Genomic DNA, 65,851 nt, shown 5'->3' on the forward strand with positions numbered 1-65,851 from the left:
TGTGATCATATCCCATTTGCGTAGATCAGTATTTCATGATGTTGATCAGTGGATTGTCTGGTCCATTAATTATTTACAGACTGCCGCCATATTGCTGGAACCTTGCTGAATGCGGCGTTAAACAAACAAACAAACAAACAAAATGTTCATTTAGGATTCACTCCTGAAGTAAAATTGACTGACAAGGAAGTCATGTGTGTATGTTTATTATATTTCATATCTTTACAGGTTAATAAGCCCGGAAATGAAGAACTTTGGCCGGGGCTTGAACATCATCTCTGTCAGTGGTAAGATTATATGATGTGAATAATGCTTTGTCTTTACCCAGTAAACTATCAGAATGGCCAGCCACCATCTTGGTACACAATGTAAGTTAGCTTTGCTTGTATGGATATCATGATGTCATGTTTGAGGTGCCATTACATGCATGTCATGTCATCAGCATCTCATAATCCACCATTGTTTTGATTTCATGAAGATGGTAGATATTACCGAAGGATGTATCTGGAGCTTTTTGTTGTCATCTTCTGGAGACTTTCAGGAATTATTTTTGGGGTCTTACACATGTAGTGCACATAGTGCATTTCCCAAGCTGACTGCTGTACAGCAACAAATAACGCAACAGTATTTTCAACCTTATGAAAATTATGGATATGACTTTCTTGTTTGAAATAAACCATATTCATGATGTTGATTTAGTTAAAAAATCAGACATGGACAGCTCACTGCGAATAGCTGCAAAACTGTTGATGTGGCGTTAAGCAATATTCACACAGACATGGAAAGTGAAAGTTAACATACATGCTACCTTGTACGGTCTGAACTGAATTGTGTTTTGTATGTTTACATGGGACCTGCAGTGCAACTGTCCAAACTCATGTTGTATGTGTGGTATTTTGTGTCCGGTAAAGTCATGATGTCATGCATAGACCCAGCAAAGAACAATGTTTTTATATATGCTTTAGCTTTGTACATATTTTGTTATATTTTTCAGAGAAAACATTTGATGTGACAGATATTAAAACATTTGACACCTATGTGGAAGGTTAGTGTTACTTTCTTTCTTATGTGCAGTATTAAAAAAAAGGCCGCCTCCGTGGTGTAGTGGTTAAGCGCCCCGCCGAGAGGCGGAAGGTCGCGGGTTCGATCCCCGACCGCGTCATACCAAAAGACGTTAAAATATGGTACTTGTTGGTCCCTGCCTGGTGCTCGGCATTAATGGGTACAACAAGGACTGGTCGGCTCAGAGTCAGTATACTGTGTCTGAGTGGGGTATTCATGCTTCACTGCGGCATAGTATCTCATTGGGCTAGCACTATAAAACCAGCTTAAGTCTGGGCTAGTACAAGCAACCGCACATACACATACACACGCATGCACACCGTCTTATGAGCGAAATATTCTCAAGCACGACGCTAAACCCAATTTCACCTCAGCTCACCTATTAAAAAAAAAATGTTGAAAATAATTGTGGGAGCATTCATTAAGTGAATGTTTAACCATGTGGCTTGTAACTGTCATGTGGAATGAGGAGAATGATATAATTTAATCTTATACATTGTTTGAGAAGGTGGGGCAAAGCTGACAGATATTTAAGGTACGTTCTTGAACCTTTTTCAGATTCAGGGTTGATTAGATTCCTCAAGAAGATGCCAGCAGAGACAGTTGTCATCATGAGCAGTTACGATGAAGTCTCCTCAAGGTGAGTTGCCCTTGGGATGAGTCACAGTGGGTTGTCTTTTCAAGGTGTGTTGGTCCTTGGAAGTAAGTTGGTCCTTTTAACAGACAGACAGACAGACATTTTATTCCAATATCAAGGCTGTTGACCCTAAATACAACCTTGGATTAACTTTCACAATCCATGCATAAATACACAATTTAGAGTCCATGAATTATTCCATGCAAGAGTTGTCATGCATATGGATTTACCTGTGGTATGTACACTTATCACACGCCCATTTCATGTGTAAGGGCAATTCTAGGTTTATACACCTTATGTAAGAACTGACCAATATCATAGACAACACTACATTTATCTGATGCCATAATATTTATAAAAGACTGATGTGATACTGATGTTACATGTCTGAAAATATATGTGCTTGTTTTGGTTGCATATTGTTTACACACAAATAATACATGAATTTTGAACTTACCTTACCATAGGTCTTATGCATATTACCTCAAGCTCCACTTAAAAGAGATCAGACAGTCGTTGATTCATCATTCTCTAGAATGGCTGCCTTAAGTATCGATGAGTGTACAGGAACGGAAGTGACTTGATCTACCCTCCCGCGCAAGCGCGGTCTATCCAAAAATCACATTTTTCCTTATCCTGACTCATGCTCTTTTGCTTGTCCCCTTCCTCTTGCGAACATAGTGGAACACTTGTATCTCCTTAATTGAAGCTCCCTTCAATGTAAAATCACTAATTGGTACTCACCCACGAGTTACCTCCCCTGCCGTAAGCGCGGGAACAGGTGTCGCCACCCTCTGGCCTCCTTCTTCACTCTCTCCTTCTTCGCCCAGTGAGCAGGATGTGAGAGCGCCTGTGTCTCCTTACACACTATATCCTTTGGTTTTCTTAGTTAGTTACCTATTATAGTTTACTATAAAGGTATAGCTAGTATCCTTCAGTTATTTGCATTGATAATTAATCGTATTTCTACTGTTTATTCACGCGGAGTTCGCGGATTGTTCAGCTAGTTTTACATTGATGAAAAACTGTACTCATTTGTAGATTACGTTTTTCCGCTATGCGGATCCGCATGTGGTATGCCCTAGTTTGTACGCCTTGTGCGTTTGATTCACGCTGCAGTTACTGCATAAATTTAACCAATTCTGCCTTTGATAAATACCATCTTTGGCGCCTTGGAGACGGTTGCAGATAGGTCAATGAAACTAGGTGTAGACATGGCTCGATACGCCGGATTGCCCATCCAGTCAACTGCTGTCGAATTTATCCCTCCCGCCTGGTGTTCTGCTTGAGACCCCATCGAGAGGGACGTGCGGGATGCAGTCCGTCACCTCTAAGAAGTTTACCCGGCCTCCAGACATCCAGTCATCGTGAGACAAAGTCCAAGAGGGCCTCAACGCGTCTCTCAACGCGAGGCACTCAGGGCAGCGCCATCCTCCAAAGGGAAATTCTACGAAGTCATCGAGAACTCTCAGCGAGATCGCTCCAGCAGCAGAATTGGGCCTCTACAATGACCAGCCTATCATCAGGACATACATACAAGAAGCGACCAGTGACAGCGACAGTGGCGGGCCAGCAGAGATCACCATGCAGCCTGATGCCTCTACACTGATGTCAGACGCAGATCGCTGAGGGCCCCACCGCTAGCACAGCAGAGAGGGCACCATCTACTACGCCGCAGATCATCCCAAACGATCTTATGAAACAGATCATGATTATGATGGAAGGCCACTATAGACTGGAGAAGCAGCCATCCCAGGGTCCGAAGCCCGCTGAAGGCTCCAACGTGACAGCACCCCAGAGGCACCCATCTGTCAACGTAGCAGCCACGACAATGCAGCCTTCGCACAAGGAAGTCACAGACCACCTCGACGAAGGACCCGATGTACAGCCTTCGCTGGGCGGAAAATCATCACCTTCTTCTCGGGCGCCATACTCAGATACGGAATCTGATTATCAGACCACACGCAAGCCTTCGCGAAGGTCATATCATCGTTCCCCAGGACCGGACGCAAACGAAGCTTCGCGAAGGACACCTGAACCCAGATTGTCTTCATCTAAAAGATCATCAAGGGACTACACAAGAGCTTCGCGAAGCTACCATCAGTCCCCTCATAGGTCGCCAAGAAGGTCAACCTATCGATATAGATCACCAAGACGATCGCCTCGCCGATCACCACGTCGATCACCTCACAGGTCTGCACATCAGCCTACAACTAGATCTCCACAAGCGTCAAACGATATAGAGATAGAGCCACACAGCCCTACATCAGAAGAGCAACAACCTCTTATCTATGATGATGGAATGGAAGATGATGGAGGAATTATTTTCTCAGATGCAGAGATAAGATATTGGATGGTCAATAATCTAGATCTCTCATCACCTTCCAAGAGTGGCAATAAGCAAGCAGACTTATCTGATGAAAGAAGATGACGCAGATGCTATTACACTACCCCCAATCGACCCGACAAGGGCGGTACCTCAGAACCTAGATACAGCATTTAACAAAGCCACAAAGGTTCAGACGCCACATTCTGCCAAATTTCAGGCGCCAAGAAGTTCTCCACGATAATATGGACCCTTCTTCAAAGCGCAAGACATCGATGAGAACTATAAGCTGATCTCCCATGCCAAGAACAAGTACTACAAGATTGATGATCGGAAATTGGTTCAGATAGAAACCATGACGGTATGTATGTTCTTTGGTCTAAATAGATCTAGAACAATAAATGAGACACTTATCTCCAGATTTCGAACACCTAACCTCTGAAGATGACAGAATGATTTACTCGGCCCTACTGATGCAAAAGAAGGACCAGCAGTTTTTAACAGATCATCTGACGTCTGTCTCAGCAGCACTGACCTTAGCTCGTCGTCAAGGCCTCCTAGCTTCCTGCAACTGGGGTGAGAACTTTACAGCTCCACTATATACAGCCCCGTGGTCTTCCCCATCCATATTTTGACGGAGGAATAGACAGAGTCTCCAAAGAAGTCACCAAGGATTCTAGAGAAGTCCTGATGATTAAATCGATGGACACGCTAGCCAGTGTCATTCGACAGACTTCACAAAGATACTCAGGGAGATCTAAATTCACGGGCCTACAAAGAGCTAGAGACAGGAAGATTGCCAGTTCCAGGGGAAGAGATTCTTTTCACTAGCCCATATGGCAACTATAGAGGAGGGTCAGGAAGAGGCAGGACACCCAGAGGTTCCCGCAACTATAAACGCTGAAAGACAGGTTCGGGACGACTGGAGTCTTCCACCCCAGCCGCTCCAGTACAACCGCTCACAAGTGGGTGGACGCCTTCAACTACACTGGGAAAACTGGGGAATACTTCAAGACACCTATGTCTCCAACATTCTTCAACGCTGGATTTCAGATCCCACTACAGGCCAAGCCTCCACTAACAGTCAACCCTCACAAGTTCGAGGTACAGGCACAACAACTACTAAAGTTAAGAGAGGCGGTTACATTACTCCTAACCAAGCAGGCCATAGAAGTAATAGAGCAAGGAAACATCGAACCAGGTTTCTACTCCCCAGTTTTCCTAGTACCCAAGAAGAACTCCAAGGAGAAATACAGACTCATTTACAACATGAGCTTCTTCAACAAGACTTACTTAAGCAGACCACCCAGGTTCATTTTATGATACATCTACCGCAGCTACGCAGATGATTAAGCCCCATGGACTACATGGGCAGTATAGATCTACAAGATGCTTATCTGCACATCCCGATACATCCCGAATCCAGGAAATACCTTCGGTTTACGCTAGACGGGTTACATTACCAGTGGAAAGTACTCCCATTCGGAATAGCATCAGCCCCATGGTTATTCACGAGGATAACGAAACCGATTGTTACCTATCTACATCGTCAAGGGCTACGCAGTGCGTTCTTCCTCGACGACGGGATACAAGTAGATCAAGATCCACAGCATCTCAAACTACAGTTAAACTACATCATAAAGCTACTAACACAGCTGGGATGGTTAGTAAACTTACACAAGTCGGACCTAGTACCATCGCAAGATCTGCAATTCCTAGGCATCCTACAGATCATTCCACCAGCTCTACTTTCGCCGCTACCACTCCGACAATGGCAGAGCTTACTAGGTCTTCTAACATCAGCCCAAGACTTGACAGTCATAGGCAGATTACAGTTACGTCCATTACAGGTCTTCGTCAACACACATCTCGACGACCTACAACCATTCAGTCTACCGAAACATCTCAGACCTCATCTATTATGGTGGACAAAGAAATCGAATGTCTGCGAAGGGATTTGTTTAGCAGAGCAGGAATTCAAAACCCATCTATATGTAGACGCGTCGCTCCAAGGTTGGGGAGCTCATCTCACCAACCGGACGGCATCAGGGTTATGGACTCAGCTAGAAAGCAAACTCCACATAAACGCATTAGAGATGAAAGCTGTAATCAACGCCATAAGACATTGGAGCAACATTCTACAGAATGCGCACCTGATGATACATACCGACAACTCGACAGTGGCGTTTTATGTGAACAGACAAGGCTCAACGAGATCGCCGAACCTTTTGAATTTAACCTTTCAACTGTTCGAATTAATCCAAGATCTAAATCTACATGTCAAAGCATGCCACATTCCCGGAGCCAGGAATATACTAGCAGACGCACTCTCTCGGCCACATCTACCGTCGCCGACAGAATGGATGCTCAATACAGAGATATTTGCACAGATAATCAAGCAAATAGGAGCGCCGCTAGTAGATCTATTCGCCACAAGGTTCAACAATCAACTACCGACATTCGTGTCACCAGTGCCAGACCCACAAGCATGGGCAACGGACGCTCTAATCATCATGGGAAGGCCTCAATGCGTACGCGTTTCCGCCCCCAGCAATAATACCTCTAGTATTACAGAAAATCAACCAAACGCAGAGCCTACAACTCACTTTGGTCGCGCCCTATTGGCCGGCCAGAACGTGGTTTCCCGCCCTAATACAAGATATCGGTCAACCGGCACTAGAACTACCCAAGCGCGCAAACCTGTTAATACATCCTCACACCAAACAGGTGCACAGAAACCCAGAAGTATTCAAACTTCACGTATGGACTGTATTAAAATGTGTTTAAACAAGAGAGGATATTCTACCAGGGCGCAAAAGCGTCACGCTTGCCTTTACGATACTCAACGCGTGAACTTGTACGATGACAAGTGGCAAAGTTTCGAAAATTATGCAGCAAACAAGGGTTTTACAGCGAGAGATGCTACGCATCCTCAAGTGGCAGACTATTTGTGTTACTTACGGCAAAACAAACATTTAAAAGGCTCGACATTGTCAACATATCTTGCCACGCTTAGTTCTGTGATTTCTATGAGAACGGGTGTTAAATTAACAAGAACACCAGAGTTACTGGCCTTACTACGTGCTTTCCGATTGGAGGACCAAAAGCGGAAGTTCCACGCCCCAGCTTGGGATCTGAATGTAGTTTTACGACACCTCACAAGTGAGGATTATGAACCATTGGAATCGACAACTTTTGAATTTCTCTCACAGAAAACAGTTTTCCTGTTATCGCTAGCCACGGCAGCCAGAATATCTGAAATTCATGCTCTAGATTATGAGAGGATACAGTTTGATGACAATCAAAAGACAGCGCACCTGGGATTAAGATGGGATTTCATCGCCAAAAATCAACTACCAGGTCAACCAGACAGGTTATTTCACATCCCTGCGCTATCCTCAATTCTCGGATCTCAAGATACATTGGACTTATCTCTATGCCCAGTACGAGCTCTCATAATCTATTTGCGTCGTTCCAAAACAAGGCGAAGATCGCTCAGAAGATTGTTCATCCCGTTATCGCCTACAAATCAGACAGAAGTCTCTCAATTCACCACCATATCTATATGGATAAGAACTGTCATTTTACGCGCCTATAAGGCAGCAGGACTGGACCCTCCAACAGCATCAAATCCCCATGAAATCAGGGCATTGGCATCCACCCTCGCCCTTCACGGTAACTGTTCATTGAATACAATTATGGAAGGATGCTTTTGGAAATCTAACATGGTGTTTGCTAATCACTATCTCAGAGATATCACCACCGAGGACGTCTCTGGCATTCATCATTTCGGTCCTTTGGTCCTCGCTCAGCAATTGACAGTCCCTCGTAGGCGTTAATATTCACCCCCACGAGATTATTATATATATGATACATATATTCATTAGCTTATAACTCCATGGAGTTCTAGGGCTATGTACATATTTAGCTTAGGTTATTCAACCTTAAGCTCATACTGAGTTATATTCAGTGTACAGCTACGTTTAGAGTAGCAGTTTATATATATATTGATATATCAGTATATTAGTAAGGTAATACCCCACTTATAGTGTATATATCTATGGCTTATTATAAAGGAAATATCCTAAGTCTCAATGCCTTATGAAGTTCCCGCAGGGGTTATTACAATATCACTTACTTAAATCACTAATTATAATCCAAAGTATTCTGTTTACCCACCACCTCTCCGGTGGATTCTACAAGCAAAAGAGCATGAGTCAGGATAAGGAAAAATATGTAATTTTTTGAGTAAAATTGATATTTTATAACTTATCCTGACTCATGAGGTTAGCCCTCCCATCCTCCCCACATAACACTTTGGATTTCCCTGTAAATTCAAGTGTTGGGCTCGCAAAATCAGGAGAGAGTGAAGCATGAGGCCAGAGGGTGGCGACACCTGTTCCCGCGCTCACGGCAGGGGAGGTAACTCGTGGGTGAGTACCAATTAGTGATTTTACATTGAAGGGAGCTTCAATTAAGGAGATACAAGTGTTCCACTATGTTCGCAAGAGGAAGGGGACAAGCAAAAGAGCATGAGTCAGGATAAGTATAAAATATCAATTTTACTCAAAAAATTACATTTTTACTTCAAGCATACTGCGTGTCGGACGTTTTTGATTTTGCTAGTTTGCTACCTACTGATACTTTCAGATGTTAAAGTTCTTGTTTGTTCTTGGTATGTATGCTTTTTATATCCTATATTCTTCTCTGTGTGGGTGATGAACATGATTAACGTAAACTTCACTTACCTGGCTGCCTCGTGTCTCTCACTTCGGTGTGGGGTGTGTTCCCACGTCGCAAGTGTCACCCTGCTTGGCATGATTGGTGTAATGTATTCTCTTATGTCTCTTTCACCATAATGATCATGCTTGGTTTTGTGTATCTTGATATTATTGCCTAATTTGGCTTGTTTCACACTCTTCTGGGCTCAGTGGGGGCAGCCATCTTGGTTGTTTACTCTACTGTTCCGCCTGCTTGGGTTTTCCCATTCTTGCTGCAGGGGTGTTTCCATTTTCCCATTTGCACGCCATAATGACCACATTGCCCTACAGTTACCTTTAGTGTTGTTTCTCAGCTGTCATCTGACCGCCCGATGCCTGCTGCTTCTGGCCAACGGTATAATGCTACTACCGTGTCCTGGGAGGACGCTGAGGAGCGCTATTTTTCTCCCGATTATAACAAGAAGATGTTACAAGAGGAAGATGATGGGGGTACTTACCTCCCCATATCTGCTGTGTTTGACTGGATTGCCGACAGGCTGCCGGATTGTCCTTCTCTCTCTTCAGGCTCTGATGACCCGAGAGCTATTAGGTCTTCTCCCGACTTACTCCTCCCCGCCTCACCCGATGGTGGCCGATGCTGTGACCTCTTTGGATGCCGACTTTGCTAAACTGTCTCTCAATACTACTATTAAGGCTCCTAAGTTGCGCAAAGAGGACTACAACATACATAGTTTGGGATTTCGCTGATGGAGGCGCGGCTCATGATGAATCCCACAGTCTTCTTACCGAGTGCAGGGCTCTAAGATGTTGGCTATTGACGCAGAGCTCAAGAGGGTAGTGGTTAGAGCGTCCACCTGGAGAGCGGAAGGTCGCGGGTTCGATCCCCGACAGCATCATACCAAAAGACGTTAAAATATGGTACTTGTTGGTCCCTGTCTGGCACGCGGCATTAATGGGTACAGCAAGGACTGGTCGGCTCGGAGTCAGTTTAATGTGTCTGAGTGGGGTATTCATGCACTATAAAACCAGCTTCAGTCTGGGCTAGTACAAGCAGCTACACATACACACATCGTCATATGAGCGAAATATTCTCATGCATGACGTAAAACCCAATTTCACCTCACCTCACCTCCTTGAGCCTTGCTCTTGGCAGGAAGAGTTAAAAAAAAATGCTGTTGAGAGCCCTTTTCGCTTCTCGCTTCCTCTTTGATGACCGGATTCCGGAGGTTTATAAGGAGCACACTAATACTGAGGTGTCCCTGTCTACTTTCGAAACTCTTTCGTGGCAAGTCCTCTACGAGGGGTAGAGGGAAGCGCCGTTATGTCCCGAGAAGAGACTTTGTTCGTAGCGCCTTCGGCAGAGGATGTGGCTGTGGCAGGTCCGACCCCGATTTTCAGGACCGTCCCCGGCAGCCCCCTTCGACGCCCGGCAGGGGTAGGGGGAAGCGCCCTTACTCAGGTCGCTGAAGCTTGGACTTGGAACTCCCGCCCCCAGCTGTGCCGGTTTGTCCTACTCCAGTAGGCGGGAGACTGGGGATCTTCTGGCCCAATTGGACAGTCCTAGAAGATCCGTTTGTGACCAACATTCTCAAGACCGGATACAAGCTGCCAATCGCCGTGTCGCCGCCTCTGACTACAACGCCCCAGTAACGCATGTATGCTCCAGACCAACAGTTACTGCTAGCAGACAACATTCAGTCTTGTTAGACAAACAAGCTATAGAGACAGTGTTAGTTCCCAAACAGTCCCCGGGGTTCTACTCACCCATCTTACTTATTCCCAAGAAAGACTCGGTGAAAATGCGCATGATTCACAATATGCTAGTTTTCAACGACCTTTACCTTTCGGAGCCGCCTCACTTCCGAATGGTGTCCCTGGAACAACTACGTGCCAAGCTTGCGCCTAAGGTCTGGCTGGCCAGCCTCGACCTCCAGGATGCCTACCAGCATGTGCCCATTGACCATCGTCACAGGAAGTACCTGAGGTATATTTTCAACGGGTCCCACTACCAGTGGAAAGTGCTTCCGTTGGGAATTTCCATGGCCCCATGGCTTTTTACTCAGATTACCTCGCCGATCACCCGGTTCCTCCATCTCAGGGGCATCTGTTTCGACCCTTATATAGACAACAGTCTCATGAACCACCTCGACCCTCAGTTGCTTCGCAAACAGATGAACTTTGCCAATCGCCTCCTGGAGCAACTGGGGTGGATTATCAACACAGACAAGCCCCACCTGGAGCCGTCCCACGTTCATAGGAGGCTTGTTCCTGACTCACTGCTACCTTGTCAGGATTCCACAGGATCGCTTGAGGAAAATTGTCAGTTTCGCCAGCCGAGGTCTGTCCCAGCCGCTCACGCTCAGGGAGTGGCAGTCCCTCTTAGGTCTCCTTACCTCAGCCCAGTTCTTGATGCTCAGAGGTCGTCTGATGCTCCGGCCGTTACAGCGCTTCCTCTTGCCTTACATCCAGGCAGACAACCTGCAGTCGAGGTTCCTTCTGCCTCTGTATCTCCACGCTTACCTCCGCTGGTGGACTGTAGAGTCAAACGTCTGCGTAGGAGTCTCCTTGACAGAGTTTGTTCACGATCACGAACTTATCGTAGGCGCATCTCTTCAGGGTTGGGGTGCACACCTCAATGACCAGACCGCCTCGGGGCTCTGGTCCGACCCCGAGCTAAGCTGGCATATCAACAACTTGGAGGTCCAAGCAGTCATTCTAGCGGTTCGAAACTGGACGCCTCTGCAGCAGAACACCAGGCTCACGAGCAGCGTCGGACAATTCTACGGTTGTGTGGTTGATTCGCAACCAGGGAACGACCAGCTCCAAGCAGTTGTTGGAGCAGACCTTCCTGTTGCCCAGTCTCCTGGACAACAATGGCATCAGAGCCAGAGCCTGGCACATCCCAGGGTGCAAGAACGTCCTAGCAGAAGCTCTCTCAAGGCCAGGCAAGCCGTCGCCAACAGAGTGGATGCTACATCCAGAAGCTTTCAACCTTCTATGTCACAGTCACGGCCGCCCTCTGATCGACCTGTTTGCAACTCGGTTCAACAAACAGCTTCCGTTGTACGTGTCTCCGATTCCAGATCTGGCAGCATGGGCAGTCGACGCCATGTCCTTGTCGTGGGAGGGTCTGGACGCATATGCCTTTCCACCACCAGTTCTGCTGCCAGCAGTGATAGCAAAGATCAAGGAGACAGGGACAATTCATCTGCTTTTGGTCGCGCCTTGGTGGCCAACCAGAACCTGGTTCCCAGATCTGCGCCGCCTCGCCGAAAGAAGTCCGCAACAGTTACCAGAGTGCCCTCACCTGCTCAGGCATCCACACAGTCGACAGCTGCATCCCGATCCGACTCCATTTCATCTGTACGGTTGGATCATCTGCAAAAGACTGAAGGCCAAGGGCTTCTCCACAGGTATAGCCAAGGTTATTGCTCGTGCTCATCGAGTCTCCACAAGATCACTCTATGATGATGAGTGGACTTTGTGCACAGAAGTCCAAGGTCCCGTTGAAAGCTTCTCCTCAGTTCATAGCAGAGTTCCTTCTTTTCCTTCAGAAGTCCCGGCGTCTCAAGGGCAACAATATAGGAACTTATTTATCGGCTCTTAACTCTGTTTTGGTGGTCAAGTGCGACAAAAAGATTTCCAAGGTGCCGGAGCTCATCACCGTACTCAAAGCTTTCAAGCTGGAGGACCAGAAGGCAAAGTTTCATCCTCCTGCTTGGGACCTTAACATCGTTCTCCGGCATCTGAGAGGTCCGACTTATGAGCCCTTGGACACTACTTCATTCGAGAACCTCTCCAGAAAGACAGCTTTTCTCTTGGCCCTGGCCACGGTGGCTGTCGAATCCATATGCATAAGACCTATGGTAAGGTAAGTAAAAAAAAATTATTAAAATCTAAATATTTTAGATATTTAAATACTTACCTTACCATAGGGCGGTAACTCCCTCCCAGTGCTGGATGCTCCTCCCCTCTCTGGGCTCTTTGGACCTGGTCAGTAAAAGTGATTTTTGGATAGACCGCGCTTGCACGGGAGGGGAGATCACGTCACTTCCGTTCCTGTACACTCGTCGATACTCGAGGCAGCCATTCTAGGGAATGGCGAATCAACGACTGTCTGATCTCTTTTTAGCGGAGCTTGAGGTAAAATGCATAAGACCTATGGTAAGGTAAGTATTTAAATATCTAAAATATTTAGATTTTAATAATATTCATCTTCCACAAAAGATAATCCATCTTTAAGGCAAAAAGGGCAGAGTCGCTTTAAATATTCAGTACCATCGTAACGGCTTGTTTCTGCTGCTAGTCCATAATTACAACATCTAAATCTTGCGACAACAGACCTAATACAAATAGGAATATCTAATGATAGATACAATTCAACATTTAGTAATAATTTAAACTGCTTAATACTTTTATAGTATTTTGGTCCTCTTGAAGTAAGTTGGTGCTCTTGTGGTATGTTGGTCCTCAGAAGTAAGTTGGTCCTATTAAAGTAAGTTGATCATCTTGAAGTAAGTTGGTGTTCTTATAGTATGTTGATCCTCTTATGGTAAGTTGGTCTTCTTATAGAAAGATCGTCTTTTTGAAGTAAGTTTGTCCTCTTAGTAAGATGGTCTTCTTATAGAAAGTAAGTTGGTCATCTTGAGAAAGTTGGTCCTATTAAAGTTAGTTGGTCCTCAGGAAGTAAGTTGGTGCTCTTACACTAAGTTACAGTAAGTTGGTCCTATTGAAGTATGTTGGTCTTCTTATAGAAGGATGGTCATCTTGAAGTGAGTTGGTCCTCTTGGAGTGAGTTGGTCCTCTTGGAGTGAGTTGGTCCTCTTGAAGTGAGTTGGTCCTCTTGGAGTGAGTTGGTCCTCTAGAAGTGAGTTGGTCCTCTTGGAGTGATTAGTCTTTTGAGGTCATTAGACATTATCGATCATGTTGAAATAGCAGTCTGTCAGAGTGTGTAGTGTTACAATGTCCCAGTTAGACATTTTGTTTTTTTGCAGCTTGAAGGAAGATGGGAAAAGATGGCTAAAATATTTTGGGAGTTCTGGAGCTGACAACTTGCAGTTCCGTGATGGCTTCCTAATGATTGGCCAGAAGGGGCTGAAGGAGGGCCATGCCATTGAATATGTGAGTTGGTGTACACTGATCTGTTGGATTTCTGGCTGGTACCTGTCAACAGGCTTGCCAGAAATCCATTATCGTGGGTTGGAATCTTGGTTCGCCCGAATTCGAGGCCTGTCAGCTTCATATCCATGCTGGTGGGTTTCAGCAGAGTGGTACAGGCGGTGGGGTAGCCTAGTGGTTAAATCGTTCGCTTATCACGCCGAAGACACAGGTTCAATTCACCACATGATTACAATGTGTGAAGCCCATTTCTGGCGTCCCCCGGGGCGGTGGGGTAGCCTAATGGTTAAAGCATTGGGTCGTCACTCCGAAGACCCGGGTTCGAATCCCCACATGGGCACAATGTGTGAAGCCCATTTCTAGTGTCCCCGGTCGTGATGTTGCTGGAATATTGCTAAAAGCGGCGTAAAACCAAACTCAGTCAGTCAGTCAGTCTGGCGTCCCCCGCATGATATTGCTGGAATATTGCTAAAAGCGGCGTAAAACTGAACTCACTCACTCGGTCAACAGAGTGGTAAATGTCTGAGACGTCATCCTCCTCTCACTCATTAAGCTAACACACGGTGATATAACTGGAATACTGTTTTAAGCTGCATTAAGCCCCCTTACTCAATAACACCTGTCCACCAAGTTTCTCCAACATGGCATGTCAAAAGCCCAGCTCTCTGTTATCACTATAGAGTGTATATGAAAGGCGGAATATCCCTTGCAGGTTGTGAAGAGAAAGAACAATCAAGACTTCTCAGATGTCATGGAGAAAGCAGGTTGTTTTTCTCTGCCAAGTAAGTAAACACCTTCATATGTTTATGTTAAACCTCTTCAGTTCTGTTCTGTTCTACTCAAGTGCTGGTACACAGTTCCTATGTCACTGAAAGGGCGTCGGGGTAGCTTAGTGGTTAAAGTGTGTGCTCGTAATTCCGTTAAAACTAAAACTCACTATGTCACTGAAAACCTTCCACTCATTAGCTGTATTCAGAATACAGGAAGGTCTTTGAAATTTGATCCTATAGTGTTTGAATCTTGGGAACCTTAAATCTTTACCTTTTAACATCAGGACGATGAAAAGGACCCCTTGATTGCCAGGCCTAATTTCTTATACTGATTGCCTGTAAAGATCCAGGTTAGAATTGGTGTTCAGCAGTCCATGCTTGTCGTAAAAGGCGACTAACGGGATCGGGTGGTCAGGCCTGCTTATGTTGTTGACACATGTCATTGTGTCAAAGTTGTGTAGGTCGATGATCATGCTTTTGACCACTGGATTGTCTTGATTAATTTCATACTGTTGCTATTTAGCTGTAATATTGCTGGAATATTGCTAAAATGTGTAACATGTCATATTTGGAACTACACCTCTTTCTAATCCCAGATGGAACCCTAGAATCTGAACTTTACTGTGAATATGTTATCCTAAACGTAACATGTGTTACTTTTGACCACTTTCTAAATGGCATTGTGTATTTATTACACCGATGTGACTGAAGCACTGTGTGTGTGATACCTGGTGGTTGCAGTGGGGCCTAAGCGAGACCTACAGCAGCTGTTGCCACAGGTGATTCACCAGAAGGAGATGCAGCTGGGTCCGTCCGTCGCCAACTGTGGGGTGCCGGAGTCCTGCGGACCACACTCCTTCCCTGTCAGCGTCTTCTCGGGGGAGGGAAACAAGATTCAGCCAGAGATCTGCATCAGTGGCCATCTGTGAGTGTCAAGTCAGTAGAAGACAACCCTCGCTTATAACAGACTGGAACTGAACTGTGTTAGATGTCACTGTCTGAGCAATTTGTTCTCAAAGTCTTTGAATGATTCTTTGATCAGCATTCTCGAAGTTGGTGAACAAAAATGAAACATGCTACTTTATGGATGACAACTTCTTGTTTATTGCATAGAGCAATGTTTGGCTGTAAATTCTTTCACCATTATTACGTTAAAAGTGACTACAACGAAATGATGAGAAGTATATAAGCACAGTGTGTTTGTTGTTCTTAGTCCCCAATTGGCCTCTCCCAATTATGTACCAGTTGTTATTCCATTACATGTTGTTAATGTCAATCTGCTGTTTGTCAAAACATACTATATACATTTATACTTCTCATCATTCACTAATCAGCAGGCGAGCACAAAGTTCTTGATATATCTGTTCATTCCAAGCACATGCTTATGTCATGTCTCATACAGATCTTGTTTTACTCCACCCGTGAAGGTCCGGTTTAGAATATTTGTAAAACTAAACTCACTCACTCACTCACTCACTGTTTATAATGTATGGCTACTGGGGGTGATGATGATTTTTATGGAGAAGCATGTGCAATGTGAATGCCACCCGCTAAAATTTATGTTCGGAGTAAGTGACCCCACTGCATGTCATGTACAAAAATCAATGGACCCCCCCCTCCCATAATTTTTCAATATTTTTATGTACAAAATTGATGACCCCCACCTAGTACATGTGTACAAAATTGATGACCCCCCTTCCCTACCTCCCAAGAACTAAATGGGTGACAATACACACACACACACACACACACACACACACACACACACACACACACACACACACACACACACACACACACACACACACACACACACACACACACACACACACACACACACACACACACACACACACACACACACACAATTCATCATCACCCCCCTAGCCTTAATAAGGACTGTTACTTCTGCAGGATGATGACAGAGAATCTCAACAATGGAGGCCGGGGGTTTAACGTCATCGTTGTTGACCCAGACACTGGTGTTCCTAAGATGATGTCACGAGTGGACACCTACACGTATGGTAAGAATTTTCTGTGGTTTCCATGGTTACAGGGTGAAGAGGGTCGCACTCAGATTGACCTAGATGCTTGTGGAATAGGATGTCTCATTTGTCATGATATATTTGCTGGAAGTCACAATACAGTTAAAAGGACTGTATGTGAATGACTGTGGAGCACAGCGGTGTAGTGGTTAGCATGCTGGCCTCTCATGCCAAAGGCCCGGGTTCGAATCCCGGTGGAGACACCAAAATTTGTGACCTGGGTCTCAGGCTGTGTTGTGTCCTTGGGCAAGGCACTTCGTCTACATTGCACTCAGTCCACCCAGCTGTTCAAATGGGTACCTGAGAAGCGGATGTACGGACCTATACGGTCGCGCGAAGCGTTTATTAGCAGCTTTGAAAGTACAATTCCGTCAGGGTAATAATGTAACACCAGAGAGAAGCATCGTGCTGGATTCTAGGAGCCAAAATTAGCCTCATTATTATTATTATTAATGACTCAGGATTGAAATGAAATGGAATCATTCCAGTAATTTGAATCTAGGCCCCTTGAACTTTTCAGAGGTGACAAGGTGAATTCATGCTGCTTATAAATCACATTGCAGAAAACATGATTTTGACCCTGCCCTCCATGCCTGCCTTTGATGATACTTGTTCTGCTCCTCTTCCTTTAACATCCTCCGTGGTGTAGTGGTTAGAGCATTCGTCCCCTGAAGGTGGAAGGTGGGGGTTTCGATCCCCGACCGCGTCATACCAAAAGACGTTAAAATATGGTACTAGTTAGTCCCTGCTTGGCGCTCGGCATTAATGGGTACAACAAGGACTGGTCGGCTCGGAGTCAGTATAATGTGTCTGAGTGGGGTATTCATGCTTAGCTGCGGCATGGTATCTTAGTGAGATAGCACTATAAACCAGCTTAAGTCTGGGCTAGTACAAGCAGCTGCACATACACACGCATGCAAGTGTGATGTTAAACCCCATTTCACCTGACCTCACCTCCTCTTCCTTTTACAGACAGCACGGACTTGGAGATACTACTGGAATCACTGGCAGACAGGGATATCATCATCTCCCTTGTTGCAGACGACGGCGCCAAGAAGTAATAATCTTTACAAACCATCTATTGTACTGAATATTTTTATGATATGTAATCATATTAAGTGAAATCTTGCTTAGCGATTTTTAACCCGAGTCAATCACTCACTCACTGTCTCATATGATATTCTTGGTCAAAAAAGGCTCCCACATCACTTGTCTCCCCAAGGCAGGAAAGACCCTTGCCTATCATGGTTGTTTTATACAGGAGAGAAGTTTACAGGTAGCCATGGACTGTTACTGATGGCATCATACATCAGAAACTGTTTTTTATTGTGTTTTTTTGTTGCTTGTTTAACGCCGCACTCAGCAATATTCCAGCTATATGGCAGCGGTCTGTAAATAATTGTGTCAGTTAATCCAGTGGTCAACCGCATAAGCATTAATCTACACAGCTGGAATACGATGACATGTGTCAACCAAGTCAGCGAGCCTGACCACCCGATCCCGATAGTCGCTTCTTATGACAAGCATGGTTTACTGAAGATCAATTCTGACCCGGATCTTCAAGGGTCCATCAGGAACTCACTGATTCTCCTTGTTGCAGACTGGGTTATATGGCCAGGGAGTTGCTGAACCAGATGGGGAGCGGACTCATCCAGAACCTCCGCTTCAGAGATGTCTGGTACTTTGTGGGACAGAAGGGCATTGAGGGATTCACCCAGCTGGAGCAGGTGAGCACCCAGACACTTGTAGCAGTCTGTTTTTCAGCATCACACTCTCTGCATACTCTCAGTCATTGGAAGGATTTGGTCTCTTTATGTTATTGTTTGTTTGTTGTTTAACACCGGACGCAGCAATATCCCAGCTATATGGTGGCAGTCTGTAAATAATCGAGTCTGGACCAGACAATCCAGTGATCAACATCATGAGCATCGATCTACACTGTTGGGATACGATGACATGTGTCAACCAAGTCAGCAAGCCTGACCACCCGATCGCGTTAGTTGCTTCTTACGACAAGCATGGGTTATTGAAGTCTAATTCTAACCCGGATCTTCACGGGTCAATATTGTAGAAACATCGCTAAATGGGACATAAAACAAATTTGAACTATATTCCAGGTTGCTGTTCCAGTGTGAGTATGTGTTCATAGGTTTCTGATGATGAGTATTAACTCTGAAGTGGGCAATGGTCAGTTTGTTTTCAATGTTATCTGCTATTTTTATCGCCACTGCATGTAATGCGGGGGGATATAGTCGACGCCTCATCCGTCTGTCTGTCCGTTTTCATTTTGTTTCCGGAGCATAACTCGAAAACCGTTCAATATCTTTCTTCAAGACTTGGTAGACATATCAACCATAAGCTAAAGTGGTGCCTTGTGCTATTTACAGATATTTGGCATTTTTATTTTTCTTGGTTTCCATGGAAACGAGTTGAACTTAATCTCAAAAGAGAGGGGTGGACTTCGTTTCCGGAGCACAACTCGAAAACTTCTAATATCTTTCAGCAAAACTTGGCAGAGATGTGAGGCAGATCCCAAAGTAGTGCTTTTTGCTTTTTGCAGGTTTTTGTCATTTTTATTTTTCTTGGTTTCCATGGAAATGATTTGGACTTAGCCTCAAAAGGGAGGGGTGGGTTTCGTTTCTGGATCACAACTCGAAAACCGTTCAAATTTTTCCTTATCTTGACTCATGCTTAATTGCTTGTCTTCTTCTTCTTGCGAACTATAGTGGAAAAACTTGAATCCCCTTTTGAAGCTCCCTTAAAAAAAGTGGACGTAAAATCACTCACCCCAGTTGCCTCCCTTGCATCCATCTTTTGGCGCGAAAAAGGTCACATGATCGGCCATGCTTTTCACTCTCTCCTTCTTCGCCCTAGTGGACGGTTGTGAGAGCGCCTGGGTCCCCTATACGGCATATATCCATTGAATTTTAGGCTTTTATACTAAATTAGGCTGTATAAGGGCTTTATCAAGGATTTACCAACAATATGGTTTGAAATTTATTCTAAATTTGTCCGTTTTTTCACGTTGTTGACAACATGTCTCAACTTGTTTACATTTTATGAAGACTTGCATTTCTTGCAGGTTTCGATTCTCAGCTGCTGATCCGCATTTACTATGTCCTAACTGCACTTCTATATGTTCTTCCAGCCTCCGCTGTAAACTTTGTCAGCATTTATCTCAAATTGAATTTTGTAATTATTTATATTCTGTTCATAGACGTGCCAAGGACAAATTGAGACGGCAGTTACTAGTCATGTCTCAACAGGGTGAATGCGTTAATAACCGTAGGTTGTTGTCTGTCGAGGTACATCATTCCAGTGTGCTGCCGGTGACGTCTGCAGAGCAGAGAATTGAGGGTTCCGGCCTTAGGAAAAGATCGTCTTCGACTCAACAATCCTCGTCGCAGTCTAAGAAGACCAGGATGCCGTCTGCTGCGAAGACTAAGCCGTCTTCAGACAAGTCTACAGTCAAGTCGTCAGTGGGGGCAGCGAAGAAGTCGAGGTCCTTCTCCGCAGATATCAACCCATCGGACGAAGCAGACGTTTACGATGAGCCGCCGATCCTCATCCCTGAAGTACCGTCGAGAAAGAAGACGAGGTCTTCTTCTACACTGATGTCTGCAACTATATCAACGCAGTCAGATGGCCTATCTGCGCAGACTGCAACTACCAGAGAGGACAGGCAGTCCTTAGATGACACCTCAACACTGTCAGATGCGGCGTCATCTGTACAACAACAGCAGTTATCAGCGCAGACCTTCAACCCGGGCATCCTTATGCAGCAGTTTACCCAGCAGATGATGGACCTGATGGAACGTAGGTTCGCTCAGGAGAAGACTGCAGAGAAGCAGACGAGTCTGCAAAGAGGACGAACATCGTCTACACCTCAGCGGGATGGAGGACGCAACCTGCGTGAAGAAATCGTTCGTGAAGGGAACGCCCAGGATGACAACAACGGCCGTGACAAATCTCGCGAAGGCATTCGCAGAAGGACCACTGGTGAAGACACTCTTGGAAACAACAACCGAGACAACACCTGTGAAGGCATTCGCGAAGGAAACAACAATTATAAAAGAACTCCTGCTACAGATGAGGAGCATTCGCGAAGGCATCGCAGATCATCTTTATCCTCGGACTCAGACAATTACCAGAGGTCTACGCGTACACCACGCAGAAGAGTTTATATGCCTTCACAGGTCACCGTCGCACAGATCCTCGGCAAGATCTTCATGGTCGTCACCACGCAGATACAGATCACCTAGTACATCTCCAATTAGGCATTCACGAGTGCCTGCGCGCAGGCTTACACATAGATCTCCACATAGAGATCAGGACCAACAACAACGATTTTCGGAACGAGACACATCGAAAACCGGAAGATGATGGAGGAGTCATCTTCTCCGATACAGAGATCAAATCATGGATGGCTAATGGTCTGGAGCTTGCATCGCCATCTAAAGAGAATAATGAAGCCTACACGTACATGATGTCTAACGGCGATTTTGACATGCTAACGCTGCCACCCATAGATCCGGTACTGGACGTCCCAGACAACCTCAGCTCAGCCTTTAAGAAGGCAACGAAGTATCACAGTCAAAGCATTCCACCGTTTAATGCTTAGATATTTTCACTACATCATATGGAACCATTCATGAAGGCAACCCGTAACTTGTATGATGACAAGTGGCAAGGTTTTGAGAAAAAACGCTTGGAATAAAGGCTTCACTGCAATGGAAGCATCACATCCTCAAGTGGTGGAAAACCTTTGTCATCTTAGACAGACAAAACGAATGAAGGGATCTACACTCTCTACATACCTAGCGGCCTTGAGCTCAGTTATCACGATGAAAATGGGTATAAAACTGACCAAAGTACCAGAGATACTGGCACTACTACGCTCATTCAAGTTGGAAGACCAACAAAGAAAATTCAAGGCACCCGCTTGGGATCTCAATGTGGTTCTACAACATCTTACCAGTGAAGATTTCGAACCGCTAGAAAGGACATCATATGAGAAATTAACTCATAAAACACTGTTCCTCGTAGCCTTAGCTACAGCGGCAAGGATGTCAGAAATTCAGGCTCTAGACTTTGAGATTTGACACGCCATCGTGATACAGTGCATCTGGGTCTAAGATGGGATTTTATAGCAAAGAATCAACTGCCCGGTCAATCAGACAGACAATTCCATATCCCAGCACTTTCATCGATATTAGGACCACAGGATACGCAAGATCGATCCTTATGTCCAGTCAGAGCATTGAAAATATATCTACAGAGATCTTAATTGAGGGGAGACGAAAATTCAAGCGCCTTTTCATCCCTGTATCTACGGAGACACCTACAGAAGTCTCACGTACAACTATATCAATATGGATGAGAGCCGCCATATTGAGAGCCTATAAAGCAGCAGCACTTGATCCTCCACGAGCCTCCAATCCTCATGAAGTCAGAGCACTGGCATCCACGCTAGCTCTGCACGGAAACTGCTACATATCAACAATAATGGAGGTCTGCTTTTGGAGATCGGAGACGGTATTTGCCAATCACTACCTCAGAGACATGGCTACAGAGGACGTCTCCGGCAGACCCTGTACTTGTAAGGACTTACTTGTACATAAGAAGGATCGCTTCTCCACTTGATGCAAGCATCAAGAGATGGAGTTGTATAAATCCACACATAATGTCAGGAGAAGATTTCCAGGATAAATCTGACAAGTTGTGGTCCCCCCACTCATCAGAGGAAGCTGGAAGAAAGGACAAATGCCATTAGAAGTTCCCAAGGGGGTATAAGGACGTAAATCAGCAGAGAATCCAGAGTGGCTTGACCCACCACCGTTTCCGTCGGATTCTACAAGCAATTAAGCATGAGTCAGGATAAGGAAAAATATGTAATTTTCTGACTAAAATTGATATTTTATACTTATCCTGACTCATGAGGTTAGCCCTCCCAACCTCCCCTCATGGCACTCTGGATTTCCCTGCAAATCCAAGTGTCGGGCTCGAATTAACGGAGAGAGTAACAAGCATGGCCGATCATGTGACCTTTTTCTCGCCAAAAGATGGATGCAAGGGAGGCAACTGGGGTGAGTGATTTTACGTCCACTTTTTTGAAGGGAGCTACAAAAGGGGATTCAAGTGTTCCACTATAGTTCGCAAGAAGAAGAAGACAAGCAATTAAGCATGAGTCAAGATAAGTATAAAATATCAATTTTAGTCAGAAAATTACATTATCTTTCTACAAGACTTGACAGATATATCAAACAGATCTTGAATTATTGACTTTTGCTGTTTGCAGATTTTTGCCATTTTTATTTTTCATGGTTTCCATGGAAACGATTTGGACTTAGTCTCAAAAGGGAGGGGTGGGTTTCGTTTCTGGATCACAACTCGAAAACCGTTCAATATATTTCTACAAGACTTGACAGATATATCAAACAGATCTTGAATTATTGACTTTTACTATTTGCAGATTTTTTACATTTATATTTTTCATGATTTCCATTGAAGCGATTTGGACCTAGTCCCCAAAAAATCAAGTTGGACTTTTAGTAATTGTCAGTTGATTTGTTCTTTCAAATTTATGGGGGCCAGGGAGATTTGTCATCCACTGATGACTCGTTTGTTTTGTTATGCATTTAATCAGTTAAAATTTGAAGGTTAACTTTTACTGTTCATTTTTCAATTTTCTCTCTTGGTTTCTTTGATCTAGCAAAGATGGATCATACATAAATTGTAACTATGTTTTTATCATTTTGATGAGGGACAATGGAGTAGCCTAGTGGTTAAGGAGTTCACTCATCATGCCAAAGAGCTGGGTTCGATTCCGCACATGGGTATAATGTGTGATGGTGTCCCCTGCCGTGATATTGCTGAAATATTGTAAAACCGGTGTAAAACCATACTCACTCATCCATTTTGATGAAGACGTGGTTCACATGGATTTCAACTTTGTTGAATTCATGATCTGTTTGACATGCCTCTTCATGAACTATCATTCCTTTTTTGTTTTTGAATTCATGTTATTACATTGTTTTCTTTGGTCATGTTGAAAGGCTGTTGGAGTAGGGGTAGTAACATGGTGCTCAAAACTACTGGGGGTAGTTACATGGTGCTCAAAACTACTGGGGGTAGTTACGATGGTGCTCAAAACAACTGGGGATAGTAACATGGTGCTCAAAACTACTGGGGGTAGTTACATGGTGCTCAAAACAACTGGGGGTAGTTACATGCTGCTCAAAACAACTGGGGGTAGTTACATGGTGCTCAAAACAACTGGGGGTAGTAACATGGTGCTCAAAACAACTGGGGGTAGTAACATGGTGCTCAAAACAACTGGGGGTAGTAACATGGTGCTCAAAACAACTGGGGGTAGTTACATGGTGCTCAAAACAACTGGGGGTAGTAACATGGTGCTCAAAACAACTGGGGGTAGTTACATGGTGCTCAAAACAACTGATGGTAGTAACATGGTGCTCAAAACAACTATGGTTAGTTACATGGTGCTCAAAACTATTGGGGGTAGTTACATGGTGCTCAAAACAACTGGGGGTAGTTACATGGTGCTCAAAACTATTGGGGGTAGTTACATGGTGCTCAAAACTACTGGGGGTAGTTACGATGGTGCTCAAAACAACTGGGGGTAGTTACATGCTGCTCAAAACTACTGGGGGTAGTAACATGGTGCTCAAAACTACTGGGGGTAGTTACATGGTGCTCAAGACAACTGAGGATAGCTCAAAACTACTGGAAGCATGAATATCACCAGAAGTAGAGGATGCAATGTGTACTTGAGACCGGCTCCTGCTAGATGTGCAAATGACTACCTAACAGGGGTCACTCTCACTGTCTGTCCACAGACCACCAAGTTTCTGCATGTTATAATGCTGTTGGCTTATCCATCTACTATCTGTTCACTCATGATTAGAAAGTAGGCTTGACATGATCTATGGAGTTGTCTTCTGGATTTCCTGAAGAGGTATCTTACTGGAATAAAAAACCTGATTATAATGACGTAGTTTAAAATCCCACCGAGTGTGTCCGCCTTATTATATATGTGATGTCTATTTTCAGATCAGCTATGCAGGATTTGAAGGTGAATGGCCAAGGGCTGTGAAGAAATCATTCTGTGTTCCCAGAAAACGTAAGATTTGAAGTCGTCTAGTCTATTGTATTGACATGTTTACTAATATAGTGTTTGTGGTCATCATCTCCAGGTATGGTGAAGGGCGGTGGGGTAGCCTAGTGGTTAGAGCGCACGCTCGGCACGCCAAAGACCCGAGTTTGATTCCTCACATGGGTACAACGTGTGAAACCTGTTTCTGGTGTCCCCTGCTGTGATGTTGCTGGAACATATTAGTGGCGTAAAACCATACTTGATTGATGGACATGGTATAAGGCTCATATGTTTTCTCTGACCCAGCGTGGATTATTTACAGATTGCTGTGATGTAGCTGGCCTATTGTTTCATACTGAGTAAAGAAATAACTCAGCAAATTCTGCTTGGATTACGGCAGTGCCTGGTGTGGGATTGTGCTGTCTCCATGGAAACAACAACTTCCAGTATAACCTTGTCTGCAGGGTGTCATTGTTGACTTGGCTGATGGCTCACATTATGGACATTTATTTGTCTGGTTGATTGTGATATGAATGTAATTCCTGTCAATACAATGCCTGGCTGCTGTTACCATATTCCAGCATACTTTCATTTGTTGATGGGGCGGTGGGGTAGCCTAGTGGTTAAAGCGTTCGCTCGTCAAGCCGATGACCCGGGTTCGATTCCCAACAAGGGTACAATGTGTGAAGCCCATTTCTGGTGTCCCCCGCTGTGATATTGCTGGAATATTGCTAAAAGCAGCGTAGAACCTCACTCACTTTACTGCAGCCTATATCCTAGGCAATTCATTGAGAGACCTCCTCTGATTTGTGTGTTATTTCCTCCAGTTAAAGGTCAGAAGATTGTCCCGGATCCTGATGTTTACCGAAATGATGGCAGGAGGGAGTTTTGTAAGAAATATGACGGATACCCAGAGTTCTGTGACCGTAAGTGTCCAACTATTGATGCACTGAAATCATCAGAGTTTGTTGACAACATGTCAGTTTAATATTTTCACTGCAGGTCATATCACCTTGGTATAAACAATTATCAGTGAAATGTTGGTTTAATGTGGTGAAGAATGCAGGTGTTATAACAACTTAATTATTGACTTGAGTTACCTCCCTTACATTTTGTTTGGGTTTGTTACCTCCCTTCAATTATGTTTGGTGTATTGATTCGTCATAATTCCAGATGTGTTAGGAAATTCTGTGTGTGGATGTTATAAGGGTAATGCTATTTTTGAGGGCATTATCATTTGCAGAAGCCCGAGGTCTTCCATTAACTGTCCGACGAAGGAGGGCAGTTGAAAAAGACCGAGGGCCTCTGCAAATGATAATGCCCTTAAAACATAGCATTACCGTTATTATTGCTAAAATACATGGAATTTGTGTTGAAAAGAAAAAGGAAACATTGAAGGAATTTGACTGTAAGTTTACTCAAAACCAACTTCTGACGGGGTTGACTGCCCGAATGCAATTATGTCATCGAACAATTCAAGTGACATCACAACAGAAAGTGACGATATTCGACCTTGGCCTTTGACAAGACCATAGCCTGCAACATGTCAAACTAGTCAGTGTTCGGTTTGGGTCCAACAACAACGTTAATAGTGCAATTGTTAAGGTTAGCACCAGCAAGAAAGCCAACATTTCCGCTATTTAAAGTAGGAATTCGGGTTGCTTTGACTCGTTTGACCCAGAATATCTGCCAGTCCAAAGCAAATGTCGAATGAACTGTAAGCCCACGCACCAACTATGACGTCACTTGACGACAGAACTGATAGTGGCCCGTCGGTAAGGTTGAACAGTCCAATATCATTTGCAGTGGCCCTGCAAATTTCTGATAATAGGAGGGCCGTTTCATGATAATTCCATGTATTTTAGCTATAATAGATGGTAATGACGATGGTTTTACGTTTTCTAGTATTAATTAACTGATGTTGAGTAGATGTTACTAGATGTCCAGTGTTGAATGTTAATATATGGGTGTTGTATGTTTTGGCAGTACATATGGTTGGAATAAGTATTTTTCTTGCAGCTACCCATGTGGATGATTTCCTGAAGCCAGTAGGAGTTGTGGACAAAGCACTACAAAACCATCGCATCTTCTCCACACCCATTATTGTGGTGCCAGGTGGGTAACAGAACAACTTCTCCCTGTCATTTTGTTTTTTTAGATAAAATCTTGGGACAAAAAAATCATTAACATTTATTGGAAGGATTTAAATATAAAAAAATACGTTTTGTATGAGGTTATTTGATGATGTATTATGTTCCACTCTGACATGGGTCGACCTACGTCCTTGGAAGATCATGGTTAGAATTGATCTTCAGCAACCCATGCTTGTCTCGTAAGAGGCGACTAATAGGACCGGGTTGTCAGGCTCGCTGACTTGGTTGACAAATGTCATTGTATCCCATTTGCATGGATTGATGCTCATGCTTTTGATCACCGGATTATCTGGCCCAGACTCGATTATTTACAAACTGACGCCATATAGTTGGAATATTGCTGTGTGCGATGTTAAACAACAAACATGTCCTGTATCAACTTGGGGAACATTCCAAGCTTGTTCATGTTCATTTTGAAACAAAAGCAACATACATTGTCCCATGTTCGCTGACACTAGCTGTTTGTTGTCAGGGTTGAACCACAATGCTCTGGTACGGACTCTGGAGACGACGCTGATGCAGCCGGGGATGAAACCAGACATGGTGGCTGTGAGTAGATCTACAGATTATAGCTCCTCACACAGATCTCTGGACAGTACATATAGCCCACATGGGTTTGAACTGATGATTGAAGGATTTGTTTGCTTTTAACATGTGACTAGTCTGTACATGAGTTTTAGCTCATGCTATCTATCACTGGTTCTTGTGGCGTGGGTTCTGGACCACAAAGGGATCTCAAGTTGGCAGTAACACCCATTTTTTGTGACACAATTTTCAGACCACTCATGACTGTTCTGTTCAAAATTAATGACAACTGTTAACAAGTTGAAATATTGCATGTGCGGCTTTTTGCCTTCAGGGTTTGTAGGGAAGCTTGGTGGTTAAAGCATCCGCNAAGGGTTCGTCATGACAAAGGCCAGGGTTCGATTCCCCGTATGGGCTCAATTGTGGTGCCCATTTCTGGTGTCCCCGGCCATGTTGTTGCTGGAATATTGCTAAAAGTGGCTTGGAACCATACTCACTCACTCGCTCACTGTATTGCCTGCAAGTGTAATTCATTATATGTTGGTGCGAGTAGTGCAAGTGTTGGCTGTATGTGTGCGTCCTTATCATCTTGACCATCTTGTTTCAGGTGATGTGGGATGAGAAATTTCCAGAACATGGAGATCTGGCTGATTTGTTTGGCTTCAGGAATGCCAGCTTGAAAAGCAGCGTGCAGTATTATGGTCAGTTTTACATTTTATTGATTGGTGAACCTTCACCGTAAATGTCCGCAAGTGCTGTCGCTCCGTAGTAAAAATATCAGACTGGGTTCCCTGGGTCTTGAAATCCTGGTGCAAGTCTTGTTTTACAATGCAATTCAAATAATTTTTTCTTATCCAGACAATTTGTAGTCTGGATCTCATACTTTGTGTACCCTATGGTGGGGGCGATTGGGGTAGCTTAGTGGTTAAAGCGTTGGCTCGTCACACGAAGATCTGGGTTGAATCCCCACATGGGTACAATGTATTGTGAAGCCCATTTCTGCGTCCCCTCACCGTTGATGTTGCTGGAATATTGCTAAAAGCGTAAACCAAAACTCAGTCAGTCAGTACCCTGTGGTGGCTGAGTTGGTTTAATAATGGTTGACTTTATTGTAACTGGATGTTAGGTGCCTGACTCTTAGAGTGTGTGATCGAATCCCGGATAAGACTCACCCAACAAAAATACCAGACTTTTTACTTTCACGGTGTAATCCTGACTATAACATATGTTACGAGGTAATTATGGGTAAATAGAAACATATTTATTAACAAGTACTTCCTTAATTGTTTGTGCTATTTTAAGAAAGGATTTTCTATCATCAAATGATGGATATCAGTAATGACATATTAGATGTATTTCATCTCCAAGCGATATTTGTGTATTAAGAATTTGTACCTCCATTAAATAGAAAATCATCTTGATGTCAATTCTTGTAAACAAATCAGTTGACAATAAATTCACAGGCACGCCCCTGAAAGGTCAATTATACCACATCAGTGAAAGCGTTCATTGCAAATGAACAACCCAAGCAAGCCGCCCACTTCATTATTGGCCAGTTAGAAGACATTGCAAGCATTTGTGTGTGGACAACATTTACTTTAGGTAAACAAAAATACAAACAATACTAAACTGCAAATCAAATGTCACAAATGACTTGCATTTGATAATTCATTTTATTTGACCTTTTTTGTAAATACTGTTATGTTTCCTTATCCTGACTCATGCTTATTATGCTTGTCTCCTCCTTCTATGCTTAATGATAGTGGAAAACTTGAAATCCCTTTGTAGTTCCCTTTAAAGCGAGGAAGTAAAAGTACACTCACCCACGAAGTTGCCTCCCTTGCATAGTGTATCCCGCCAAAACAGTCACATGACTAACCATGCTTGTCACTCTCTCTACCTCAGCTCTATTGGATGGACTGGCAGGAACTTGGGAGTCCTATCTGGCACTATATCCTTTTATATTTTGACCCTTTGGCAAAGAATTGGCTGTATAATGGGTTTTGGGGTCTGTATTATTATTCAGTGCATATAGGAATTATGTCCAAATTTAATGTGAAATATTGTTGTTTTCATCACACGTATTTGTTGTTTACAGTTGATGAAATCGCGGTTCTTTGCAGGCATCGGCTGTCTGGCGGCTGATCCAAGACTCCCCTTTGTCCTTCTTGTACTAATTCAATGCTCTGCCAGCCTCTCTCAGTCAATATTGTATAAACTCCCTCATCCTCTTTTCCTTCAAATTTAATAACTATTTATTGCCCTTAGTTTAGGCATTACTAAAGGACAAGCGTGCTGTCGGCAATTCGCAAATGAAACTAATGCTTCTAGCGATCGTCTGCCCAGTTCGCTGCGGGGCAGGCCTTTGCCATTATGCAGCGCGAGACGGCAGCCGTCAGAGTTAGCTTCCATTGGTAGTAGATATACCTTGAGTTCTGTTATGAAGAAGAAAGGCGTCCGCGTCAAATCATCTTCGAAGCTCCTCCCAGTTCTACTAGACCTGCTCATCAGGCGATAATTCAACGGCGATATCGCCTCCCCGGCAGAGGTAGATAACTTCGACGACTACCGATTTGCGCTTACCAGAAGTTACCCTAAGTCAGCAAAGTGTCAAAAGCTTTAACGTCGTCGGCCGGATCTCTATCGCTCAGCCGCCTCTATCAAGCGCCAGCAGATGATTAGAGATTGTCCCGCCATCGTCGCCCAGACATGGGGTTAGAGAGAGAACATCAGCGTTTCTTCGCTTCGCTCACAACGCAGATCAGAAGATGGGCCAGCGCCAGAACTTTGACCCGGGTGCATTGATGAAAACAATTCACTCCAGCAAATGCTATCCTCGATGGAACAGAGGTTCGCCTTCAAGAGAAGGGATTACAGCAAGCTTCGACACAGTAGAAAAGCTTGGGAATAGAATCCACTCCACAGGATGCAGCACTCGTGGATCATCAGTCGGCCGAACAGCCGCATCCACGGATCATCATTTCTCTGATGAATGCAGTCACGATGCAGGATAACCAGCGTCGGTGAAGGTCTCACCTACTGAGAGTTCAACGTTCTGGCGGCTCCAGAGGGATCTGCAAATCATTAATGAGGAGGATACAGTTCGAGAACATCGCCCGCTCTATCTCCAGGGAATCTCCTCCAGGCTGAACACACCACGTTAGTATCAAGCAGATCTTACAGTCATAGATCTACTTCACTATCCTAAAGGGAGGAGCGTTACCTCGTGAACAAGAGAATCTTCTGCAAATCAGGATGAGAGCATTCGCTAAAGGATCATTCCCGCAAAAGGTTTCGGATCCCTGAAGGAACGACCTCAGCGATTGTAGCGAAGCAAGGGGATTCGCGAAAAGACACACCTCGCATGACAAGGATGAGGGAGAGTGATGGGATCTTCTCTGATGCAGAGGTTACTCTCATGGATCGCAAGTGGTCTCGATGAATAGCCTCTCCATCCATGGAACAGAATGAAGCACTCACTTACAGAATGGTTGATGATGGCTTTTGATCCTTCCAAACATTGAATCTCCAAACATGGCGAAGCGCCTCAGGGTCGGATTCCAGCTTCGCGAAGGAAGAATACAACTACATTACGTTGCAGCGATTTCTGAGCGATTCACCTCAGCAATACAGAGTTGATAACTCTGCCGGAGAGTCTACAACCAAGTCCGGAGAAAATGTTTGCGGAGGAACTTATTTGCCACGAAGAGCGGTTTGCGACCTTACATCTGTACCTGGATCGTCGCTACAAGATGGGGAGCACTCCTCGAGAATCAAGGTATTAGCGGCAGGAAAGTGATCGGGAAGGAACGACATCTGCATCAATCAATCAAGAGATGAAAGCAGTCATCAGCGCTTACCTTGTCCCCAAGTCTCTGATCCAGCCAGTATTGACAGTACACCACGGACAACTCCACAGATGCACTTTATATCAGAACAGGCTCAACAAGATCCAATGAAGTCTGCTACATCTCATATTTCATCTGTTTCATTAATTGTGGACAAGCTGAACATCTGGATAAAGGCGTGTCACATTCGAGCAAAGAACATCCTAGCAGATGCTCTGTCTAGCCACAACAACCATCCCTGACAGAATGGATGCTTCATCGGGCGTTTCATCTCATCATAAGGGACGCTTAGGATCTCCACTTATAAATCTGTTAGCCACAAGGTTCAACAGACAGATACAGCGTTTGTCTCACCGGTACCAGACCCGCTAGCATGGACAATAGACGCATTGAACATGTTCGTGGGAAGGACTAAAGCGCTCGCTTTTCCACTGCGGTTCTAATCCGCGGAAGAACTCGAGAAAATCAGGCAGACTACAGTCCTCCAACTGAATTTGGTTCAGCCCTTTTGGTCCAGCGAGTGTGGTTTCCAGATCTCATTCAAGAACTAGGAAAGCATCCCGGAAAAGCCAACCTACCAGAATGTACCGAATCTACTGGTTCATCCACACACCAAGCAAGTTCACGGGAATCCGGCAGTGTTCCAGCTTCACACATGGACAGTATCAAAACTTGCCTGAGGAAGAGGCTACTGGTTATTCCGCCAGAGCAGCTTAAAGCGGTCACCTAGCTCTTCGCAGATCTACTCGCAACCTGTATGATGACAAATGGCAGAGGTTTCAACAATATACCTGGCGCCAAAGGGTTTCCGCAGCAATGAAAAGCATCTCATCCTCAAGTGGCGGATTACTTATGTCATCTACGACAGACTAAAGAGATTGAAAGGTCCGACCTTATCTGCGTACTTTGGGGCTTATTAGCACAGTACTGACCATGAAGACAGGCAGCAAATTGATGAAAGTACCAGGAACTACTGGCCTTACTACGTTCTTTTAAGCTGGAGGATCAGCAAAGAAATTCAAAGGCACCTGCGTGGGATCTCAATGTGAGTACTACAACATCTCACCAATGATACCTCGTTAGACGCCACGCCTTACGCCAGAAACCTGTTTCTAGCCTTAGCCACGGCAGCTCGAGTATCAGAGATACATGCGCTGGATTTTGGACGAACTCGGTTCGACACAGGACATCGTGCGGTAGCACATTTAGGACTTAGATGGGATTTTGTGGCAAAGAATCAGCTACCTGGTCAACCAGATAGACAGTTCCATGTACCAGCATTATCAACAATCCTCGGGCAGGAGGATGTACAGGATTTATCTCTATGTCCGGTCAGAGCATTGAAAATTTACCTTAACCGGACAAGAACAAGGAGACAGAAGTTCAAGCGCCTGTTCATCCCGTTGTCTACAGAGACATCCACAGAAGTCTCCAGAACAACAATATCCGTATGGATGAGAGCCGTTATACTAAGGGCCTACAAAGCAGCAGGACTGCCACCTCCAAGTGCATCCAACCCACACGAAGTCAGAGCTTTGGCGTCTACTCTCGCTCTGCATGGGAATTGCTCGATAACATCAATAATGGAGGGCTGCTTTTGGAAATCTGATACAGTGTTTGCCAACCACTACCTGAGAGACATTGCCACGAAGACGTCCTCAGGCATTCATTCGAAGTTTGGGCCATTTGTTGTTGCACAACAACTAACGGTTCCACAGAGGCGTTGAATTGAAAATCTCACCCTCTTATCACGTGACTTGCTGATAACCTTCGCTCTGGAGAGTCTTGGTTGAGAGTCCATGTTTACGTCTAAAACAGACCAACATGAGTGATTTAGACCTTGTACTTGTACGGAAGTACTTGTACGTGAAAAGGGTCGTCAACTCTTACGATAAGAAGATACTTCTTATATGAGTTGTTATAGATATCTAGCAAGGATACACTAGTATATCTTAAATCCACATGAATCGTAGATTCACTTGTCTTAAAGAAGTCTGACAAGATGTGGTACCCCCGAGTTGGCAGATGGAAGTTGGAAGAACAGGATTGTCAAGAAGTGCCGTATGATAGTTCCCATGGGGGTAGATACAGGACGTATCTAGGACAGCCAATAAATCCGAGAAGGTGACCTGACCCACCACCAATCCGTCAGATTCTGGAAGCATAATAAGCATGAGTCAGGATAAGGAAAAATATGTAATTTTCTGAATAAAATTGATATTTTATACTTATCCTGACTCATGATGTCAAGCCCTCCCAACCTCCCCACTAATGGCAGTTCGGATTTCTCAGTAAATCCACGTGTCGGGCATATTACGGAGAGAGTGACAAGCATGGTTAGTCATGTGACTGTTTTGGTGGGAAACTATGCAAGGGAGGCAACTCGTGGGTGAGTGTACTTTTACTTCCGCTTTAAAGGGAACTACAAGGAATTTCAAGTGTTCCACTATCATTCGCATAGAAGGAGGATACAAGCATAATAAGCATGAGTCAGGATAAGTATAAAATATCAATTTTATGCAGAAAATAACATTTTGTTTTACAGAGCAAATGGCCAAAGCTATGAGAATGATAGATGTGGTCTATCCTGATTCTGTAAGTATTGCTTTTTAGGATAGACTAATCTTTATCAAATGTTTGTTGATAGTTCCCAGTATTGAATATTCACCATCCTTTCACAGTGGCTTCTAGATTTGTTCATTTTCTCTTCTTTGATGAAAATTATCAGTAAAATAATAAACATGGCCTTCCTTAATCGGAAAGATTTCTTTTGTCGTAAACCAAGACAAGAGGGTTTGCTTGGGTCTTCTTGTGGTTTAAGTGTTCTCGTCTCATCGCCCAAACTGTTTCTTTATTCTGTATGTGTGTAATGTTTTAAGAGTCGTTCCATCCACCATCATTTAATATCTCGGGGAGGATGGGGATTGGCAGAGATTGACAGGTTGGAATAGTTTTCAAAGAAATAACGAGTTCTGCAAAATAGATTGATGTCCTGACTGGGGAGATATCCTCTCTCAAACCTTTGATTATCATGGAGCATGTTTTGCTTTCAGAGTCATGTGATCGTGCTGGAGGAAGAGCTGCTGTTGGCTCCCAACTTCCTCCACTTTATGTCCCACTTCCTCCCGGTGCTGGACGCTGACGACAGCCTCATGGGTGTCTCAGCCTGGAACTATAATGGTGGGTAGCAGTAAAGAATCTTTGAACAGCAGTTAGAAGTGATACACATAAGGAAACAAAACTAGGAAACAGATAGCTATATATGTACATGTGAAACAACAACAGTGATAAGATAACAATGGAACCCCAGAGCTCCAGATAAGCCTTTGGCCATGTGGGTATGATACCAATACTATTTAAACTAAGTGGGTATTTCCAATTTCAAGTGGGTATCTATACTTTTTGATACCCACCATATTTTTAAGATTCGGGTATTCATTTCAAATAACAAGTGTAAGAGGTGTGCCTGACACACACTACAGCATGACCTCATAAGACCTTTTTTTATTCAAAATTAACCATGGAAATGTTCTTTTCCATGTAGCAACTGTTTTTTTCAAAACCTTGTTCCCATCATGTTGTTTCACTTCCATGCCGAGAATAGCTAATGTTACAAGTTCATTTAAGATATCACGGGCAATTGATTCTGATTGTGAAACACAGCATAATATTAATTCATCTAGCAGTCCTCTAATGAAGTTGTTTTCTGTTTGTAGCATAAGAAAGCTAGATATTTTACTTTGAGCATGTGGAAGCTTTTGACCATGTTTGTTTTGTTTACAGGACATGTACACAGGAAACAGCTGTTTGATTGGTCGCTATTTATAGATTGGCCAACCAGTGAAGGTTTACAAACTATGACTTGTATTCTGTCTGTGTTGAGCATCTTAATTGTGTTTAGAATTATTCAAGAATATTTTAATCACAAATATTTGGAGATGGAAAAGTTTGTTCCGATTGGCTTGAATTGATACGATGCCAACATAATTTTGATGTATTGGGTAAATACGCATTCTTATTTTGACATAGTGTAAATGTAAATATTTAGTGTGTTTTCATACGCTGGCATTTAGTTTTCTTGCGTATTTCAACTTTTCTATAGTGTATTATAAACAAATACGCAGCTTATCTGGAGCTCTGGAAGCCAGTAGTTAATTTGTGCTTAATTTGTACTGTGCATGGACAAATGGACACCAGAGATTGTGTACCAGTCTGTGTACCAGGCATGAATGATCAGATAACAATGGTATCATTTAACAAGGGAAGTGACAATGTACTTGGAAGCCAGCAGTGATGTTTTAAATTAAAAGTCCCAAGCATAAAGATATCTGATTCCTACTTTTTTTCATTCACCTGATTAAGTAAGTAAAAATATACTCTGAAACATCGTGTTCCCCAAATAAAGAACCTGCCATCCATAAATTCTCCTCACGGTCAATAATAATAATTAGAAGGTTAATAGTCGCATGACTTACCCACCGGGTACCCAGTTTCTGCTCAGAACAGAGGCAAGTTTGAACAAACTGACTTGCCTAAGCTGAGACCACATGCTTTGCTTTGTTTTGGGGCAGGACTGAAGTCCTAGAAACTCAGACATTACAGACAGTTAAATTACATTTCTGATGTCATTCCATTGTCTGCTCGCTCCATTACTTTTCAGGAATGGAGCGATGTGTACCAGTTTCAATTTAAAGCCTTCATTTTGTCATTTTGACATTTAATTTTGATAGCAGAAATATTCCCAATACTTTGAATGTAATTTAAGTAGGGTAAATCCTCGTAACTCTCCATTCCTTAAAAATAATGTGCCTAGGCTCCATTATTTTTAAGGAATGGAGAGTTACTGAGGACATTACCCTCTACGTACACTCAAGTGAGAGGATATGCATCAGCAGTGGGTGTCAAAGTCAAGATACAGCTGAGGTTAGTCAACATCATTCCCAGCTACTAGAAACAATATGCCCTCATGCCAACATCATCTCAAATATTTCAGACATTTTGTACGATATTCCTCTTGTTTTCAGGTTTTGAGAAGTTGTCAGGAAACAAGAATCTCATCTACAGGGTGGAGGAGTTCCCCGGACTTGGATTCCTTCTGAAAAGCAAACCATTCCTGAAAATACTCACGTCATCCATACACAAGTGTTGTAAAGACAGGTGAGATGCCATATGTTTACAGATCTATGCGAATAACACGGGTAGCAGGGATGGAGTCATCCAACAACTGACATCGTTGTCAGCTTCTCTAAAGGGTTAACCTCTTTAGTCATGTGGACAAGGTGTCGGCTTTGCATTAGAAGGTCATTGGTTTGAATTCAATCTTGGGACCTATGATATTTTATGCCTGCTACATTGACGGCCAATGGGGCAGAACATGCTTATTCTAAATAAAGACCAGTGTCCAAATATGTAGCCTGCCACTTGCTTTCTGTTGATTGGGGAGAATGTAGCAGGGTGTGGTCATCCCACAGATGTCATCCTTACCCTGTCAGCAATCAGAGGGGGTTAACCTCGTTGGTCATGTGAACTCCCAGTCCAACTTCAGATAAGAAAGTTTGTGGTTTGAATCCCATCACAAGAGTCCAAAATTCATCATGGGCAGGCCAGGAAGGTCCCATGTATAACTGGTTCTTTGAGGTAGCCTAGTGGTTAAAGTGTTCACTCATAACACCGAAGACTGGATTCGATTGCCCTCAGTACAATGTGTGAAGCCCATTTCTAGTTTCCCCTGCTGTGATATTGCTGGAATATTTCTGAAAGCGGGGTAAAACTAAACTCACTCACTCACCTGTGTACCTATTGTCTTCGTGTGCAGAGCATGGGCGGGCTGGCGTCTGAGTGTGGACTACAATGGAGAGATCCTCGTCCCAGACATGTCTCGGGTCTTCAGACAGCCTTATCAAGGAGCAGATACAAGTAAAGAGCTGATAACACAGTTGTTTGGAAAACCCAGAACCACACTTCTGTAAGTATATTGTCTACACCAACACCAACTATAAAATGGCTGTTTAAACCAATTTGAAAATATCTTTCACCTGAAGAAGGAGATTTTCACCAATGCTAGATGACATTTAATTTATTAGAGCCGTGTATTGGCAAATAAATTGCATTGCAATATGTTGCAATTCTGGTACCTGTATTGCAATATGTATCTGATTCCTTCTTTTTCAGTAAAGAGTAAAAATATACCGTACTCTGAAACATCGTGTTCCCCAAATAAAGAACCTGCCATCCATAAATTCTCCTCATGGTCAATAATAATAATTAGAAGGTTATTAGTCGCATGACTTACCCACCGGGTACCCAGTTTCTGCTCAGTGAACAGAGGCAAGTTTGAACAAACCGACTTGCCTAAGCTGAGACCACATGTATCACACATGCTTTGTTTTGGGGCAGGACTGAAGTCCAAGAAACTCAGACATTACAGACAGTTAAATTACATTTGTGATGTCATTCCATTGTCTGGTCGCTCCATTACTTTTCAGGAATGGAGCAATGTGTACCAGTTTCAATTTAAAGCCTTCAATTTGTCATTTTGACATTTAATTTTATCATTTTAATTTTGTATCTTGACTATGACACCCACTGCTGATGCATATCCTCTCACTTGAGTTTACGTAGAGGGTAATGCCCGAGTAACTCTCCATTCCTTAAAATAATGATAATTATAATTATTATAATGATAATAATTATTAGACAAAATTGTTAACACTGCAAGTAAAATTGCTGGATTCAGATTTGAATGTTTATCATCAATGTATGAGCGGCTAAGCGTGAATCAAGCTGTCAAAATTATATCTGACCGTACTCACTACTTAAATTCGGAATACAACCTCCTCCCTTCAGGTACCTTTATTCCAGTTTGTATAGCAAGATGTATTGTGATAAATTGGGAGCTTCAGTGTTTGACAGTGAGTGATATTGATTGTACAGGCAGAGCCTATTTTCTACACAGCTCCAACAATAGATGTTATGGTCGGGATAACAGAAATCACAAATTTAGATTTGATTTTGAGGGATTGTATTTTCTTTTTGTACAACATTTATTGTATGTGAACTATGCTGTTTTTTTCAATAAATTACAATGAAAAGTTTCAGTGTGAATGAAAGTCTGTGTAGATTTTAACTTAACTTAAACCAAAGAGATAATCACAAAACTTCATATATTTTTATTGCTCAATATACTGGTTCAGAAAAAAAATCGCAATATGTATCATTTGAAAGGCGTATTGCCATATGTCGGTAATACCGTGCAGTCTTACTTTTTATGATTCATGTCAGCACAAAACAAATTCAGTAAGCCTACGTTAACCCAGGAGCCATTCCCTTGGTTCTCACAAACTCAGATTATCCGCCCTTGATTTCCATTTGCCAATTTGATTGGCTGTTCTATTGGGTCTAGTGTACCAATCAGAACCCATGGAGACATTCCCCTGGTTCTCATAATCTCAGATTACCCTCCCTTGATTTCCATTTGCCAATTTGATTGACTGTTCTATTGGGTCTAGTGTACCAATCAGAATCACCAGCGTCAACATAAGGTCAATAGTATTGTCATCATAGTAGCCAGTCCATTTGATTATGATCGAATTTGCGATAAAGTCATTATTAACTGATTGACATGCAAGTGGAAACCCTTAAAAATCTTTTTAATGAAAAAGATGTAATCATGTTCATTAAAACCAGCACTGGCTTTGGTGTGTACGTAACCTAAGTAACACCTGTACTGGTCCTCTCCCTAATGTGGATGTTTTATTGGTCGTTAAAATGTTCATGAAAATCAAGGAAATTTCGGATGGTAAGAACCTCTGTGGTTAGTTAGGTTTACGGAAATCAGAGCCCTGGAGATATTGAGGATGCAGCATTGCGGGAGGGAGCCATGGCATGATGAATCGTCAACCACGTCAGCAAGCTTGGCCACCCGATCCAAAAAAGTCACTTTTTCTGACAAGTGGTAGAGTGCTGGGCACTGTTTTTAAACTTGGTCTCAAGGGGTGTGATTGATGACGTGGGAAATTGCTGTAGTTTTTACTGAAATGCGGTCTCAAATTACCGAACTGATTTTTTCATGTAAGTGAATGTGGACATGGTGAAAGTCAGAAGTCTTCACTGTTCTTCTGTTGTCAGTGCCAAGTGAAATACCGTTTCATGTAGGAGGGTTGTTACAGTGTGTCACAGAACCATGGTAATTCCTGTCTGCATGGTTTTTCAAGTGGAGAGTATTGAGTTTCCAATTAGAAGTCTGTCTGTGAGCTGACTCTTCACTCAGAGAAGAAGCTGTGAATATCTTCAGGCAAACAAAACAAAGACTTTAGTCCGAGATGCCAAGTCATATGTGAACCTGGTTGTAGTGATTAATACTCCACTTAAAGATGCTGATATTTTTTGTTGGGATCCGAGCATCTTTGCCCAGTCTGACAAACTACCTCAGACTGTTAATCAGTTATAGGTTTTCAGATTTGGTTTTGTTATGAAACTTTAAGTGCTCTCCTTAATATGCTTCACGTCTGTGCACTAGACAGCTTGAAATGAAACTCCGTCAATTCTGTTATGTTTTTGAAGTTTTTAATTTAAAATGTTATCTTTGAGGCATGTGGAAGTAAAGATGTTTTTTTAAAGGATCACTTCCACTGTATGACATTTGATATGGATAAAGCAGTTTAGAAAACTAGTGCTCTCGGTTTTCAGTTTGTTGCAATCAAGTTATCATTTTATTTGTAACCTTGTCTGAAATTTGTAAAAAGATTTTATGAAACTAACTTGAAACTTTTGGCAAAGTGAAATGATGCCATGATTTGTGACCAAAAAGTAATTAAAGAATGAAGACTATTTTTATGGATATACAACTTCTTTAATCTGTATAGGCGACGTTTCGACATAGATCTAAATGTTGTTGTCAAGCAAGTGCTAAAAATAGTCCTCATTCTTCATCTACTCAACATCTAGAATGCCAATCAAAGAAAAAACAAACAACTTGTTATTATAGCCTGTCAATTTGAAAATGAAGCATACGACTATGGATAACAACTTCTTGTTTATTGCATAGAGCCGCGTTTTGATGTAGATTCTTAAACGTTATCAAGCTAAAGGTTGACAACTTGATAATGGTGTATGAATCTACATGAGAACATTGTTTTATGCAATAAACAAGAAAGTTGTTATCCAGAATGTTCTGATGAAACAATAACCATTTCAAATTTGAGGAGAACTGTTGCTGGGTCCTGTCTCAAAAAATCAATTAGATGTGTTTGAATGAATATTTTATTTTCACTGGCTGAAGAATGTGAATGTGTGTTTTGGCTGATCGATTCATTAAATGTTTTTGTTAAAAAGTGTTGAATGTTTTGGTTGAAATTATCATTGTTTGCAGAGATGGACCAACACCATTGACTGGGATGAGTAACTTGACGATGGTCTCGTATGAGCAGCAGCTGAAACACAACATAGCCAGCAGCGTCAGCTTCCCCATCACTGACCTTCAACTCTGTGTACAGAAGGTCAAGGACTTTGATGTGAAAATCTCCACAGATGAAAAGTAGGTTGTCTAATTAAAAAGTATGAGTTTAAGGCATGAAAGTTCCGATTCTAACAATAGATAAACCATGACAGACAGACAGATTGATGTTTGAAACTTTAATAGAAATAGCCCAATACATTTTGGAGTGCTTATGTAGTCAGTAGGCATCAGAAATGTAAATACACAATGCCATTTAGAAAGTGGTCAAATGTAACATGTTATATTTGGGATTACACTTTCTTAGTCAAGTACAGATTCTGGAACTTTTGTTGGGTTGAGAAAGTACTTTACTAAGAAAGTGTAATGCCAAATATCACACATGTTAGTAATATAAACTTCACATGTGTAGGTGGATATAGGTGTAGGTGACCTGTCATTTAAACTTCCTTCTTCTCTTAACTATACTACCCATCAAAAGTTTAGACTCACTAGTGTAAATGTAGCCACTTACTTGTCCACTGTTCTAAACTAGCTTTTTGCAAAATATTCCATACTGTTTAAAGGTACTGTTTAGTTATGAACTGGTGTATTGTAAAACATATTCGTAACATTGAAAAGATTATTGTCATGAGTTCAGTAAATGATTAAAATCTGTGAAAATTGGCGAATTCTTAACAAAACTTTACACCAAAACGAATCTGTTCACATGCACGACATTTGCTCATGCCTTTCGCAATTTGAAGCATCATCCTTGTGCAATTCATCTGCATAAGGTTTTCAGTTGGTTCCCCCAAGTTGGTGGAGAAATTCATCTTCGATGTAACCACATACATATACATAACATATAGTGAGTGCTTTAAGTGAGTCTAAACTTTTGATGGGTAGTATATATTTGGACCGCCTCCGTGGTGTAGTGGTTAGAGCGTCCGCCCGGAGAGCGGAAGGTCGCGGGTTCGATCCCCGACTACGTCATACCAAAAGACGTTAAAATATGGTACTTGTTGGTCCCTGCCTGGCGTTCGGCATTAATGGGTACAACAAGGACTGGTCGGCTCGGAGTCAGTATAATGTGTCTGAGTGGGGTATTCATGCTTCACTGCAGCATGGTATCTCAGTGGGCTAGCACTATAAAACCAGCTTCAGTCTGGGCTAGTACAAGCAGCTGCACATACACATACACACACATGCACGTCGTCATATGAGCGAAATATTCTCAAGAACGACGTTTAACCCCATTCCACCACCACCACCTCTTAACTATATTTGAATCAGATAAATATGTTACAGTATTAATGTTACATCAGACAGAACGTGTTTCTGCTGTAACAGTGTTAAATAAGTGAGAATTATGTGTTATAGTATGCTTTACTTATTTGGGATCATTGGGGTAGCTTAATGGTTAAAGCTTTGGCTCGTTGTGCCGAAGACTCGGGTTTGATTCCCCACATGGGCACAATGTGTGAAGCCCATTTCTGGTGTACCCCACCGTGATATTGCTGGAATATTGCTAAAAGCCGCATAAAACTGTACTCACTCACTCACTTGCTAAAAGCAGCATGCAACTTACCATACTCACTCACTCATATTAATGTGTTACCATAGGAACAGTCCTGCTTTCATTTTATTTTTTTTTAAAATGTGGTGAAATTGTTTTTTAACATGACTTAACTAATTCTGTGGTGACAATATATGTTTCTGTCATGTCTTTTTGTCTTGGAAGCGAGTTATTTTTCCTTATCCTGACTCATGCTCTTTTTGCTTGTCTGACTCATGCTCTTCTTGCGAACATAGTGGAACACTTGTATCTCCTAATTGAAGCTCCTTCAATTTAAAATCACTAATTAGTATTCACCACGAGTTACCTCCCTTTCCCTGGCGGGAGCGAGAGCCACCTCTACCCATGTGCCTCACTCTCTCCTTCTTAGCCCAGTGAGCTGGGCGTGAGGCGCCTGTGTCTCCGACACACTATATCCTTTGAATTATATTTAGTTAGTTACCTCGTATAGACATCTATAGAGGTTTAGCTAGTATCCTTCAAGCGATTATATATTGATATTTAGTCGTTTTCTACAGTTTATTCACGGGGCCGTGTTTGTTTCAGTGGATTACGTTGATGAAAATTCTGTACTATTGCAGATTACGTTTTTATGCTGCTGCTGATCCGCCTTTAATATGATGTATGCGGTAGCCATGTTTATTATATTCACATTGCAGTTGCGGTACTAATTTATCAATTCTACCTTTTATTAATATTTACTGCGTTTGCGCACAGCAGATAGGTGGCGTATGCAGAGTCTAGTATGACTGATACACGGAACCCTCGCCAGTCTACTGCTGTTGGCGACTCCCCTCCCGTGTGGTGTTCCGCTAGAGTGGTGGAGAGGTGTGGGGCGTAATCCGCCATCTCCAAGAAGCATCCTGCTTCCCCAGACATCCATCGTCGCAGCAGAAGACTAGAGGGTTTTCTACTACATCTCAACAGCGAGACCGTTCCCATCGCAGTTTGGGCCTGTATGATGATCAGCCCGGTCATCATACCAGATGTACATCAAAGATTGACCGATGTCGGCACAGATCAGCATGCAGCCTGATGTACCAACGCGCAGATATCACGATGATCGTCCTGAGGGTCCCATCATTACCAACACTCAAGCGCAGGCGTCGCACACCCAGGGCAGCGTCGACCTCTGAGGAAAATCAGCGAAGTCTACTAGGACTTTCTCAAGCGAGATTGTTCCAGCCGATGACCTGGACCTCTCGATGATCAGCTGATCATCATCCCGGCGTCACGCCACAAGAAAGCGACCGGTGACAGCTACAGCGACATCAGCAGAGATCACCATGCAGCCTGATGCCTCTACACTGATGTCGGACGATTTTCCGGTGGACCCTTCATTAACACCGCAGATAAAGCACCGGCGACCTGAAACCGTGCAGACCATCCCAGAAGACATGATGCGACAAATTATGAACATCATGGAGGACCACTATATCTGCGGTAGCAGGGTCGAAGCCAGCGAAGGCTCCAGCGTAGACAGCACCCCAGAGGCACCCCGTCAGCGTAGCAGCCAGGGACGATGTCACCTTCGCGAAGGAAGTCCGCGGACCACCTTGACGAAGGACCTAGATGTACAGCCCGCGAAGGCCAGCGCGAAGGCGGAAAGGACCTAGATGTACAGCCAGCGAGGCGGAAAGAACCTAGATGTACAGCCGAAGGACTTCAGCGAAGGCAGGATAAATCATCACCTTATGCGGTTTCATCCCTAGATGTGGACTCGGACCATCAGACATCACGGAAGCCTTCAGCGAAGGTCATATCGTCGTTCCCCGGACGGACGCAGAGGAAGCTTAGCGAAGGCATCGCGAAGGACACCTGAATCAGATCATCATCATCTAGAAGGACATCGAGGGACTATACAAGAGCTTAGCGAAACTATCAACGTTCCCCTCACAAGTCTCGAGAAGATCAACCCATAGACAAGTTGATCATCGATATCAAGTATAAGAACTACAATGCGTATATTGGTTCTGTTGAATCCATGGCGAGGCGTATGTTGGCTGGCCTAAATAGATCTAGAGCGATCAATTAGACACTTATCACCAGACTTAAGTAACCACGACTTCTGAATATGATAAGATGATCCATGCGGCCCTTCTTAGGCAAGCCGCCCGATCCACATCCTGTTAAACACAGAGGCTGTTCACGAAGCAAGCTCATATATATATTTATATATATATATATATACTAATCGGGCTTTGACTTCGACACCTTCGCGATGGTCGCGAAGGCTAAAGTAACTCAAGTCTACTTCACACAGAAGATCTAGAAGGGATACTTTGAGAACTTCGCGAAGTCTCGGCGTTCACCGAGGAAGTCTCCTCCAAGGTTTCCATATACTAGCCACTCGTCATATATAGCTACTCGTCAGTCCGTTCAAGGCGTCGCATAAGTTGATTATCAACTGTATGCCAGATGCGATCTATAAGCCCTCTGCGAAGATAATTGCTCAGGCTATTTACAACACAAGCGTCGCTGTATTATTAGTCAGCGACATTTCATAGATCTTCACAGAAATCAACTATTCATTATAAATTGCTAATATACAATCCCGGACTGACGATCACGATTATCTACATGCGTGACCATTACGCATATCTGCAGACAATTCAATATCGAAATTGAACAGCAGCCTTGTTACAGCCAGTATAACTCTTAATCGTCAAAGTTTCTGAGAGAAGAAATATGTACAACAAGTTCAACGTTAATTCTACAATTATGGCGATACATTCATGTATACAGTCTACAAGCTCACAACTTGCAAGTTGTTTATACCCCATATATATAAGGAAGTCGGAATTATATTCAAAACTGAAATTACTTTCCACGACAACCAGGAAAATAACCTACCCAGCATAAAATTACAGAGCGAGATATTTGGCCCGGAGGTTTCAATGCGATTACCATTAACCCTCGAAACGCGTGGTCACTTTCGGATAACCGGGAAGCTACGGTGAAGACCGGCGTTTATGCTAATATCAGCGGCGACAAGAATTTATTCAAGGTGGGTTTTCCCGCTACACGGTGACATCACAGCGGGTATTATACAGAATCAAAATGCCTTGTTCTGATTGGACGCGAGGGACAACGACCTACACAGAGGTCGATCTCAATTCACAGTTCAAGACTTACGTCACAAGTGACAACTATATATCAGTGAGCGAGCAAGCCCCATTACAGTCCAGTTAACCTGAACATTCATGATTAGACTGCCTTTCTTCAAGTTAGAGACCTCCCCTGTCAAGTTAAGGCGAGGGATCGGCAGTCAGGCGATTTTACATAAAGTTCAGCGAGGACAGACACACCTGGTTGTGCACCTACATCGTCAAGGACTTATGGCGAATTACCTAGGCGAAAGATACAAGTGGATCTAAATCACTGGCGTTTCAGACTACAGCTGAATTTCATCAGCGACTAACACAACTAGATGGTTAGTAAACCTACTTAACTTCTGTTTGGAGAATAAAGCGGAAATTTCCGCCCAACCTGGGGATATGAATATAGTGCTCCAACACCTCACAAGTGAGGTTTATGAACACGCCTGGATGACATACTTGGACCCCATGATCACGATGATTCTATCAAGATGGCCAGCAAGAGCACTGTAAATTTATCTCCACCAAACCAAACAGGAGGAAAAATGCAACAGATTATTTCCTCTATCATCAACTTCATGAGAGTGAAGTCTCATGTACTATATCTCCATTTGGATCAGAACTGTCATACTACGTGCATATGCGGATGGACCTATTCCGACCCTCCATGAGCTTAATACTCATGATATTATAGCGCTAACTTCTACAATTGTTCTACACAAATGTGATTGAAATAATGGAGGGTTTATTTCTGGAAATCCGATATGGTGGTTTGCAAACCATTATCTGAGAGATATCACCACCGAGGGGCGTCTCAGGTATACACCAATTCGATCCCATGGTCCTCGCACAACAGCTGACAGTTCCTCGGAGAAGATAAGTCAATCTAACAGATTTTTACTTATCTTATAACAATACTAAATAGCTTCATGCTATGTATAATTTACTTAAGTTCCTTTTATCATCACAGTACTATGATTATTACATCATACAATATATAAGTTAACAACTATACAGAGTTTGTTATTATATATATTTACCTTAAGTTATTCATATCTTAAGAGTAATACTATGGTTACATGATAAATGCATTAGCTAACAAACTCTACAGAGTTTTTGGCTATTTTATACATAGCTTAAGTTAATTAAGCTAACAAACTCTACGAGGAGTTTTACTATTATATAGAAGAACCACTAAACTTTGTTTTTGTTACTCTTTTAACCATTACATATGAAAGATTTGTGGTTAGTCTTATCACGGAACACCAAATTTATTCTTTAAAACTTGTGGTTAATTAATACCCGGCGATTAAAAGTGGCCAAAAAAGTCGCCTGCTTCCCTCTAAGCCCATGAGCGAAACCACAGACAGGTTCACGTAACTCTGTCGCCAGAGCACTGCAGTGGCGTCATATGAGGAGCGATTTTCAGTTAGTTGTATAGAAAGTGTGTATACGCTCATCATTTTGTTGATTTCTCGACATGAGCGGCGACATGCCGAATCGTTGCTTTGTCATCAATTGCCCTAGGGGTCGGGTGATGGTGTCACCATGCACAGATTTCCACAGGACCCGCGGTTAGGTGCTAAATGGGTTATGTTTGTGAGTCTTGAGCGGCTGGCGTTGTGGAAGCCTGAAGCGATATCTTACTTGTGTTCAGATCGCTTTCACGGAAGTTAAAGAATCAAAACTACTTACTAGTTATAGTAAAATATGTATATGATTGATGACCATAAAGATTTTCCATAACACAACTTGTAACATAGCGATTTCTTCCTCGAAGTGAGGTTGTGAGTCGAAGTAACAATAATATTGTAAGTAGTATTATATTGACACCCACCTGCGCTGCCAGAGAGAAATTGTTATGTTATCACGCTATGTCATGCAAAATCCTATTGGCCATCAATAAAATACATATTTTACTACCAGTAGAAAGTAGTTTTGATTTTGTAACTCGGTGAAAACAAACCTAAATAGCATTTATCCACAGACTTGCGGATGTTCCCGACAGAGGCGCCACCATTTTGAAAATCGTAAAAAGTCTGTTAGAATTAATGAGATTATAGTTTGTTTTCATCAAGTTAGAAAATCAAAACTTCTTTCTACTAAATAATTAAATATGTATTGGAATCATAACCAAAAGGATTTTGCATGACACAACTTATAACATAACGATTTCTTCCACGAGGCGAGGTGAAATTCGAAGTCACAATACTCTTGCGATAACTTTCTTGCTACATTCCCATGGTTAATGTCCACTCACCAGTATGTAGATACTAGTCAATGTGCGTCTTTATATTTGGTCTTATAATCCTAATTAAATACTTGTATGCATTTTGAAACTAAATAAAAAGCAGGCGATCTGCTGAATACTTATAGTGAATTTATAACAGAACTGTAATATCTAGACATTTTATAGTTTGCCAATGTGAATCATAATTTGCACACACACCCTAGTGCATGTTGTCTGTCTCATTACACTTCACGGCGAAAACAATGATTCTGTTGATATGCTACGACAAATGAATAAAAACAAAATGCAAATATTAAAATTAAAACAGATTAAAGTTATAGGAACAATATCAGGCCATTACCTTGTTCGAGGAATGTATCCATCAATATCCACAAAACTGTTCCAAATGATGTGTCTTTTAACAGTTTAATATCTGAAAAAGTGATAAATCTTTTCAGGTATTGGTGTATAGTCTCATTGGTCACCCAAGATAGCACACCTGGCAACTAATTGCATAATGTCCGCCTTTCTTTAAAAACAGTAATTTAGTTAGCCAATAATGGGCAATCAATCAATGTATTGCGGTTAATCCTTTGAAAGAAGGGCGTTGTTTCACGCATGAACACCGACCACGACAGAGTGTATTCAGTATAGATTAGTAAATCTACATACATAAACACTACCTTTTGACAATTCGGCTGTGTAAGATAAAGTAATTAATCAATCAGCGTGTTATCGGTTAATCCTTTGATCGATGTTTATAATGTTGAATATTTACTCAGACACAAGAAATGCCAAATGGGAACCTTTGTCGGGTAATCTAAGTGTGTTACCACTAATTATACCTGTTATAAATTCATTAACTGACCATCAAGTGAATGATGACAAATAACATATGTAGGTATATACCACCTAACACGGGTTACAACAAGGGAGTATTAATTGCTGTATTGCATGTGAAAACTTATGGGCCGACACTGTTTTGAGAATACAAACAGATTTTTACATGACATGATTAAATATCGAGGGTAAAAAAAACACAGAAATGGGATCAATTTGAATCAGTCATTATACAAATAGGGCCCTAACGACACCAATCGATTTTGACAGAATCGTCTATGAAAACAAGTTGTAACTTCGGAAACTAGGCAAAGCAGGAGACAAAATTAAATGACAGTAGATTGTGAGAACATATAGCTTTCATTTTCCACAACAATTGTCACGATTTCAGGTTTATACAAGCCTGTAAACAAGATAATTTAACCCCTAAAATGTAGATGAATTCTGCATCGGCCCTCAAAGCTATTCCTCATATGGCGTCACAGATCTTGGCGCAGCTCTGATTGGTTGAAATTTGGTTCGTGGTGAGAATTGTGCACTGTTGTCAAAAGGTCGATTTAAGTCAATTAAAGGTCGAAATGAGTAGTTTTAATGCGGGGTTTCATTTATAGCGATGCCAGTTAGTGATTTATGTATTTTTTACCCCCTAGGGTTTATGTGACCTTTAACGCTTAAGTCTAATCTTATCTTAAGCTTAGTACTATGGTTACACTATAAACATATTAGCTAATAAAGTCTACAGAGTTTTTGGCTATTATATATGTAGCTTAAGTTAATAATATCTTAAGCACAATACTATACTCATATTATAAAATATATTAGCTAACAAACTCTACGGGTTTTGCTATTATATATGTAGCTTAAGTTCATTATATCTTAAGCACACTACTATACTCATATTGTAAAATATATTAGCTAACAAACTCTCACGAGTTTTGCTATTATATATGTAGCTTAAGTTAATTATATCTTAAGCACACTACTATACTCATATTGTAAAAATATATTAGCTAACAAAACCCTACAGAGTTTTGCTATATATATGTAGCTTAAGTTAATTATATCTTAAGCTCAGTACTATACTAATATTATAAATATATATTAGCTAACAAACTCTACAGAGTTTGGCTATTATATATGTAGCTTAAGTTAATTATAGCTTAAGCACAGTACTATACTCATATTATAAAAATATATTAGCTAACAAACTCTACAGAGTTTGGCTATTATATATGTGGCTTAAGTTAATTATAGCTTAAGCACAGTACTATACTCATATTATAAAAATATATTAGCTAACAAACTCTACAGAGTTTTGCTATTATATATGTAGCTAAAGCTTATTCATATCTTAAGCTCAGCATTATATCTATATCATATAAGTATATTAACTAACAAACTCTAAAGAGTTTGCTATTATATAATTAGCTTAAGTTTAATCATATCTTAAGCTTAGTACTATGTTATATCTTAAAGTATTTTAGCTAACAAACTCTAAGGAGTTTATACTAGCATATTAACAAGCTTAAGTCTATTAGTCTTAAGCATTGTATTAATGTTATATATACTTTATCATAATAAGTACATGGTAATAATCTTTTATATGGCAGCTGATAAGTTAGCAGCAGGAATTCATCAGTTCAGTGCCTTTATGAAGTTCCCATAGGGTTATTACAATCATCACAGTTCAAATCACTAATTATTAAAATCCAAAGTATTAGATATTCCCACCTCGTTCGTAGGATGCTACAAGCAAAAGAGCATGAGTCAGGATAAGGAAAAATATGTAATTTTTGGAGTAAAATTGATATTTTATACTTATCCTGACTCATGAGGTCAGCCTCCCATCCTCCCCAAATAACACTTTGGATTTCCCTGTAAATTCAAATGTTGGGCTCAGTATGAGGAGGAAAGTGAGGCACATGGGTAGAGGTGGCACCCTCGTTCAGCTTGTGGAAGGAGGTAACTTCGTGGTGAATACTAATTAGTGATTTTAAATTGAAGGAGCTTCAATTAGGGAGATACAAGTGTTCCACTATGTTACTTAAAGAAGAAGAAGACAAGCAAAAGAGCATGAGTCAGGATAAGTATAAAATATCAATTTTACTCCAAAATTACATTTTTCCTTATCCTGACTCATGCTCTTTTTGCTTGTCTTCTTCTTCTTGCGAACATAGTGGAACACTATCTCCCTAATTGAAGCTTCCTTCAATTTAAAATCACTAATTAGTATTCACCACGAAGTTACCTCCTTTCCACAAGCCGGGAACGAGGGCACCTCTACCCATGTGCCTCACTCTCTCCTTCTTCGCCCAGTGAGCTGGGCGTGAGCGCCTGTGTCTCCGACACACTATATCCTTTGAATTATATTTAGTTAGTTACCTCGTATAGACATCTATAGAGGTTTAGCTAGTATCCTTCAACGATTATATATTGATATTTAGTCGTTTTTCTACAGTTTATTCACGGGACGCCGTGTTTGTTTCAGTGGATTACGTTGATGAAAATTCTGTACTATTGCAGATTACGTTTTTTATGCTGCTGCTGATCCGCCTTTAATATGATGTACGGCGCCATGTTTATTATATTCACATTGCAGTTGCGGTACTAATTTATCCAATTCTACCTTTTTATTAATATTTACTTTGCGTTTGGCACGCACAGCAGATAGGTCGCATATGCAGAGTCTAGTATGACTGATACACCGGAACCCCTCGCCAGTCTACTGCTGTTGGCCGACTCCCCTCCCGTGTGGTGTTCCGCTAGAGTGGTGGAGAGGTGTGGTGGACGATTTTCCGGTGGACCCCTCCATTAACACCGCAGATAAAGCACCGACGACCTCGTCGCAGACCATCCCAGAAGACATGATGCGACAAATTATGAACATCATGGAGGACCACTATAATCTGCGGTAGCAGGGTCCGAGCCTTCGCGAAGGCTCCAACGTAGACAGCACCCCAGAGGCACCCCCCGTCAACGTAGCAGCCAGGACGATGTCACCTTCGCGAAGGAAGTCACGGACCACCTTGACGAAGGACCTAGATGTACAGCCTTCGCGAAGGCGGAAAGGACCTAGATGTACAGCCTTCGGGAAGCGCGGAAAGAACCTAGATGTACAGCCTTCGAAGGACTTCGCGAAGGCAGGATAGATCATCACCTTATGCGGTTTCATCCCTAGATGTGGACTCGGACCATCAGACATCACGGAAGCCTTTGCGAAGGTCATATCGTCGTTCCCCGGACCGGACGCAGAGGAAGCTTCGCGAAGGCATGCCTTGAGGACACCTGAATCCAGATCATCATCATCTAGAAGGACATCGAGGGACTATACAAGAGCCCGGCGAAACTATCAACGTTCCCCTCACAAGTCTCGAGAAGATCAACCCATAGACAAGTTGATCATCAATATCAAGTATAAGAACTACAATCGTATATTGGTTCTGTTGAATCCATGACGAGGCATTATGTTCGCTGGCCTAAATAGATCTAGAGCGATCAATTAGACACTTATCACCAGACTTCGTAACACGACTTCTGAAAATGATAAGATGATCCATGCGCCCCCTACTTAGGCAAGCGGCCGCCGATCCCACATCCTGTTAAACACAGAGGCTGTTCACGAAGCAAAGCTCATATATATATTTATATATATATATATATATACTAATCGGGCTTTGACTTCGACACCTTCGCCGATGGTCGCTGAAGGCTAAGTGGCTCCAAGTCTACTTCACACAGAAGATCTAGAAGGGATACTTCGAGAACGCGAAGTCTCGGCGTTCACCGAGGAAGTCTCCTCCAAGGTTTCCATATACTAGCCACTTTCGTCATATATAGCTACTCGTCAGTCCGTTCAAGGCGTCGCATAAGTTGATTATCAACTGTATGCCAGATGCCGTCTATAAGCCTACGCCACGCGAAGATAATTGCTCAGGCTATTTACAACACAGAAGCGTCGCTGTATTATTAGTCAAGCGACATTTCATAGATCTTCACAGAAATCAACTATTCCGTATAAATTGCTAATATACAATCCCGGACGACGATCACGATTATCTACATGCGTGACCATTACGCATATCTGCAGACAATTCAATATCGAAATTGAACAGCAGCCTTGTTACAGCAGTATAACTCTTAATCGTCAAAGTTTCTGAGAAGAAATATGTACAACAAGTTCAAGCGTTAATTCTACAATTATGACGATACATTCATGTATACAGTCTACAAGCTCACAACTTGCAAGGTGTTTATACCCTTATATATAAGGAAGTCGAATTATATTCAAAACTGAAATTACTTTCGCGACAACCAGGAAAATAACCTACCCAGCATAAAATTACAGAGCGAGATATTTCGGCGCCGGAGGTTTCAGCGATTACCATTAACCCTCGAAACACGCGTGGTCACTCGGATAACTTCGGAAGCTACGGTGAAGACCGGCGTTTATGCTAATATCAGCGACGACAAGAATTTATTCAAAGGTGGGTTTTTCCCGCTACACCGGTGACATCACAGCGGGTATTATACAGAATCAAAATGCCTTGTTCTGATTGGACCCTTGAGGGACAACGACCTACTCAGAGGTCGATCTCAATTCACAGTTCAAGACTTACGTCACAAGTGACAACTATATATCAGTGAACGAGCAAGCCTCATTACAGCCAGTTAACCTGAACATTCATGATTAGACTGCCTTTCTTCAAGTTAGAGACCTCCCTGTCAAGTTAAGGCGAGGGATGCGGCAGTCAGGCGATTTTACATAAAGTTCAACGAGGACAGACACACCTGGTTGTGCACCTACATCGTCAAGGACTTCGCAGCGAATTACCTAGACGAAAGATACAAGTGGATCTAAATCCACAGCGTTTCAGACTACAGCTGAATTTCATCAAGCGACTAACACAACTAGATGGTTAGTAAACCTACTTAACTTCTGTTTGGAGAATAAAACGGAAATTTCACGCCCAACCTGGGGATATGAATATAGTGCTCCAACACCTCACAAGTGAGGTTTATGAACACGCCTGGATGACATACTTGGACCCCATGATACGATGATTCTATCAAGATGGCCAGCAAGAGCACTGTAAATTTATCTCCACCAAACCAAACATGCATTAGCTAACAAACTCTACAGAGTTTTTGGCTATTTTATACATAGCTTAAGTTAATTAAGCTAACAAACTCTACGGAGTTTTACTATTATATAGGTAATTTAAGCAAATTATACCTTAAGCATAGTACTATACTCATATTATTAAAATATATTGGCTAACAAACTCTAAGGAGTTTTGCTATTATATAGGTAGCTTAAGCTTATTCATATCTTAAGCTTAGTACTATGTTTATATCATATAAGTAGATTAGCTAACAAACTCTAAAGAGTTTTTGCTATTTGGCTTAAGTATCATCATATTTCTAAGCAATATGGTTATATTATAACATGTATTAGCTAACAAACTCTACAGAGTTTTAGCTATTATATATGTAACTTAAGCTTATTCATATCTTAAGCGCAGTACTATGTTTATATCATATAGGTATATTAGCTATCAAAACTCTAAAGAGGGTTTTGCTATTATATATTTAAGCTTAAGTTTCATCATATTTTAAGCTTTATGGTTACATTATAACATGTATTAGCTAACAAACTCTACTGAGTTCTTGCTATTATATATGTAGCTTAAGTTTTCCTTCATAAGCTCAATACTAGGTTTATATCATAGCTAACAAACTCTAAAGGGTTGTTTTAAGCTATTATACAATTAGCTTAAGTTTCATCATATTTTAAGCAGTATGTTTACATTATAAAGGTATTAGCTAACAAAACTTCGACGGAGTTTTGTTATTATATATATATAGCTTAAGTTTCATCATAACTTAAGCTCAGTACTATGTTTTTAACATAAAAGTATATTAGTTAATAAACTCTAAGGAGTTTATTTTGCTATATACATTTAGCTTAAGTCTAATCTTATCTTAAGCTTAGTACTATGGTTACACTATAAACATATTAGCTAATAAACTCTACAGAGTTTTTTGGCTATTATATATGTAAGCTTAAGTTAATAATATCTTAAGCACAATACTATACTCATATTGTAAAATATATTAGCTAACAAACTCTCTGGAGTTTTGCTATTATATATGTAGCTTAAGTTCATTATATCTTAAGCACACTACTATACTCATATTGTAAAATATATTAGCTAACAAACTCTCACGGAGTTTTGCTATTATATATGTAGCTTAAGTTAATTATATCTTAAGCACACTACTATACTCATATTGTAAAAATATATTAGCTAACAAAACCCTACAGAGTTTTGCTATATATATGTAGCTTAAGTTAATTATATCTTAAGCTCAGTACTATACTAATATTATAAATATATATTAGCTAACAAACTCTACAGAGTTTGGCTATTATATATGTAGCTTAAGTTAATTATAGCTTAAGCACAGTACTATACTCATATTATAAAATATATTAGCTAACAAACTCTACAGAGTTTGGCTATTATATATGTAGCTTAAGTTAATTATGGCTTAAGCACAGTACTATACTCATATTATAAAAATATATTAGCTAACAAACTCTACAGAGTTTTGCTATTATATATGTAGCTAAAGCTTATTCATATCTTAAGCTCAGCATTATATCTATATCATATAAGTATATTAACTAACAAACTCTAAAGAGTTTGCTATTATATAATTAGCTTAAGTTTAATCATATCTTAAGCTTAGTACTATGTTATATCTTAAAGTATTTTAGCTAACAAACTCTAAGGAGTTTATACTAGCATATTAACAAGCTTAAGTCTATTAGTCTTAAGCATTGTATTAATGTTATATATACTTTATCATAATAAGTACATGGTAATAACCTTTTATATGGCAGCTGATAAGTTAGCAGCAGGAATTCATCAGTTCAGTGCCTTTATGAAGTTCCCATAGGGTTATTACAATCATCACAGTTCAAATCACTAATTATTAAAAATCCAAAGTATTAGATATTCCCACCTCCGTTCCGTAGGATGCTACAAGCAAAAAGAGCATGAGTCAGGATAAGGAAAAATATGTAATTTTGGAGTAAAATTGATATTTTATACTTATCCTGACTCATGAGGTCAGCCCTCCCATCCTCCCCAAATAACACTTTGGATTTCCCTGTAAATTCAAATGTTGGGCTCAGTATATGAGGGAGAGAGTGAGGCACATGGGTAGAGGTGAAGCCCTCGTTCAGCAGCTTGTGGAAAGGAGGTAACTTCGTGGTGAATACTAATTAGTGATTTTAAATTGAAGGGAGCTTCAATTAGGGAGATACAAGTGTTCCACTATGTTAGCATGGTGAAGAAGAAGACAAGGCAAAAGAGCATGAGTCAGGATAAGTATAAAATATCAATTTTACTCCAAAAATTACAGAGATTTCTTGTCAGACATCTTATCTGTTGATCTTGGTGGATTAGCTGACTGGTTGTTGTTGTACAGAGACTGTCTTTCCTCTTGAGATGATGTGCTGTAAGATGTCTGTGTTTGTAGGGATCACAACAATTGGGAAAAGGACGCACAAGATGGTGTAAACACATTCTACATCTCAGACTCAAGTCTTTATGAAGGCATGTTAGGGTGATCTGAGTGTTAAAGCTGCAATATGTTCAAGGGGAATATCAAAACTGTTAGTGTTATATTAATTTAGGATTTACTCAAGGTTTTTCTTTCCGTTGTTGGTTTACACATATTTATTGTCCAAAAGACAACGGGATTAGGCAGAAGTGCACCACTTATGATCGCCTTCTCCCTTATTATCGCCTTCCGTTGTTCTTTTAATATATGTTTCCATACATGTGTTTGTGTATTTGTCACTAATTCAACTTTAAGTAAAAGATCAAAGATCTCCATTTTTAGATGTGTTTTACATATCCTTATCCATATGCCTGTAGTTACAGATATTCAACAGTCTGTGAAATTTTGTCTGGAAGTTGATCTAAACAACTATCAGTTCATTTTACCGTATTTAAAGTATTAAGTGTCCTGTCTTCAAATGATTTGAAAACACATGTATTTAATAGGAAACATAACCTGCAAAATTTCTTTTTTGTATGTGTTTTCATTTATTTATGAAAACTTCAGCTTCATGCAGTCCAATAGGAAGTTGCTTATAACTGCCACACTGTTGGAATATTTTATGCAACATGGACACTTAATACACTGAATACGGTAATTTGCAAGATGCTTTTCCACATACTGAATGCATTAAACTAGGTAATCTATTATGTTTACAAGCTTATATTTATCTCTAGTTATCTCTGGAATATGTTTCAGTGGTGTAAGTCAGGCTAGTGAGTGGCACTTATCAAAGATGTTGAACTTCATGTAGACGGGTTATACTGGTCTTAAACTGGATATCTGTGGAAGGTTAGGGTGTTTCTGATGGTGCCGATGAAAGATCAGTCTGCTGTCTGTTGCAGTTTTGCCACTGATAAGCTAAATGCACATACAAAAAAGCATCCAAGATTAAAGTGATTAATCCATCATTGTTTGGGATGTTGTGCAGATCTGTTGCAGATGATAGGGAGGAAGAATCGGTGCAGCGACATATCACACAGTCTGTTTTTGTGTGTGATGCTTCGCCTGTGGACATATTGTAGCTGCTCACTCACGGTGAACTTTATACATGGTTCATCCTCTAGGGCAGTGTTTCATTTTGTATGTGTGTTCCTAATCAGTCAGATCATGTTGTTATTTAATGTTCACATGCGATGTTCATGTGAAGGTTCAGAGTCTGATATCACCATCACAACTCAATTATTGATGTTAATATGAAAGTTCAGTCCTTGATCATGTTTATATGACTGAAAGTTCAATCCTTGGTAATTTTCATGTGACTGAACTTTCAATCCTTGATAGAGTTGCAATAAGAAAATGTTCAGTCCTTGATCATGTAAATGTGACTGAAAGTTCAATCCTTTATCATATTGATATAATGTTCAGTCCTTGATCATTTTTAAATGACTGAAAGTTCATTCCTTGATCATTTATAAAATGACTGAAAGTTCAGTCCTTGGTCATGTTGTAGAACTCAAAATGGTAGTAAAGCTACCATTGACAAAGTCATGTCTTCCTTGATGATACCGATGTTGATCTGTTTTGTATGAATATTGTATACATTGAATCAAAGTCATGTCCTTTACCAGAACATGTTCGATAGAAGTCTTTCAGTTTAACCAAGGGTTCATTTTATTCTGTGATCAACTAATTGTAGCATTTTCAACGCAAATCAAAATGTGATGGCAAAAATGTGTTTTACAGCAAAATATGAAAAAGGTTCTAGAGTGGATCTAGATTCCCTGTTTCATGGTATACGTTTTAGAATTTTGAAGAAAGTCATAATTATTAGCGTAAACATTCTCTCTGGGTTGTGTTAGCCATTTTCTCTTCACCTGATGATGTGTAACAGACTATCCTTAAGGTTAAAAATATTTTTTAAAGAAAAAAAGATTGTGCGTTGATAACCTGTAAGTAAACCGGAAGTACTCGGTTACCTACCTTGATCTGGTCTACCCATAATCCTCAAGAAGTACTCTTCATATTTTCCTCTGTAACCACGGTGGAAACACGTGTTAAGACTGTCCTTTTGGTTTGCTTCACAAGGAGTGTTTTTTCGTCGACTTCTTGTGCCTTACTTGCTTCCTTGGACTTTGAGGTCAGTACCACTCGCATTTTTTGATAGGCAATCCTATTTATTTGTTTTTTGTCGGAAAATTTTCTGCTATTATAACTTGTGACTTAGCTGTGTTTTTCCGTTAACTTTGCCATTATGTCACAACGTAAATGTGTGGGATGTCAAAAATTCCGCTCGGAAAAGGACCCTCATTCCTTGTGCATTTCATGTTCCCCGGACCCACCCTGTTCAATTACGTCTTGGTGTCTCTTATGCCAGGACCTTTCGGAGATAGATTGGAATTCTATGAATGAAGCTCGTCTCAAGGCCAAAAGACGTAAACTGTCCATGCCATCTGAGACTGTTAAAAAACCTAAAGTTGATAAAACCTCTACTCCTGAGAGTCTGTCGCAGGGGATTGATTTTTCTTTTTCAAACATGTTGACCTCCCTCAAGGATCAGCCTTAAAAGATTTGGAACAGCGAATCATGTCCAAGATGACAGAAATTTAACGTTCTTTAACTAGTAGTAGTACTCGTTTGGCTTCTCCACCTTTCCTTGGCTCTGAATCGGTGGTCCGTGCTCCCCATGGCGTTCGTCCTATGGCCACGGCTACTCAGTCTGTTGATCTGTCAGTGTCCATGGGACAAACACAGACACAGCTGGCTATACATACAACCGTCCCAGATGAGACCATGGGGTCGAGATCTGTGAGTCCGGTTCATACTGGCGTCAGGGATGATTCCGAGGCTTCGGTCCATCCTGTCCCACCACCCCCTATGCTGGGAACCCTTCAGACATGGGTCTTCCAGCTGCGGACCTGCCGGCCACGGACACTCTTATTGATGAGGAGAATCCACTGATCATTCCTATTTTCACGGATCTCTCTGAGCCTGATCTTCAAGGTGTCTATCCCATTACAGATGCCAAATTAACTGTACATGAAGGCATTTTGACAGTTCCTTCCATGGACTTAGAGGCTGCTGATGGCGATGTCTGCCGACGAGGCGGCTTTGGCACACTCATTTTTGGACATCATCTACCAAGCCGTTGCGGACGTTACGCAGGCGGAGGTATCCATTATGGGTAGACTTACAGCTCTGGAACTTACCCATTTGTTGTCTGGAGTTCGAAATATTCCAGACTCTTCCAAGGATGAGCTCTTTCAACAACTCGTGGATTCGTCGTCTATCTCTAATGGCAAATGTAATCAGGCAATCACATCTCAGGATGCACAGTTGTCACACAATCTTAATCAACGACTTGCTTCTGCCTTGCTTGTGCAATCTCGACCGGCACGGCCTCCCCTCCGACCAAGAAGACGTTCCTCAGCTGTCTCCTCCCGGCCCCCTCCTCCACGCTTTCAACGATCTGCCTTTGATAGAGCTTCATCTTCACCGGCTCCTCCACATTCTTCTTCCCAGCGTGGTAGCACTTCCGCACCATCAAGAGCTAGAGGTCAACGGAATTTTCGAGCCTCCCGCTCGTTTTCTCGGAGATCTTGACTCATCCTTTCACGGAATCACACCCTTCGTACTTTACGACCTGGATATATCCCTGGACGAGAATTTGATCATGGACTTCAACGTACCGATTGTGGCCTCTCCTGTTGGGGGCAGGCTATCTCATTATCTGGACACCCGTACACCCGACCAAATCGGAGCTCGTCCCTGTGTCTCGAATAAAGTTCCTGGGTGCCCTCCTGGACGCACAAACTTGTTTTATTCTCCGGACCCTTGTCGTTGGCTAACCATCAAGGACCGCATCCTTCTCCTCTTAGGCCTCCCGGCTGTCTCAATTCGAACCTGGATGTCGGTGTTAGGATCCCTAACATCCATGCAGGACATTACTCAGTGGGGCCGTCTCAATCTCAGACATGTACAATGCTGGCTCTACCAGTACCGCTCTCTCGACCTGAATTCGGAAATATCAGTCATTCCCGAAGTCAGACGGGAACTCATCTGGATGTTCGGAAATTATGAAGAGTTCCTTCCAGAGGATTATGGGTAGAACAGATCAGGGGAGGTAACCGAGTACTTCCGATTTACTTACAGGTAATCAACGTACGATCTTTTTTTCTTTAAAAAATATTTTTAACCTTAAGGATAGTCTGTAACACATCACCAGGTGAAGAGAAAATGGCTTACACAACCCAGAGGTAAGTTTACTAATAATTACAGACATCTTCTTTGTTCGATTTGCCATATTTGTAACTATGTTTCAATTATAATAATAATAATGATAATAATGGACATTTATACAGCGCCTGTATTCAGGCACTAGTGCATGCTCAGAACGCTACGACATGCTAAGGACATTCAGTTGTTTTTAAATTGCAGATTTATCTATCAACATACACAACATTCGGGTACGGAATATGATCTGATTACTGACAATCATGTTACATCTGTATTGTTTGCTTCTTGTAACAATAACTAAATAATACAGTCTAAGTAAACTTAGGCTCAGTATGATTCATTACGCTGCTATACTGAGACTAACAAACCCTAGTAGAAGGTTGCAAAGGAAGCTAACCTTTGAGCTACCTATGATCGTCCAATCAAACGTGAGACGGCCGAACAGATTTGACCAATCCGATAACGGCTACTATGTGGTTTTGTCTGGGGCAACACAGTTTTCAAGTTGAATTGCATATATTGTTATATTGGCCCATGCTTTGCCATGCTGGCTGTTGAGATTAGTCATGGAATTATAACTGGACTATGATGACATTGTGGTTGGAGACAGTGACACAATGACTAAGCAGTGACAGCTATATAATGTATCATACACAGGTCACAAATGGTCATTGTAAAACAGGGGGGCGTTGGGGTAGCCTAGAGGTTAAAGCATTCGCTCGTCGTGGCGAAGACCCAGGTTTGATTCTCCCACGTGGGTACAATGTGTGAAGCCCATTTCTGGTGTCCCCTGCCATGATATTGCTGGAATATTGCTAATATTGCGTTGCAAAGTCATACTCACTCACTCACTCATTGTAAAACAGTTCTGTACTGATTCATACAATACTTGTGAACCTAATTTTCCAGTGTCACTCTTGCCATGAATACGTTTTAATGAGATTGCTGTTCAAGTTGAATCATGGAGCTTTTTGTTTTATTTATTCACAGATTTTATGTTGTGTTTACATGTTGTTACTGTGGTTTGTTTATGGAATCCAGCGTGTCCTCGCCTGACTTTTTACAGTGGAAGTCACTGATGTTTGTGTACATAGATTGACGATAATAATAATAATAATCAGTGACTATTGATGCTGGTTACATAATGATGTGTACATTGAAATTTGAAATATGTCAGCAGTGGTTTTATGTGGTTGCTTGTTGAACAGAAAGTGTTTTATTTCCTTTTTTACAATGTTAACAGTGTGGGCGTGGGAAGATGATTCATCAGTTCCTAATCTGCTAATCATTGATCTAGTCACGGATGTTCTGACTGATGTATGGACAGACTTTCTAATGTACTGACTGATGTATTGACAGGCTTTCTACTGTTCTGACTGATGTACTGTTATGATGTACTGACCAATGATGAACTAATGAATGTATTAATATAAAGACTGTGCTGACTGTACTGACCATACCAACTGATATACTAAATGATGTACTGACAGATGTGCTAAATGATGTACTACCTAATATACCAACTGATGTACTAAATGAATACTAAGTGATCTACCAACTGATGTACTAATTGATATAGAGACTGTTGACAGTACTGACCATACTGAAGAATGTACTGGCTGATGTATTGACAGATAATGAACTGATATACTAATTAATATAAACACTGATTGTTCTGTACTGTACTGAATGATGTATGGATTCATGTACTAATTGATGCACCGACTGATGTACTGCCTGATGTATTCAGATGTATTGGTCCACCATCAGTCAGAATCCCATATCCAGCCATCCTGCCATTAATCAAAACTACATTTTAATCAATTCAGTCAGATCATGTATCATGTTTCATCGTGTTCAATATCTCGTACGAAGATCTGATAACTTCATCTGAACTTTCTAGTCAGCCAGTCAGTGTTGAGAGCAGAGAATTCAGACCAGCATATGTGATTTATGTGTCTTGAGAACTAAATTAACTGGTAATTTCAGAATGTAAACAATTAAGACTGTTACAATATTTTGTTGTAGACATGTTATAAACCGTGTTGTTTCCATGTTATCGACAACCTGAAGGGAGTATTATCAGAGGAATATTTGTGCTCTGTGTCCTGTCTTTTGTAAAAATAATACAATTGGAATCAAGGAGGTAAAGAACGGAAGCTAAATCATTGTGAAATAGTGACATCTGATTGGCTCAAGAACCAACACATGATTATTTCATTGGTTAGTCAGTGTTTGGTTTCAGGGGATCTTTTATCAATCAAAATAAAAAAATTATACATCAAAGTGTACTATTGGAGGAGGTGTTTTGATGAGATTGGTGTTCCTATATTACGCAGCATTATGTCAAACAAGAAAAGGTTACAACTGCCAGGATGAACTGGATGTTCTGAATTTTTCCCAGTGTGATGTAAAGCTGAACACACGTTTGTTTCTTCTCTGATTTATCAGTTATTTAAAGTATTTCTGCACTTTTTTTCGTTTCCAGTAGTTTAATTTTTTCAGATGTTTTAGCTTTAAAATTTCAGAAGATGTAAAGGTTGGTTACCCCAGAAGATAATTTCATCCAAAATGTTCGAACAGGTCTGAAATTTCTGAGAATACATCGTATTGCAGGACAATATATTGTCTCTGTTCAATGGATAACTGAAGCCTTTTGTTAGCTGTTTCTATTCTTGAAGGTAGGAATTTAATCTCCAATAACTAACCATCCTTTTTGCTTCTTACTACTTAGACTTAATCAAAGATAGTTGTGTTAATAACACTATCTCTTCACTTTTGCTTACATTTTCAGTTTGACATGTTTTGTTTATTCAAATTTACCTCAAATCACTAACCATATTTTTGCTTCTTGCTACTTAGCATTGTTAACAGAACTCGCATTAATTAACACAAACAAGTCAGCCAGAAACGCGATGAGGGTATTTCTTGATTGGTGCTGTTTTCATTCCAGACTTGTGTTTAGAAAGCATAATACCTCTAGTCACATATTTTTTGCTTGTGAAGGGAAGACACTTTATGTGAAATCCAGCTTGTCTTCAGTCTTATGGCAATTTTCTTTTGGGTAAAACTTACCTAACTATTTTTCTAGTCTGGTCTATGGGTATTTTATATAACGCTTTTGCTGTTGCAGGGTAAAAAATATTTTCCCGTTTTAAAATGAAGTGTTCAGATCCTGATGTCAGTATGAGTCAATATGTTTGTGGGATGAAGATGTATGTGGCAAATTGAATTCAAACTGTGTACATTTTCAAAATGCACAGATTGTTGCAGTAGCAAATGAAAATCAGTGTAAGATTAACAATAAACACTGTGAATGATATGCTTTGATTTTACAGACAATACCTTTGGTGTATGTTTGATTTCTTACCCCAACATGTAACATTAAAAAATGTCATTTCATCAGATGTTGTTTTGTTTTTTGTACATCAGACATCATGTTTTCACCATGGATTTGTTTAATTAGATGCGTATTTATAACATGTTATATTTAGAATTAAACTTTCTCAGTAAAGTATATATTCTAGTACTTTTGTTGGGTTGAGTCCCATCTGGGATTCGAACCCCTACTCTTAGAGTCAGGCTCCTAATTGTCAGCATACAAAGTCAGCCATCTAACCCACACAGCTTATTCCACTAGATACAGTACAACCTGAAATTATTGAGAATTTAAGATTGTAATTTTGTAAAAATAAATTCACTCATTACTCACGTATTCAATGTGAATATTAGCAGAACATAACTCCAGATTCAAAGATAGGTGAACAGTTAGCATTTTGTCAAGTCACCATGGGCAGCAATGCAGGCTTCAATGCGGTGGGGCATACTACTGATCAAAGAAGTTAGAAAGTCGTGGTCCATGCTGTCCCAATATCGGACCACCTCTTCTTTCATTTCAGCAATATTCGTCAGATTTTTCTCATTGACACATTCTGTTACGCAGTGGAAAATTAAACTAAAACTACATAAATTTTGACTTACCTTTCAATCAACTAAACGTGAAATCCCCTTATAATCAACTAAACGTGAAATCCCCTTATAATCAACTAAACGTGAAATCCCCTTATAATCAACTAAACGTGAAATCCCCTTTTTAACGCAATGAGAAATGTGAAATAAACTAATAAATCATGAAGTTTAAACTTAATATGAGGAAACTGTCTATCTAGCAACTGTCAAAATGTTAATGGATAATTCTCTCGATTATGTGTATTTCTATTTCTATTTAATCTATACTTTTCTTGCTAGTTCAACGTCTATCACGTGGAGAGAGTTACCCATTAACAACCGTCACTAGCGCCTAAAACTGAAAGTTTTAACATCTGTATCATACGCGGTCGACCTTCGCACAGAATCTCGTGCAGCATGAAAAGCTAATGCCCTTGCCGCGCGTGTATTTGTGCTATCAAGTACTGTGTCCGAGAACATCAGTTCTTCACGGACCCTTCAGAACACTTTCCTTCATAAGTCCCCAAACATTTTCTATTGGATTTAGGTTAAGGCTATAGCTTGGCCAATCTAATAACGTCATATTTTGGGTCTGAAACCAAGCCTGTGAATGCTTTGAACGATGTTTTGGGTCGTTGTCCTGCTGGAAAATCCAAACATTTCCATAGAACCCGTGAGCAGATGGAAGTAAATGTCCCTCGAGAATATCTGTGTACCGCTCACTGTTCTTATTCCCTTCAAATACACAGAGGGGCGTTGCCGCTAACACAGATATGCCACCCCACACGTTAAATTTCGGACTGTACTTTGGGCGCTGATACAAAAGTTTTTCAGTTTGTTTGGTCCAGAATTTCAGTGTATTAGGAAACAGCCACACAGAACTTTCACCTGTTAAAATTTCTATGTTGTAAGCACCAGTTCAACCTTCGCTCCTTTTGTTCAGGTTTCATGATCGGTGATGGAATTCCTCGACTTTTCTGCAAACCCATTGCATGCAGCTCAGTTTTAATTGTCTCCTTACAGACAGTCACAGTTCCTCTATCAATCATATCCAGCCTTACGTTTTCTAAACTCCTTCGTTTGTTTTTGGAAACAAGAATACCAAGCCGCCTCCTGTCACCGACAGTCAATTTTCTGGGCCTACCTGCGCATCCCTGGTGCTCAATGCCATATCCATTTGCAATATTTTTCAAAACCCGATAAACAGTGGACAAAGGGATGCCAGTTCTACTTGAAATCACTTTAGCTGATCTGATGTCCTTGTGATAATACTCTAAAATCAGCTTCCTTTTCTCTAAATCATCCATACTGAGGATCACTGAAAATGTCGTCTGCTAGCAAGAAAACAAAGGGGGGTAACTCTTCACAAACTAATGAAAAGTATTAACGGAGTTGTCTCTCTTGAATGAAACCAAGCACTTGATAGCTGGTCAAGATTGTTAAATACCAGAAATCCAATTAAACATATTCATAAAATTCTCAATATTTTCTGGTCATACTATACACATTTACCTGAAATGGAGTGTTTGTGTATTGTGGAAGGACAGGAAAAATAGCTATGCTTCATGAAAGTTGCAGTGTCATGCTGAAGACC

General features: G+C 41.5%; 1 protein-coding gene across 1 annotated transcript; it reads left to right on the forward strand.

Annotated features, from left to right (window-relative positions):
• The first annotated feature begins 234 nt into the window (after positions 1 to 234).
• Positions 235 to 40,860, forward strand: LOC124276657 (protein O-linked-mannose beta-1,2-N-acetylglucosaminyltransferase 1-like). Its single transcript, XM_046712304.1, has 19 exons — positions 235 to 287; positions 995 to 1,045; positions 1,621 to 1,702; positions 13,741 to 13,867; positions 14,577 to 14,646; positions 15,376 to 15,559; positions 16,549 to 16,658; positions 17,652 to 17,736; positions 18,280 to 18,406; positions 24,753 to 24,822; positions 25,623 to 25,721; positions 26,815 to 26,910; positions 27,421 to 27,497; positions 28,081 to 28,174; positions 33,867 to 33,916; positions 34,375 to 34,501; positions 36,346 to 36,478; positions 37,137 to 37,286; positions 40,692 to 40,860. Exons 1-19 carry the CDS (start codon positions 245 to 247, stop codon positions 40,858 to 40,860), a joined length of 1,944 nt encoding a protein of 647 aa, XP_046568260.1. The 5' UTR covers positions 235 to 244.
• The last annotated feature ends 24,991 nt before the right edge of the window (positions 40,861 to 65,851 follow it).

This window comes from Haliotis rubra, unplaced genomic scaffold (genome assembly GCF_003918875.1).
Source record: "Haliotis rubra isolate DU_JTF1 unplaced genomic scaffold, ASM391887v1 Scf2100, whole genome shotgun sequence".
Lineage (NCBI taxonomy): Eukaryota > Metazoa > Mollusca > Gastropoda > Lepetellida > Haliotidae > Haliotis > Haliotis rubra.

Bases quoted from the DNA above. Each gene is read 5' to 3' on its own strand.
- LOC124276657 (XM_046712304.1), top strand. From the start codon at position 245: ATGAAGAACTTTGGCCGGGGCTTGAACATCATCTCTGTCAGTG. The intron at 15,560-16,548 runs GTGAGTGTCAAG...TTACTTCTGCAG, and splicing joins ATCTGCATCAGTGGCCATCT to GATGATGACAGAGAATCTCA. The intron at 25,722-26,814 runs GTAAGTGTCCAA...TTTTTCTTGCAG, and splicing joins ATACCCAGAGTTCTGTGACC to CTACCCATGTGGATGATTTC.